The sequence below is a fragment of the Phyllopteryx taeniolatus genome, chromosome 2 (genome assembly GCF_024500385.1).
Source record: "Phyllopteryx taeniolatus isolate TA_2022b chromosome 2, UOR_Ptae_1.2, whole genome shotgun sequence".
Taxonomy (NCBI): Eukaryota; Metazoa; Chordata; class Actinopteri; order Syngnathiformes; family Syngnathidae; genus Phyllopteryx; species Phyllopteryx taeniolatus.
This window is the reverse complement of record NC_084503.1, coordinates 15005105-15077193: the sequence shown is the minus strand read 5'-3', so window position 1 is coordinate 15077193 and position 72089 is coordinate 15005105. Positions and strand designations below refer to the sequence as shown.

The following is a 72089-nucleotide window of genomic DNA, read 5'->3' as shown; positions in this document are numbered from 1 at the left end:
TGAGGAAATTATTTAGGGATTGCACGGTAATTTTCGGAGTAGGTAAAGGTCGATTGTGAGGCACCAGAGCAGTAATTGGAAAATTCAAGCAATCCTAAGGAGTCATTCAAGGATGAACATGTCAGTCGTGCTCTGAAGACATCATTACTCCTCAGTGAGACAAGTGCACACTCTTACCAGCCATCAAACCCCATCAAGCTATTGCCATTATAGGTTATTTATTTGACATATATTTCACAATCATGTGACACAGATGTACTTCTGTTTTTTTTTTTGGCAGATGAGCTGTGACTTCTCTTCTTGCTGCGGGCACAAGTTCCAAGGAATGTTTTGCCGTTTAGGAAAGTTGTCTCTGGGCAATGTTGGTAACGATTATGTTTCTCAACCATTTTTTGCGCATAGCATGAAATCATATCATTATTACCAAAGAAAAGTAAAGGGCTTAAGGTTGGACAAATGTGTCACTTAATAGAAACAATGACTGGGATGTCAAAGAATAATTTTGTCGCCTGTAGAAAACATGAAAGAATGCCAGTTTTGAAAAATGCCATCTTTAAAAGGCAAATCTAAATGTCAGAGAGACAGATACTTTACACAAAGAGAGCGCTGCCTTCTGGGCTTTGAACACAAAAAGGCGAGAGAATCCTATTTTTCCCAGTTGAAATCAACTGCAATTACCCAACATCAAGGATATAAAGCAGCTCGCTCACATTTATGCTCACATAGCCTGGAGATGAATTTGGTTGCCTCTGCAGCATTACTCTGGAAACACAACAAACAAACAAAAATGCTAATTTAATGTTGCTCTGAAATGGACATTGTATTGTTACTTTTTAAAATGGAATCAAATTGGTACACATATACCCTCCCTGTTCACAACATTAGGTGCACATGTGAAATTTGATGATATCCAACATAAAAGATGTATCAAAACCTCTGCCTTTACCAGTATAATAATGCTTGACTGACACAGAGAGATCATGTTTATTGATGTAGGCTTTGTTTATATTGAAGTATGCCTGCAGTGCATTATTCTAAGAGGTGTTTCTGACATTTTGGTTTCCTTGTTTTTGAGCACCCTGTCTTAACTAAACTATAAAACCAATGTATGTCTTTATATTCTCTGTTATCATGTGTTATTTGTTTATATTTAAATGTTAAAATAGTGTGCTATTTTTCTTTATTAAAAACATGTAACAAAAAAATGGTGGTGTTTTTTTTGGGGGGGGGGGCTGTAACAGATTGATGGCATTTCAATAAATTTCAATGGGGAAAGTTGATTTGAAGTAAATTGAGTCACATGCTTGGTGATTTTAGTGCAGCTATAAATGGGTTTTTGTTTTGAATCAATAAATCAGTAGATAGCACCTCACAACTGGTTTTATAAAACCAACCAGTCACCTTTAAACCTCTACTTGGGTTTTTTTTTCCTTTGCTTGAGCACGAAAAGATAGTGTATTTCCACGATGCTTGTGATAGCTGAGGCACATGTCATCTCTCTACTTATTCAAAAATGTTCACACAACTTAGTGATACATTTAAAAACAAGCAAAACTGGTTAATTCATTATAGCTGTCCTGACTTAACCAAGAGTGCATAGAAAATGGATACATACTCTCTGCCCAGACAAGACAAAGCAAATCAAAAAGCCTCATTTACTATAGGTGAACATTTGTAATGTTGCTGAAATGTCAAACTCCTCATGAATATGAAAGCTATTTTGAATCTGAATGGTAACACAAGCAGGGCCTGAGTGGGTCATGCGCAAAGATTCGGACCGCCGTCACAACGTACCCCCCGAGACGGAAACACCAGCGAACCTGGGGTCCCCACTCAGGTGACAGGCATGGAGGAGGAGGAGGGTGAAGTCTCTGTGTGGATGAAGACAGAAGAGTAGAACAAGAAGGAGACAGCAGTGAACGAGTCGTGCACATCCACTTCAGGCTTTTCTCTTTTAATGGCTGAGGTCGTGTGTCAGGTCATCCATCCATCCATTTTCTGAGCCGCTTCTCCTCACAAGGGTCGCGGGCGTGCTGGAGCCTATCCCAGCTGTCATCGGGCAGGAGGCGGGGTACACCCTGAACTGGTTGCCAGCCAATCACAGGGCACATACAAACAAACAACCATCCGCACTCACATTCACACCGACGGGCAATTTAGAGTCTCCAATTAATGCATGTTTTTGGGATGTGGGAGGAAACCGGAGTGCCCGGAGAAAACCCACGCAGGCACGGGGAGAACATGCAAACTCCACACAGGTGGGGACGGGGATTGAACCCCGCACCTCAGAACTGTGAGGCTGTGTCAGGTCAGTGGGAGCCAATTTTAACGTTGAGCGGCAGGGTGTCAAGGTTTATCTTAAACCCGATGGAGACCCACTGGGCCCTTCTCTTAACATGCAAATGAGATAGGAACAAATGTCCTGTCACTTCGGGGCTCCTTGTCCCAAAGTGCTTAACACTCTTCCCATCAGCCCCCTCTCCTCTCCCTCCTCAATTGCTTCAAAAGCTCTCTCATCCCATCCGGCGCCTCCCTCACTCTCTTTCCGCCCTCTTATGTTCTTTAAATGAGCTTTCCAACTCCACTTCTTTCTTGCAATTCAATTTTACAAGGCCATTATCCCTGCTGTAATGTGGAGGTTAAATATATCAGGGCAGACGTTATGTGAAAATAATTAGCGCTAATAAATAATGCATTCAACTCAGATGATGAAGGATGGTTGTCAGGGTAATGCAGGACATGGGAGGGGCCCCTCTGACAAATTAAAATATTTAAACACTCTTGTATGATATTACCGAGTCTTTCATTGATACCTACTCCTCTACGTGAAGAGACACCACATTACTCAAGTGCAGCATCTGTCCCATTAAAGGGAGAGCTCGTTCCCACAGCACACGTTTCAAACATCTCCACACAGCTAATCATGGGCACGCCCTGGTAATCACTTGTAGGATATCGACAGCCTTTGTCTCCCTGCCAGATTCCACTTCATCCTCTTTATTTATTGTTATTACACTCATTCGGCCCCAATCTCAGTTTCATTCCGCACCCATCATGCGACAATGAAGGGCGTATGTTTTAAATCATCCAGTTTACAGCGGCGTCGCAGCCAATTGGCCCTCTTAATCGATAATCTTGGACCAGAAGGTCTTGGAAAGTGATAAATAGTGGCGCGTCAACACTATTTCATTAAACATGATTGTTAGAGGCGGTAACAAGAAAGTGCCTTTCATGACTTAACTCATACAACCCCAAAGTTTAGCTGCAAATGTGGTAAAATAACTCATTAGCAGCAATATAAGTTTTATTTTTAAGTTCTATTGTGTCTATTGTGTAAGAAAAGGCGGCCATTACAGCTACAGGAAGTGAAAAAGAGTCTGGAGTCAGTCCCCTGTTCATAGTGTTGTGGCAAGATTTTCTGCCTTACAGCATGCCTGTAGAATCCATTGCGCACGTGTGTGAATTGGATCTGTGTTCCAGCAAAATATTGAAAATAAAACGTCAGGATAACTTTCTGCCTATAAATGTATAGAATGTTACAAATGAAAATATTTGATATATTCTATTAAATTATTCATTTAGATTTTTTTTACATCATTTCATTCATGAATACGACACTATTGCATGCAGATTCATAACTGAAAGTGTTATGTGTCTAAATATAGATGTAAAAACTGTTTGAAATATAGCTGAAATTAAAATCTCTCGTTACTACTTCCCTCCAGTAAACACTGTCTTACATTATCACAACTTACCCGGAACGTCAACTTGTAACTTTTAAAATTGAACAAATTAAACTTGACTTGTTCTTATAAAACTGCGGACATGTCTAGTTCACAGCAAACAGGAGTTTCCTGCCCAAAAAAAAAAAAAGATACGTGGCCTGTTATTAATTCCACATATTAGCCCATTCACTAGCCCTTTTTGTAGGGCAAATAAATCAAACAAAACAAAATACAACTCCAGACATGGGAATTTATTTGACAATCTTGGTAAATAAACCCTGCAAAAAGCAAGAGGAAAAGTGACAAAAGGAGATATTGAAAAAATAAAAATCCTACAATGGGAAACGGTGTCTCTGAACGTTAAGAATCCCACAAGTCTTTAATTCTGGATTGTGATGGCTTCCGAAGGAAATTGGTGGTCGTTATCAAAAGGCTATAAGCACTGAAGTGTTCCGGCTCTTTCCCTGGGGTTTGGCAAAGGCAGCCGACTGCACACTCTGACAAGTTCTTTTTATTAAGCTCATATTGTGCAGAATGGGGCCGTTTTTGATTTGCTTTGTAAAACAGGTCTAATTACGGTGCCTACAGTGAGCAAGGCACACATCCAACGGGAAGTTACAGAAAAAAAGCTTGTGATCTCGGCCACTTTCCCTCTCTTTTTTTCACATCCCTCGCCTCTGCAAACACTGATTACATGGGGGACTTTAAAAGGGGAATTACACCAAAACAATTTAAACGTAATGTAGCAGTCATATGTACGGAGGAAGAAGGATGGACAAAGATATGGCTGCATTAATAATACATGCTTTAATTAAGCAACAGGGAGCGCAAGGAGCAGGATCAAGAGACGGCGGAATGCAGAAAATGAGGGTAGCAGTGTAAAAGATGGCAGAAGAAAAGAAGTGTGAGTGAATGACAAAGAAAGTGTGAAACAGAGTCGGGAGGCTCAAATGTCCGGGAGTAAAAGAGAGGAAGAATGTGCTAGACTCTTTGATTCATAGCCAGTAAATATGTAAAGTCCTGGAGCGCCACTCATCTATATGTTGCACAGCTAACATCCATCTGACGGCCAAAGAATGATGACAGGTACCCGTGTGTTCCCTCCCACAGACCAAAAATACACACGTCAGGAAAGCTCCTTACTGCCAGAGAAATTCTTGCAAATGCTGTAATATAGTTTTTTAGTGTGACATAATCTGATTTGGGCACATATTAATGTGTATACAGTAAACCTGCTGTCATAAAAAGCTTTCAAACAGGTGCTAATGTTTTAGTGATTACAGCACAATATATGAATATATTCAGGCTGTCACATGGTTGTCTACAGTATATGCATTGTATTGTTGTATTGGATTAGTCAGTGTGTGATGGTGTAATGAAGAAAAACCTAGATTATTAATAATCTTAGAAATAAAAACAGATTAACAGAGTGCATTAAAAAAAGGCATCTTCCTCCGTCATCTCTTGCTAACATCACAAAAACAGGGGGGGGGGAGGCAGTCTCCTAATATACAAACTGACTCCTGTTGACCTTATTTTTCCATTACATTTCTCGCCTTTGATTAAATGATCACAAAAATAAAAAGTCAAAAAACAATACAACTTGAAGTAGTTTTCGATATGCTTTTTGCCACGCAGGTGGATTATGTTACATGATTGGAGAACAGTGTTAAATGTATAGTCCTGACACAATCTGCAACTTTTCAGATGTTACTAATCGAACAAATTCACGGGCTAGCAGACATGAAGTCCCAAGATTTCAAGGAAAACCAAACCTAGGATGGCGAGACTGGTTCCATCCATCCATTTTCTGAGCCGCTTCTCCTCACTCGGGTCGCGGGCGTGCTGGAGCCTATCCCAGCTGTCATCGGGCAGGAGGCGGGGTACACCCTGAACTGGTTGCCAGCCAATCGCAGGGCACATATATACAAACAACCATCCGCACTCACATTCATACCTACGGGCAATTTAGAGTCTCCAATTAATGCATGTTTTTGGGATGTGGGAGGAAACCGGAGTGCCCGGAGAAAACGGCGAGACTGGTTGTTAAGACTAATTTAATACTGTTTGTGATTGTTGGCTAATGCTGGGTACAATATCTGACTGTCCAAATTCAGATTTTCTTCCACTAGGGATAGGTGGTGATGATTGGGTTTCCAGTGATTTAACCTCTGACACTCAGACAGTTCAGTGGAAACAGAATGATGACTTACTCTGTATTGGAGTAGTCAAATGTTTATTATTGCTCTATTAGTCACTTCAAACGGCTCTCAATTGCTGGACGACTCTGCATTATTTGCACAATTGTCCCGCAAAAAACATTTATCGGCATTACCACAATACTGGTAGACTTTACACCGATCTGCTCGGCTTGATCTGTATCGGCCGATAATTAGCATTTTATGCTGATTGGCTTTAATGACAAAATTTACTCCGCGTTGCTGTCGTATGCAGTATATTTGAATCCAAAAGCTAGTTTATTTTTAGCCTTGTCGCGTGTCTTTTGATGTCATTTACGATCACTGGGCTTTGTCAAATCAAACAATTTGCACTTCATCCCTTTTTCCTGATAAGCGTCCTCCTCAGTACTTAATCTTTGCGTTAAGATTTCCTTTTCATATATTGTGACCAGCTCTGGTTTCCTCCCACATCCCAAAAATATGCTTGGCAGGTTAATTGAAGACTCTAAATTGTCCTTGTCGTTGCGTTCCAGACTCACAGTAAGACTAGACCCTGTTCCGATTATCGACCTCGCCTTTTTGCCTCACGTTTTTGGATACTGTTGCCTTTTTTGGATTGCCCGTATATTAAACCTCTGTTTTTTTTTAAACTGTTCATTTGTTTTGGAGTCGTGCATTTTTGGGTCCTATCCTCTGTTCCGTTCATGACATAATCCAGTTCAGGGTAAGTATCTCCAAGGCGTGATGGTGGACCGTCGGGACAAGGAACATGCAGGAAGCAGGGGGCATGAGGAGGTGGGACAGTGAGGCGAGGGGCACGGAAGGAGCACTGGAGACCAAGAAGAAATACCCACACTGTAAAAACTCAAAATCTTTAAAAAAAATAATAATAAGACCCATCACCTTGTTTTTAGACATTTTTTTACTTGTTTCAAGCTCATTTTTACTTGAAATAAGTAGACAAAAAGTTTGCAAGGGGAGTTATATATATATATATATATATATATATATATATATATATATATATATATATATATATACTCCACTGGCAATTTTTGAATATTTATTTTTATTTATTATATATATATATAATAACTCTACAATAACGAAGACACTGGGAGAAAATGGCATCTGTGTTAGAGTACAAAAGCGAAACCCACTGTTAACCAAAAAGAACATTAAAGGTTCATCTTACTTTTGCCCCCCAAAAAAGCAACCCCTAAATGATTCCCAAGAAATTTGGGAGAATATTCTTTGGACTGACAAAACAAAAGTTGAACTTTTTGGAAAGTGTGTGGCTCGTTACAGCTGGCGTAAATGTAAGACAGCATTTCAGAAAAAAAACATCACACCAACAGTCAAACATGGTGGTGGTAGTGTGATGTCTGGGGCTGCTTTTCTCCTTTTAGAATCTGGACAACTTGCTGTGATTGATGGAACCATGAATTCTGCTCTTTAACAGAAAATCCTGAGGGAGAATGTTCAGCTATCAGTTCATGACCACAAGCTGAAGTGCCCGTCGGTTTTACAGCAGGACAACGATCCAAAGCACACCAGCATTATGAATGGCTTAAATTTTATTTTTATTTTTTTTTCTCATTTAAAAAAATTAAGGTTTTGGGGTGGTTTAGTCAAAGTCTGGACTTGAATCCGGTTGAAATGCTGTGGCATGACCTTAAAAAGGCCATTCATGCTTGAAAGCCTTCCAGTGTTGCTGAATTACAACAAGTCTGCAAGGAAGATTGGGCCAAAATATCTCCACAGAGATGTGAACGACTCATTGCCAGTTATAGAAAATGTTTGATTTCAGTTGCTACTGCTGAGGATGGCTCAACCAGTTAGTAGGTTTAGGAGGGCATTACTTTTGTTCATACAGGGCCAGGTAGCTTTGAATATTTATTTATTTTCTGAATAAATAAAAGCACCATTTAAAAACTGCATTATATGTTTACTTGGGTTATCTTTGTCTGATATTTATATTTGTTTGATGATCTTAAACATTAAAGTGGGGAACTAATGAAAAAAATGAGAATTTGAGAAGGAGTCCAAAACTTTTTCACAACAGTGTACATGAGAACGAGGAAAATATCTAGAACTAAAGTGAGACAGTTTGAAACACCATCTCTGTGATTTGGCCCCAAAGAGAAAACCTTAGCATCCACACAGCTCTGTGATGGCTCAATGCTCAAATATTGTAACTCCTTGGCATTCTCTCAAGTTTCTCAACAGGTGAACGCTACACTCCCCGCTCCAGCAGAGGGACCTCTCCACAATCTCAAACCAGGAGATTGAGTTGTCGTGACTTGTGAGGGACATTTGTCGAAAGCATAGGCATCAGCGATGCCGGAAGGAAACATCCGATTTGTTGCTGACCGCCCACACGACGGTGAAGGTTCTAGAAAGGGTCACATTGAGCCACGCCATCCACTGAAGGAAGGTGCCAAGTCCAACTGAGATGACCAACAAAACGGCAATTGCTGGGAAAGAGACAAAATCAGCTCCATTCTCCTACATGAGACGTGCCAAGTCACAAACTCATCTCGACAAAAGAAGCCCCTCATCGAAAGAGTCTCCCCCAGATGACAGCTTGCTGATCAATCACTGAACCGCGTGTACATTTCACTGAAGTCCATGGTGGTCATCGGCGGGTGACTGCATACTGAAATGAAAACAAGGCAAACACCTTTCTTACAGGGCACAATAAACCCCAGGATGGTAAAATACAAACGTGCAAAACAATCTGATTCTGTGTGAAACCTTGCGGTGTTAACAATGGTGCATATGAACTCGCATGACACCTCCATTGTTGTGCACAGACCAAGAGTTCAACTGGGAAAATGTTTGACAGTGAGCAAAGTGGCATAAGTATTTGTCACAGGTTTGGTAGTAAGGTTTGGTAGATGACAGGCCACTTGTCATCGGCCTTATCAAGGACGGTGACGAGTGTGTATATCGACAGGAAGCGGAGCGGCTGGAGCTGTGATGCGGCCGACACAACCTGGAGCTGAACACGCTCAAGACTGTAGAGATGATCGTGGACTTCAGGAGGCATCTTTCGCCACAGCTGCCCTTCACGTTGTCCAGCTGCCTTGTGTCAACCGTCGAGACCTTCAAGTTCCTGGGAATAACAGTCTCTCAGGCCTTGAAGTGGGCGACCAACATCAACTCCGTCCTCAAAAAGGCCCAGCAGAGGATGTACTTCCTGCGGCTTCTGAGAAAGCACGGCCTGCCACCGGAGCTGCTGAGACAGTTCTACACAGCGGTCATCGAATCAGTCCTGTGTTCTTCCATCACAGTCTGGTTTGGTGCTGCTACAAAAAAGGACAAACGCCAACTGCAACGGGCAATCAAAACTGCTGAAAGGATTGTCGGTACCCCCCTACCCACCATTGAAGACTTGCACGCTGCCAGAACTAAGACAAGGGCGTGCAAAATCCTCTCGGACCCTCCGCACCCCGGTCACCAGCTCTTCTATCTCCTTCCCTCAGGTAGGCGCTACCGATCAATGCAAACTAGAACTAGTAGACATTCCAACAGCTTCTTCCCTCTTGCGATCAACTTCTTAAACACCTGACCGACAATTTCATTACAACATACTGGCAATTTTTTGACTTGAGTTTGTCACATTTATGTGGGGCCAATTATGTATTACTCGTGCACTCACTGTAGTTGTCTCGCCATGCTGCACTTTTTCCATATATTGGCCACTCATGCCAGAGTAGCATCTGCTCCATTTGCACACTGATTGAGGAGTATCTGCAACATTTGCACAACCAACATTGTCCCAGATTATCGCACTACTCGTCACTTTAAAACGCATACACTCCTTGAAGTCTCAGCGCCCTTTGCACAATTGTCAAAAAAAATAAAAATAAAAATGTACCAGCATTACCAGATAACTAGCAACCCTTTACTGCTCAGTGACATTTTTTTTTTGTCAATATCTTTCTGTCTCCAAAGTGTTCTGTAAATTGACTGTCTGTTGTCGTACTAGAGTGGCTCCAACTACCGGAGACAAATTCCTTGTGTGTTTTTGGACATACTTGGCAAATAAAGATGATTCTGATTCTGATTCTGATTCTGAAGAAGCCTGCCAATGATTAAACCACAGTCAAAAACCGGTGAAGATTGTGGCGGTAACGTAACCTCACCGGGAGGCTGTTGTTGGTACACTATAAACCTCACCTACATCTTCAGCCATAGTGCCTTCCTCCACATCTGCCTCCAAATTTTCCTGGAAACAGACCTGATTCCACTGGCTCTCCAATTTTAGGTCAGTCTTGTGCCCACTCTTCACCTACCCCTGGTTGAAGTGGCTGGCCCGGAGGGTCCCATTTTGACAGGAATGTTTAATCATTGTCTGTTAGTTAATAAAGGTTTTATGACAGCTGCAGTTTTTCCCTGGGAGGAATTCATTGAATTTTGAGGGAAAATGTTTTAATCAAATTTCAAACAAATCCGAGGTTGTCCTGAAATGGACTGTGTTCAACTACTAGTTCCACTGTATTTTAATATGGATGTATGGTGATTGTAAGTTTCGTGATGATCATGAAACTAAATTATGCTAAAACAACTAACAAGTGATTTCACTATTTTGTCTTTGTTTTTCTTATTTATTTGCAAAGAAACATGCCACACAAAGGCCCTATTTCCCTGTCCCCTCACAGTGGACATTAACACCAGGATGCTAGCGTTGTCACAGTAGTAATAAATTGTGGTGAACATTGATAAACTAATGCAATTACCTGCAGGCCACGGCAGTCAGCTAATTTAAAGATACCAGGTTTCTTCATGGGGTAGGAGGCGCCCAATAGGCCCCAAGGGTGAAAGATGCCGCTTTTATTACATCTGAGAGGTCAGCTTGGTAGCACTGTATTAGGATTGATCTTTTGATCCCTACCTCAAACACGCACTCCTCCCCAAACTGTACACAGGCTATATGTGGATGGTGCGAAGGGTTAACTCTGCCAGGCAGGCAGCCTAATTGAGCACCACACATCTTGCAGCACAAACAGGAACCTGGAGGGTCATAACAAGCCAGCCGTGACTTATTCACATAATAAACCAAGCAGATATCTTAATGAGCCATTGAGCAAGCCGGAGGAGGAGGGGCTCCGGGGGCCATTAGACCGCCTGGACCATGGGTACATATTTGTATAGCTGTAATTGCCCAATCATTTGCATATGGCTTGCTTGAAGACATGCAAGTGGAGCCTTGCATCCTGGGGCCCAATGACACAACGCCATCTACCTTGTCCTCGCTCAAAGAGTCATAAAACACTTAGACCTTGCGCTGATAGATAACAACTGAAAAGGTGATGCACATTGGAGGTGTTTCTAATATTTTTTTAACTATTTTACCACAAGCGAGGCCAAATATTCTTTCAATAGTTTTACACCACTGCAAACTATCATCACGGTAATTGATATAATATAATAAACTATTGTAAAGTGAGTTTGTTTATCTACATAATGCAACATATCTGCTAAAAATAAATAATAAAGGGTCTTCCTAATATTATGGTGATCTCAGTTCCATTGATGAAAACATAATTAACACATCAGAGGGTTTAATAAATATTTTTCAATTATAAGGATAATCCATTGAAAGTTCACCAATCAAATTCAAATACAACATTACAGATTAACATCCATCAATGCATACTGTATTCTACACTACTTATTCTGTTCATGATCACAGGGAGCTGGAGCCTATGCTACACTGTTAGTCATTTCTGTAATTCCTATAGTTAACTACCACATACTATACAGTAAAATAATCTAAAGGTCCCATATTTTGGCTATTTAGACCTCAATAGAATGAAGCACTGAACATGGACTTAGTATAAAAGAGTCAATTTCATTTTAAAAAAAACACACCCTGGTTTTGTCATACATGTGTCCAGAAAAGGCCCTCTGGCAGCTACTTCACTTTGATCCAGTTTTGTATCCGCTTTGTCCATATTTGGCTAAGACCGCCCCCTTTCCTCTGATCAGTTGCCTCCTTGGAGTAGACCCACTTGTGAGAGCACACGTGTTTGTTATATTGACAGCGCTGCTGGGGAGCGGAGAAGTAGGTGGAGATCTTCACTAGTGACGTAGACCAGCTCAAGAAATTCAGATGACCTGTTTCAGGCCTCTCAGCAGAAAAAGATCTGGAACTCAGGAATGCGTGGATGATTTTAATTCATATTTCATGTTTACTGAGGCACCATAGAGACAATATTGCAACCCAAATACAAGAAAAAGTTGGTTTGGTAAAATATGTCCCCTTTAAAGTGATTATACAGTAATTACGTAACTTTAATGTAACTGCAACTGTAACTGCCCTTCATCATGGGATTTTGGTTGACGTCACACAGTTACTGTATTTTTTTTTAAATTGATGTTACTTGCTGTAACATAAGAAACTTTGGCGCAATAATACAGTAATATACTGTATATCATTTTGTAATTTCACTCAAACAGGATATAATGCAGGCTTAGACAAACTCATTAAAGTACTATATCAATAATTTGATTGTGAAATCACCATTTTACTGTGTTATTTCAAAATAAAATGGGCGGGTGTGGCTCAGTTGGTAGAGCGGGTCATTCGTTCGAATGCCCGCTCCAACTGTCTGCTGTCCAAGTGTCCTTGGGCAAGACACTTAACCCCTAAATTGCTCCGTGGACCTGCTTGTGCCTTCCGTGGCATCAGCTGCCCATTGGTGTATGAATGTGTACATGAATGGGTGAATGTATGGGCATCTGGAAAGAACTTTTGGCACCGTGATGGTGTGGTTAAAAGTGCACTCCATTTACCATTACCATTTTACCATAAAATATTATCCATCCATCCATCCATACATACATCCTCTTAACCGCTTATTAGACAATTTTATGTGATAACACAATAAATTAGTTGAGCCTCCAAATGCTAGGCTAAGATTGAAAGCAGCAGAATTGTGAAGCAGCAAGGTTCCCAGCATGCATTGCGCCATGCATTTTGTTTCAATGTTGAACTGTTGCCGTAATAACAATGTTAATCCTTACCTGGCAATTTATCAGCTGTTTTAGATACAAGCATGTATTTCCTGGCAAGCCTCGATACACGCTTTTGCGGAAACGCCCCCTCCATTACTCGACACACGCCTTGAAGACTCGGCACATCTCGCAACATCATTAGTGGAAAGTATATTTATTTAGTGAATAATCAAGTATTTTACTGTATGGTATGTGGTAAATAACTACAATTTATAGAAAGGTCCAAATGTACTGTGATGAATGCCAATAATTAGCAGCATGCATGATAACATTTGTGGCACCACAGTTTAAGCATTTCGGTGTAAAAAAACAAGACGCGTATAAAACAACAGAGACATACAAGAAAATATGATTATTTCAAGAAAGAGAATGATATATTGTGAAAATCTATTGTGTAGAAATACGGAACACTAACAGTGCAGCATCATCGCAGAAAATCATTGTTATATATGCTTCTATTATATACACGTGTGGATCACAGTATGTTTCCATGGGAGGAAGCTCAAGAGACAGGGCCCAATTGCTGCTTTCACATGGTGTCACCTGATTCAGGTAAGTTAGCAAATACTGTTCCCTACATACGAATGATTCGTGGCTGGTGGAGGAGTACGATGTATGACGTGGTGCATGACTACAGAATCCAATCTGGAATACTCTCCTCCCACTTTTGTTAGTATTTTGTTTACAGTGACATACTGGCAACAGTGTTACCAGTGAATTACTGTAAAAACTGTCTAATAGTGTAGCTGACTTCGGGCAAAAGACTAACTGCGCTGGTCGTCAGTCGATCACAGTGCACATATAGAGATAGACTACAATTCTCACTTACCTTCACACCGAAACTGAGATGGAACTGAAGTTACTGAACCCATGCTGCCTGCACAGATGTAAGACAAGTGAACCGCTACAACCAATGACCTTTCAGATTAACAAAGTACCTAAGGTTATTTGTACAAGTCTACATGAGGAAAAACGTCAGCAAGAACACTGATGACTTTGTGCATCTGAATGAATGCTTCTCATTACGAATACACATATTGGCTGTTGAGTATAATGGGATTTGTCAGGAGTGAACATTAAACAGCTAATTACAGTGGCCTCATCACCTTCTGCCTACTCCAACCATTTTTGTTACTTGGTCAATCCAGGCACATTTATTTTAATGTATACATTTGAAGTTGTAGTGTCAGTAAAGTTTAGAATTTACATAACAAATGTGCACAAATTCAGGTATCATTTTCCGAATGTAAGTCCTCCAAGGTCAGGCTTCAGTCATTATCTGTTATCGTGCACACATACTGTATTCTCTGCAATGTTGCTTAAACAGTAACGCTAGGTTGTCACTAATCAGAGGGTCCTGCAGTCAGGGGTCAAGGGTCAGAATTTAATTCGACCTCTGACACATAATTAAATTGCCATCTTTAACCTCAGTTACAAGCTGTCACGCAGCATTGGATTGCATGCTGCAAATCACAGTAGCAATCAATGTGAGAGGGGAGGGCCCAGGAAGCAGCCGGCTGTGACCTGCAGCATCTGCACAAGTGCGTTATCTCTAATGGAGTTCAACTGTACAGTGATCATGTTAGTGTACGACCTGATCACATTCACTGTGGCTGCAATGCACACGCTCGACGTGGCAGTGACAAGACACAACAGTGGAGTCACATTTTGGGCTTGTATTTTTGAAAATGAAGATGTCCCAATAAGCATTGGCAAGTCAAGCACTTCCAGAGCACTGTCAAAGTGTCCTTGAGCAAGGCAGCACTGAACTAATCTTAAAATAAAGTAGTATGAAAGTAAAATAATTTATTTAATAACTTAGACTGCCACTAAGCCCAAACAAAAGTGGAGAAAAATATGTGGCTATCTTGTAATTAATGAAGAACTCTTTTCTTTTGTAAGATAAATGCTAAATTAAAACAGACTTCATTCATATTTTTTCTTTTGAAGATGTTCCGACTGGTGCCAATTTTAATTTGATGTTTGTACCATTTTCAGGTCCAGGTAAATGTCATTTTTTTCTGAATAATCAAAATGGATGTTTAGCGTTTCGAAAAAGGGCTCTTCACATATAGACTTACTATGCTACAACCATATTATGAGTTCAAATCATACAGTAGATATTATAATACTGAATTCTGATATGACAGCACAGTCTAGTAGTTAGTGTATTTCCCTCACAGTTAGAAGATCCAGGTTTGTGCTTGTGTGGGTTAGCACTGGCTACACCAGTTTCCTCCCACATTCCAAAAACACAGCTGTTAAGTTTTTTTGAAGGCTCTAAATTGTCTACAGTAGGTTTTAACGGGAAAATGTTGGCTGAGTGTCATATACTGTAGTTTTGTTTTGTTTTAATCCTATGCGGACACAACTGTAAAGCAACAATAACCACAACAATAATAGTAAAAGTATAAGATTTTACAGTGTGTATTCATTGTACATGGTGTAACATGCCAAAAAATATTTAAGCACTCACATGGTAACTGTAACACTGTCGTTTTCAAGGCCACCCACTGTTCTTTATGTATTCAGGCTCCAGAAAACTGATGGGTTGTAAATGAAGTACCATTTAAAGCTAAAAGGTTCAAATGTCTCTTTAGATGGGAAATACGGGCTGTAATTACCGCAGCCAGTCTTGGGAATGTTTTTTTTTTCTAAGTGAACTAGTTCCAAAAAAGTTCAATTCACCGTTCCAAAAATCAACTAGTTCAGTTCATAATTCAACATTTTGATCTAAGTTCAGCGTTCCAATTGATGAACATGAGGTTGTTCAAAGTGTCCCCCCCCCGCTATGTTGCTGACAGGCAATTACCCTCAAGAGTATTTCCCCATTGTTGCCACCCATTCAGTCCACACTAGTTGCCAGCTGCAGCTTTCACCCTACAATCTCAAAAACATGAGGAAAAACTTGAAGAGATGGCCTAATAACACAGACGCCAGAAGGAGTGCATTCTCAATAACAGACAGAAAGTTCAGTTCACGTTCACCCAAATTATGAAATAGTTCATGAACTTTTGTTAATTGAACTCATTCAGGTACAACACTGACCGTAGCTGTTAACTCATTAGCTTCATCTTCCTGGATGACAAGTGCTGTGTTTTGTAGCTCCATTCCAGATTTGTAGTTCATTTATTGATAGCATTTTTCTTCAAGTCAGCTTAAATTGGATCTGCGGTACATCAGAGGCCAGCAGGCCCAAGTTTAGGCTCTTCATTGAGGTCAACTGAATAGAACTTGTTATCAACAAGCTAAACCAGTAGATAACCTGAGGTGGACTGAGAAGCAGACTAAAGCCCTCTTGAACATAACATGCATGATGGTGTGAGGCGAGCCTTCTTCGTACGAGTACAGATGCTGTGCGAGAACGTGTCCCTAAAGTCACATGATGCTGAATGATGATGCTGATTATGATTTAGGGGCTCCTACTTTCGTTTCAAACTGCGCCTAGCTTTGTGGCCAGGGGCCCTGTGTTGTTTAAAAGGGTAGAAATACTAAATTAATCATGCTTTGGCTCCACTTGCTAGGGAGTGAAATTTGCTTATGGAAGCCCATGATCACATCAAATATTAATGTCTTTACAGAGGCCGAGTATTGTAGCAGTGGGGACATTTAACTTGGGGAGGAGGGTCAATGTGGAAAACACCTTCTTTATATTCCTATATGGTTTAATGACGGGCCAATGGTTTGTAAATACATGTGAACAATCGATAATTGGATTCATATTGAACTGTTTGTCAAAATTTGGTCTTGTTGTATTTTGATCTTAATTGGGACGCAAGGATGTTTTTGTGATGAGAAAAGGCTGAGATGAGATTCAAATGATTCTGAATAAATACACTGGAAATTATGTTATTTTATGCACTAGCCTAGATGCTGCACATCCATATGAGTGTCTTCTCAAGCCCCTACAGGCTCCAATAAACAAACTTTTTAGTGACAAATAAAAAGTTTGAACAAAAGAATGCCTTTTAGTCAGCATAACTTCATTTATCTTTTTGGCTCATAAAATTTGTTTCCTTGATGGTACATGGTAATGACAGTACTGTACATCGTCATTATGCATTTGGGGAAAGTGAGACTGTGCCACATCAGATCCAGTAAATGGCACTGTACTGAAAAAAATGTTGTTACATAGTGTGGGGATTAATTTAAAGTCATAATCGGATGTCAAATAATCACATACAGTGAATTTCCACCTGTTTGCAAACTCATTAGCATTTTTTTGTGTGGAACCTAACTTACAACTATTTGCTATAAAACTCACCTATTTGTGCTTTCTGTAACACCCTAAAATGCCACCCTGCTCTTTCCATGTGAGTGGAGGACCTAGCTAGCATTGGCCACCATAACCAAAAGGCTTAACAGCGAACAGCATCGCGATGGAAGATTTCAGTAGAGGTCTGACAGGCAGGCGATGCTCCTTGTAGGGTTGACACCATAAAGCAGGGCGGTAAACATCTCATAATGATGCAAAGAAAGGTCTGGATCGCTATTTGCAGTGGCTGATGTTAACAGCAGATCAGTTGGTAAAGGCTTGCGGCTCACAAGTAATTGGTATTTTTATGGGTTGTGAAGCAATGCGGCGGCACGGTGGGCGACTGGTTAGAGCGTCAGCCTCACAGTTCTGAGGACCGGGGTTCAATCCCCGGCCCCGCCTGTGTGGAGTTTGCATGTTCTCCCCATGCCTGCGTGGGTTTTCTCCGGGCACTCCGGTTTCCTCCCACATCCCAAAAACATGCGTGTATTGGAGACTCTAAATTGCCCGTAGGTGTAAATGTGAGTGCGGATGGTTGTTTGTTTGTATGTGCCCTGTGATTGGCTGGCAACCAGTTCACGGTGTACCCCGCCTCCTGCCCGATGACAGCTGGGATAGGCTGCAGCACGCCCGCGACCCTAGTGAGGAGAAGCGGCTCAGAAAATGGATGGATGGATGGTGAAGCAATGACATACACCAGCCAGCATCCTCACACTTCTGGTACATTTATGGGAAATCAAATAATCTGTTAGACATTTATTTTTAAGAGTAATGTTGTAAGATTAGTTTTAAACAATATAATATGATGAAAAAAGTGTTTTGGGGTCATTGTTGGGGTATATTAAAGGTTTGAAATGCTGTGCCATGAGCTCAAAAAGGTCATTCATGCTCAGAAACTCTCCAGTGTTGCTGAATTAAAGGTGCAACATTACAGATTAACATCCGTCCATGCATATTCTATACCATTTATCCTGCTCATGGCCACAGGAAGCTGGAGCCTATGCTAAACTGTTAGACATTTCTGTAACTTCTATAGTTATTTACAACATACTATACAGTAAAATACTTTAAAGATGCCGTATTTTGGCTATTTAGACCTCCATAGAGTGACTCTCCAACATGAACTTAATATAAAAGTGCCAATTTCATTTAAAAAAACACCTTGGTTTTGTCTGATAACTACTTTTGTTTGACCCAGTTTTGTATCCGCTTTGTACATATTTGGCTAAGGTCGCCCCCTTTCCTCTGATTGGTTGTCTCCGTGTAGTTGACGCACTTGTGAGAGCACACGTTTGTTATGCTGACAGCGCTGGCTCGGGAGCGGAAAGGCAGAGATCTTCGCTAATGACGTAGATAAGCTCGAGAGATTCGAATGACCTGATCTCTGCAAAAAAACGTCTGGAACTCAGGAATGCGTGGACGAGTTTAATTTATATTTCACATTTGTACTGAGGCACCATAGAGACAATAGTCCATCCCAAATACTAGAAAAAAGTTGGTTTGGCAAAATGACCCCTTTAAAACAATTCTGCAAGGAAGAGTGGGACAAAATATTATATCGCCACAGAGATGTGAAAGACTCTTTGGCAGTTATAGAAAACGCTTAATTTCGGTTGATGCTGCTAAGAGTGACCCAACTAGGTTAAGAACTCTTTTGTTCGATAAATCATATACTCTAACTTACAGTATGTCATGAAGATAAAATCCCCCTTTCTCACAATCCTCTTTGCTTTTCACACATTTAGGGAGAAGATAGACATGCACATCTCTAAAGTTTGAACAAGATCGCTTAAAAACATGACTGCCACCAACCAAGAATAATTAATTAAGGAAAAAAACACCAAACTGGCCATTCATCCAATCTTCCATCCATCCATTTTCTGAGCCACTTCTCCTCACTAGGGTCGCGGGCGTGCTGGAGCCTATCCCAGCTATCATCGGGCAGGAGGCAGGGTACACCCTGAACTGGTTGCCAGCCAATCGCAGGGCACATACAAACAAACAACCATTCGCACTCACATTCACACCTACGGGCAATGTAGAGTTGTCAAATAACCTACCATGCATCTCCAATTCATGCATGTTTTTGGGATGTGGGAGGAAACCGGAGTGCCCGGAGAAAACCCACGCAGGCACGGGGAGAACATGCAAACTCCACTCGGGGCTGGGGATTGAACCCGGCTCCTCAGAACTGTGAGGCAGACGCTCTAACCAGTCTTCACCGTGCCGCTTCATCCAATCTTTATAAACATTTTAGGGTGTCTTCAGAATAAACCTTAAAATTTTGATCACAATCCATAACGGGTGCCACAAATGGGGGGGAGGGGGGGGGGGGGGGGAAATGCAATTTTAGAATCGTCCCTCACTATAGACAGTGGGTACGGTACGATAAGTATTCAGACCCCCTTAAATTTTTCACTCTTTGTTATATTGCAGCCATTTGCTAAAATCCATCCATTTTCTGAGCCACTTCTCCTCACTAGGGTCACGGGCGTGCTGGAGCCTATCCCAGCTATCATCGGGCAGGAGGCAGGGTACACCCTGAACTGGTTGCCAGCCAATCGCAGGGCACATACAAACAAACAACCACTCGCACTCACATTCACACCTACGGGCAATTTAGAGTTGTCAATTAACCTACCATGGATGTTTTTGGGATGTGGGAGGAAACCGGAGTGCCCGGGGAAAACTCACGCAGGCACGGGGAGAACATACAAATTCCACACAGGCGGGGCCGGGGATTGAACCCCGGTCCTCAGAACTGTGAGGCAGACGCTCTAACCAGTCGCTCACCGTGCCGCACTTGCTAAAATCCATCCATCCATCCATCCATTTTCTGAGCCGCTTCTCCTCACTAGGGTCGCGGGCGTGCTGGAGCCTATCCCAGCTGTCATCGGGCAGGAGGCGGGGTACACCATGAACTGGTTGCCAGCCAATCGCAGGGCACATCGAAACAAACAACCATTCGCACTCACAGTCATGCCTACGGGCAATTTAGAGTCTCCAATTAATGCATGTTTTTGGGATGTGGGAGGAAACCGGAGTGCCCGGAGAAAACCCACGCAGGCACGGGGAGAACATGCAAACTCCACACAGGCGGGGACGGGGATTGAACCCCGCACCTTAGAACTGTGAGGCTGACGCTCTAACCAGTCGGCCACCGTGCCGCTTGCTAAAATCATTAAAGTTATTTTTTTCCTCATTAATGTACACACAGCACCCCATATTGACAGAAAAAAACAGAATTGTTGAAATTTGTATTTGATTGTTTGATTGTTTGATTTATTAACAAAGAAAAACTTAAATATGACACAGCCATAAGTATTCAGACCCTTTGCTGTGACACTCATATATTTAACTCAGGCGCTGTCCATTTCTTCCCATCATCCCTGAGATGGTTCTACACCTTCATTGGAGTCCAGCTGTGTTTGATTATACTGATTGGGCTTGATTAGGAAAGCCACACACCTGTCTATATAAGACTTTACAGCTCACAGTGCATGTCAGAGCAAATGAGAATCATGAGGTCAAAGGAATTGCCTGAAGAGCTCAGAGACAGAATTGTGGCAAGGCACAGATCTGGCCAAGGTTACAAAAAACATTCTGCTGCACTTAAGGTTCCTAAGAGCACAGCGGCCTCCATAATCCTTAAATGGAAGACGTTTGGGATGACCAGAACCCTTCCTAGAGCTGGGTGTCCGGCCAAACTGAGCAATTGGGGGAGAAGAGCCTTGGTGAGAGAGGTAAATAAGAACCCAAAAATCACTGTGGCTGAGCTCCAGAGATCCAGTCGGGAGATAGGAGAAAATTGTAGAAAGTCAACCATCACTCTAGCCCTCCACCAGTCGGGGCTTTATGGCAGAGTGGCCCGACGGAAGCATCTCCTCAGTGGAAGACACATGAAAGCCTGCATAGAGTTTGCTAAAAAAAAACCTGAAAGACTCCCAAGATGGTGAGAAATAAGATTCTCTGATCTGATGAGACCAACTTTTTGACCTTAATTCTAAGCGGTATGTGTGGAGAAAACCAGGCACTGCTCATCACCTGTCCAATACAGCCCCAACGGTGAAGCATGGTGGTGGCAGCATCATGCTGTGGGGGTGTTTTTCAGCTGCAGGGACAGGACGACTGGTTGCAATCGAAGGAAAGATGAATGCGGCCAAGTTCAGGGATATCCTGGACGAAAACCTTCTCCAAAGTGCTCAGGACCTCAGACTAGGCCGAAGGTTCACCTTCCAACAAGACAATGACCCTTAGCACACAGCTAAAATAATGAAGGAGTGGCTTCAGAACAACTCTGTGACTGTTCTTGAATGACCCAGCCAAAGCCCTGACTTAAACCCGATTGAGCATCTCTGGAGAGACCTTAAAATGGCTGTTCACCAAGGTTCACCATCCAACCTGACAGAACTGGAGAGGATCTGCAAGGAATGGCAGAGGATCCCCAAATCCAGGTGTGAAAAACTTGTTGCATCATTCCAAAAAAGAACGGCCAGGTCTCGGAAGGGTTCTGGTCGTCCCAAACGTCTTCCATTTCAGGATTTTGGAGGCCACTGTGCTCTTAGGAACCTTAGTGCAGCAGACATTTTTTTATAAGCTTGACCAGATCTGTGCCTTGCCACAATTCTATCTGTGTTCTACAGGATATCAACATTGTTAATGCCACTCTTAATAAATCACCTCTTTTGTCTTCTTGACGTAAATCAGAAAGTTAAACAAAATATAAAATGAATGGAGTAGTTGCAGTAAACTAGTTTTGCAATATTTTGCACCCTCACAAAGAGCGGACTATGTGGCTAAATGTGTCAATCACACAGCTCCCATGACAAATAAAAGAACCCCAATGCATGCACGCACTCCTACAAGCAAAAAGCACTACAGCTTGTTTGAGCAAAAATGAAGCTTGATGTGTCCTTTGTCTCATGTATGTAGAGGTTTGGTGACGCCACAGTAGGTAAATGAGATGGCGAGAGCGGGGCCTTAACACCCCCTCACTGAGACAGAGGGATGAGGGAAGCTACACTAGGTGGTGGTGTGGAATGGTTAAATGATGAAGAGCCAAACCTGTAAAAACGCAAATCTGATTCCTCACAATTATATCTGCAAGCCAGACAGGCACCAGGGGTGGTCCCGGAACACTTGAAGTGCTCCACACTGATTGGCTTATTTGTCCTCTTTTATCCAAGGCTGAGGAATTGTGGGAGCTTGTTTTGCGGGGAGTCTTCGGGTGCTGAGCCACCTCACACAGACACCAAAGTCCAAGTTTAGCAGCACCTAACCAAGTCACTGCTGGATCTGTACGCATGAGACCAACGACATAAACACATATCTTTGTGTCACTGACAATGTGATCGTGACTTGCATTTCAAATGTGATTTGTAAAACATTTTTGATTATTCTTCAAAAGTTTTAATTTTAAAACACAATACTATATTTTTCAGTTCCAAATACTGTACCTGTGACTTAAAATTGTGCGCCTTTATCTACAATCACTGTAATCTGTTATGATTTTCACATATACCGGTAGATGATAAACTGAAGCAAATTGCATGACTTTCCTGTGAAATCTGAGGTTATTCTCAATGCTTTGTAAAAGGATAGTTGATTAAATATAAAGAGTTTCCTAATGCACTTGTATTGCATTGCATTAAAACAAAATGGGAAAACCACCAAATTATTGCTATTTACAATAAAGTAATTATGCTATGATTTTTTTACAATGACTTGACATCAAATTAGGGAGTATGCGGCCCTGAACTACAATGAGGTTGACACCCCTTGTTCTGGATTGTCATACGTGCGATAGTGAGTGTTTTTGTCAACTGTATACAGTATATGTGCTGCCATTACCTGGCAATGAGTTCAGGATGTACCCCGCTTCAGCTGACAAGGTCAGCTGGGATAGGCTCCTGCTCACACTAACCCTAATCAGGACAAGCACTGATGAAAATGGATGGACAGATTAGTAGATTGATGCACGCTGATCCCTACAGTACCCATAGTTCTTTAAAGAGTCCCATGCCATCAAAATCCAATTTTTTCCACTGAGAACTTCGATCATAAACATCGGTCAAAATGAGACTGTGACCTGATTTAAGTTTGACATCATTGAGGTTTGTCGATAATATGCTATAGCCGAGGAAAGGCAAAAGGATCCAAAATGTGCCGATCAGTTTCAGGCGTCGTTGTGACTTAGTTACGCTACTCATTATTCGAGCACTCGCCCACTTGTTCACACCCACTCAACTCAGGAAAATGGCTGAAAGACAACACAGATGTGTCTTAAGAAAAGCTAAAAAATTTACTTTGCATCACCTGCCAACCTCAAAGGAGTTGTGGAATAAATTGCTTCAATTTATTTGGGGAGAAATTCACAAGCATTTCGGAACCAAAATTGTGCTCTGTACAGCACATTTCATGGAGGGTAACTCGGAGTACAGCAAAACCTGGCGAGGTGTGCCATTACGCAGGTTACCCACCTCTCTGCCAGCCGGTAGTACTTTTATGTACAAAAGGAAATCGTATTCTAAAAGTAATATTTAACTACATCACATCACCAGCACACTTGGACAATGCTACTGTATAGCATGAACAGTGAATGTAATCTGCAGCAGATTTAGGCTACACCTTGGCGACTGCAATGATTACTATTGTGGCAACACATTATCAGTCGGGTAAATTGTCCTCACAGGATGAATAAAGTATCTATCTATCTATCTATCTATCTATCTATCTATCTATCTATCTATCTATCTATCTATCTATCTATCTATCTATCTATCTATCTATCTATCTATCTATCTATCTATCTATCTATCTATATCTATCTATCTATCTATCTATCTATCTATCTATCTATCTATCTATCTATCTATCTATCTATCTATCTATCTATCTATCTATCTATCCATCCATCCATCCATCCATCCATCCATCAGGGCTGCACGATATATTATTTGAGCATCATCATCGCGATGTATGTATGTGCGCGTAATAGATACATTGCAGGGTTTGCTGCGATGTTGGTGTCCTGCAATATACAATGAATCAACTGTAATATTAAAAGTGACCAGCAGAGGGACCTATTTGGACATGCTAATAAGATTACCACCTATGTTAAGTTAAATTATAACTTTCAAAGCTGCCAAATGTTACGGAACGTCCGTATTTTGTTACGGAAATAACTGAACGCTGCCTCGTTATGGCCATAACAACGATTGTTCCGGATATTGGAGGGGGAAAAAATCCAACATCTGACATTACCGGTCAGTACGGCGCAGTGTCCAGCCACCGTGACGTAAGTTTCATAAATTAATTTGATGAAATAAACACTAGGCGAAAGTACTCTTTCCATCCAGTGTTAAGGCATTGCAAGTAACTAATCAACGCCTCAATAGCCGAGGAAAGGCAAAAGGCTGCAAAATGTGCCAATCAGTTTCAGGCGTCGTTGTGACTTAAAACGTTGTGACTTAAAAATACGGAACGTCCGTATTTTGTTACGGAAATAACTGAACGCTGCCTCGTTATGGCCATAACAACGATTGTTCCGGATATTGGAGGGGGAAAAAAATCCAACATCTGACATTACCGGTCAATATGGCGCAGTGTCCAGCCACCGTGACGTAAATTTCATAAATGAATTTGATGAAATAAACACTAGGCGAAAGTACTCTTTGCATCCAGTGTTAAGGCATTGCAAGTCACTAATCAACGCCTCCATGGCAGCGAATAAACTACCCTTCTTAAAATGCTTCTTTCACGTATTGTTTACGTTATCACGACGGGAGACTTAGGAGTGGGTAGGAAAAGAAGGAAAAGCATAATGCTACTTGCTAAGCTATCGTGTCATGAAGTCGCAAACCACCGAAATAAGTGATTGGGTTATACAGCACACTTGTCACATAGAGTAGGTCTGGCTGGAACCGCATTATAGCAAAGAGCAAGCAAGTTTGAACAGCAAGGCAACTAATACGCGTTTGGAGATATAAATGTAAAATTTAAAAAATAGCAATAATATCCATCCATCCATCCATTTTCTGTACTGCTTATCCTCACTAGGGCCGCGGGCGTTCTGGAGGCTATCCCAGCCATCTTTGGGCGAGAGGCGGGATACACCCTGAACTGGTTGCCAGCCAATCACAGGACACATATAAACAAACAACCATTCACACTCATATTCACACCGACAGGCAATTTAGAGTCTTCAATTAACCTACCACGCATATTTTTTGGGATGTGGGAGGAAACCGGAGTGCCCGGAGAAAACCCGCGCAGGCACGGGGAGAACATGCAAACTCCACACAGGCGGGGCCGGGATTTGAACCCCAGTCCTCAGAACTGTGAGGGAGATGTGCTGACCAGTCGGCTATGCTTTATTATTACAAATTATTATTTGTGTCAGAATGTTTAAGTTAAAACACTGTACGGTCATACGGTGACAATATGGGATTTATTTTGTAGATAAAACATTGTAGCAGCACGGTGGGGTTCAATCCGGTTTCCTCCCACATCCCAAAAAATATGCGTGGTAGGTTAATTAAAGACTCTAAATTGCCCGTCGGTGTGAATGTGAGTGTGAATGGTTGTTTTTTTATACGTGGATGGATGGATAAAACATTGTGTTTTGAGGGTAATAGCCCATCAGCAACATACAATATTGAAACAAAACATACAAAAAGAACTATGAACTGGCTCATTTTTGGACCGGTAAACTTCAAAATTTTGAATTACTGTATGAACTATGAACTGAACTGGTTCATTTTTTAAACTGACTGACTGTCCCACGAACTGGACTTTGAACTACAACCCCAATTCCAATGAAGTTGGGACATTGTGTTATAAATAAAAACAGAATACAATGATTTGCAAATCATGTTCAACCTATATTTAATTGAATACAATACAAAGACAAGATATTTAATGTCCAAACTGATAAACTTTATTGTTTTAAGCAAATAATCATTAACTTAGAATTTTATGGCGGCAACACATTCCAAAAAAGCTGCGATAGGGTCATGTTTACCACTGTGTTACATCACCTTTTCTTTTAACAACATTCAATAAACGATTGGGAACTGAGAACACTACTTGTTGAAGCTTCGTAGGTGGAATTCTTTCCCATTCTTGCTTGATGTACAGGTTCAGCTGTTCAACAGTCTGGGGTCTCCGTTGTCTTATTTTACGCTTCATAATGCGCCACACATTTTCAATGGGAGACAGGTTTGGACTGCAGGCAGGCCAGTCTAGTACCCACACTCTTTTAATACGAAGCCACGCTGTTGTAACACGTGCAGAATGTGGTTTGGCATTGTCTTGCTGAAATAAGCAGGGGCGTCCATGAAAAAGACATTGCTTGAATGGCAGCATATGTTTCTCCAAAACCTGTATGTACCCATCACCATTAATGGTGCATTCACAGATGTGTAAGTTACCCATGCCATTGCCACTAACACAGACCCATATCATCACAGATGCTGGCTTTTGAACTTTGCGTCCATAACAGTCCGGCTGGTTTTTTTCCTCTTTGGCCCGGAGGACACGACGTCCACAATTTCCAAAAACAATTTGAAATGTGCATTCGTGGGACCACAGAACACTTTTCCACTTTTCATCAGTCCGTCTTAGATGAGCTCGGGCCCAGAGAAGCCGACGGCGTTTCTGGGTGTTGTTGATAAATGGCTTTTGGTTTGCATAGTAGAGTTTCAAGTTGCACTTACGGATCTCGCGCCGAACTGTATTTACTGACATTGGTTTTCTGAAGTGTTCCTGAGCCCATGTGGTGATATCCTTTACACATTGATATCGGTTTTTGATGTAGTGCCGCCTGAGGGATCGAAGGTCACGGGCATTCAATGTTGGTTTTCGGCCTTGCCGCTTACATGCAGTGATTTCTCCAGATTCTCTTAACCTTTTGATGATATAATGGACCGTAGATGATGAAATCCGTAGATTTCTTGCAATTGTAAGTTGAGGAACGCCATCCTTAAACTGTTCGACTATTTTCTCACACACTTGTTCACAAAGAGGTTTACCTCACCCCATCTTTGCTTATGAATGACTGAGCAATTCAGGGAAGCTCCTTTTATACCAAATCATAGCACCCACCTGTTCCCAATTAGCCTGTTCACCTATGGGATGTTCCAAACAGGTGTTTGATGAGCATTCCTCAACTTTCTCAGTCTTTTTTTCCACCTGTCCCAGCTTTTTTAGAACGTGTTGCAGCCATAAAATTCTTAAGTTAATGATTATTTGCTAAAAACAATAAAGTTGATCAGTTTGAACATTAAATATCGTGTCTTTGTAGTGTATTCAATTAAATATAGTTTTAACATGATTTGCAAATCATTGTATTCTGTTTTTATTTATGTTTAACACCGTCCCAACTTCATTGGAATTGGGGTTGTAGTTCGTGTATAAAATGACCTTTCCCAACACTGAACCTGTATTATTTCACATCGCCATATATATTGCAGGTTTTTTTTAAATCGCGTCATTTTTTTCCAATATCGGGTACCCCTACTATCTAGCTATCACTAACCTGCCTCATGACAGGTTGGCAAAGCTGTTTTCCATATTCAAATTAGGGAAAACTGGGATCCAATCAGAGTGAAGCTTATTTACAGTGGATTTACAGATTTCTGACGGGCAGGACACAGCAGGTGAGGCTGGGGGAGGCCACCTCATCCACACGCAGCAACAGCACTGGGGCGCCCCAAGGTTGTGTCCTCTCTCCGCTGCTCTTCTCTCTTTACACGAACGACTGCACCTCAGCGCACCCGACTGTCAAACTCCTGAAGTTTGCAGATGACACCACTGTCATCGGCCTCATCAAGGACGGTGACGAGTCTACATATCGACAGGAAGCGGAGCAGCTGGAGCTGTGGTGCGGCCGACACAACCTGGAGCTGAACACGCTCAAGACTGTAGAGATGATCGTGGAATTCAGGAGGCATCCTTCGCCACAGCTGCCCCTCACGTAGTGAGCGGCTCAGAAACTGGATGGATGGATGGATAAAACATTGTGTTAATAAAGGGAAATGGGAATGCAAAGTTTTCAAAGTAATTTCACCATCGTTCCTGTCATATTGTGTTGTGTGTTTTTGTTTTAATCATTTTTTTTAACAAAGAAAGAAAAAAAAACATCATTCAAGCAACACATTTTACCACGTTTTTGAGATTGTAGGGTGAAAGCTGGAGCTGGCTACTAGTGTGGACTGAATGGGTGGCAACAATGGGGAAATAAAATGCCAGTATTTTGAGGGTAATAGCCCGTCAGCAACATACAATATTGAAACAAAACATACAAAAAGAACTATGAACTGGCTCATTTTTGGACCGGTAAACTTCAAAATTTTGAATTACTGTATGAACTATGAACTGAACTGGTTCATTTTTTAAACTGACTGACTGTCCCACGAACTGGACTTTGAACTACAACACCAATTCCAATGAAGTTGGGACATTGTGTTATAAATAAAAACAGAATACAATGATTTGCAAATCATGTTCAACCTATATTTAATTGAATACAATACAAAGACAAGATATTTAATGTCCAAACTGATAAACTTTATTGTTTTAAGCAAATAATCATTAACTTAGAATTTTATGGCGGCAACACATTCCAAAAAAGCTGCGACAGGGTCATGTTTACCACTGTGTTACATAACCTTTTCTTTTAACAACATTCAATAAACGATTGGGAACTGAGGACACTACTTGTTGAAGCTTTGTAAGTGGAATTCTTTCCCATTCTTGCTTGATGTACAGGTTCAGCTGTTCAACAGTCTGGGGTCTCCGTTGTCGTATTTTATGCTTCATAATGCGCCACACATTTTCAATGGGAGACAGGTTTGGACTGCAGGCAGGCCAGTCTAGTACCCACACTCTTTTAATACGAAGCCACGCTGTTGTAACACGTGCAGAATGTGGTTTGGCATTGTCTTGCTGAAATAAGCAGGGGCGTCCATGAAAAAGACATTGCTTGAATGGCAGCATATGTTTCTCCAAAACCTGTATGTACCCATCACCATTAATGGTGCATTCACAGATGTGTAAGTTACCCATGCCATTGCCATTAACACAGCCCCATACCATTACAGATGCTGGCTTTTGAACTTTGCGTCCATAACAGTCCGGCTGGTTCTTTTCCTCTTTGGCCCGGAGGACACGACGTCCACAATTTCCAAAAACAATTTGAAATGTGGATTCGTGGGACCACAGAACACTTTTCCACTTTTCATCAGTCCATCTTAGATGAGCTCGGGCCCAGAGAAGCCGACGGCGATTCTGGGTGTTGTTGATAAATGGCTTTTGGTTTGCATAGTACAGTTTCAAGTTGCACTTACGGATCTCGCGCCGAACTGCATTTACTGACATTGGTTTTCTGAAGTGTTCCTGAGCCCATGTGGTGATATCCTTTACACATTGATATCGGTTTTTGATGTAGTGCCGCCTGAGGGATCGAAGGTCACGGGCATTCAATGTTGGTTTTCGGCCTTGCCGCTTACATGCAGTGATTTCTCCAGATTCTCTTAACCTTTTGATGATATTATGGACCGTAGATGATGAAATCCGTAATTTCCTTGCAATTGTAAGTTGAGGAACGCCATCCGTAAACTGTTCGACTATTTTCTCACACACTTGTTCACAAAGAGGTGAACCTCACCCCATCTTTGCTTATGAATGACTGAGCAATTCAGGGAAGCTCCTTTTATACCAAATCATAGCACCCACCTGTTCCCAATTAGCCTGTTCACCTATGGGATGTTCCAAACAGGTGTTTGATGAGCATTCCTCAACTTTCTCAGTCTTTTTTTCCACCTGTCCCAGCTTTTTTGGAACGTGTTGCAGCCATAAAATTCTTAAGTTAATGATTATTTGCTAAAAACAATAAAGTTGATCAGTTTGAACATTAAATATCGTGTCTTTGTAGTGTATTCAATTAAATATAGTTTGAACATGATTTGCAAATCATTGTATTCTGTTTTTATTTATGTTTAACACCGTCCCAACTTCATTGGAATTGGGGTTGTAGTTCGTGTATAAAATGACCTTTCCCAACACTGAACCTGTATTATTTCACATCGCCATATATATTGCAGGTTTTTTTTAAATCGCGTCATTTTTTCCAATATCGGGTACCCCTACTATCTAGCTATCACTAACCTGCCTCATGACAGGTTGGCAAAGCTGTTTTCCATATTCAAATTAGGGAAAACTGGGATCCAATCAGAGTGAAGCTTATTTACAGTGGATTTACAGATTTCTGACGGGCAGGACACAGCAGGTGAGGCTGGGGGAGGCCACCTCATCCACACGCAGCATCAGCACTGGGGCGCCCCAAGGTTGTGTCCTCTCTCCGCTGCTCTTCTCTCTCTACACGAACGACTGCACCTCAGCGCACCCGACTGTCAAACTCCTGAAGTTTGCAGATGACACCACTGTCATCGGCCTCATCAAGGACGGTGACGAGTCTGCATATCGACAGGAAGCGGAGCGGCTGGAGCTGTGGTGCGGCCGACACAACCTGGAGCTGAACACGCTCAAGACTGTAGAGATGATCGTGGAATTCAGGAGGCATCCTTCGCCACAGCTGCCCCTCACGTAGTCCAGCTGCCTTGTGTCAACCGTCGAAACCTTCAAGTTGCTGGGAATTACAGTCTCTCAGGACCTGAAGTGGGCGACCAACATCAACTCCGTCCTCAAAAAGGCCCAGCAGAGGATGTACTTCCTGCGGCTTCTGAGAAAGCACGGCCTGCCACCGGAGCTGCTGAGACAGTTCTACACAGCGGTCATCGAATCAGTCCTGTGTTCTTCCATCACAGTCTGGTTTGGTGCTGCTACAAAAAAGGACAAACTCCGACTGCAACGGACAATCAAAACTGCTGAAAGGATTGTCGGTACCCCCCCTACCCACCATTGAGGACTTGCACGCTGCCAGAACTAAGACAAGGGCGTGCAAAATCCTCTCGGACCCTCCGCACCCCGGTCACCAGCTCTTCTAGCTCCTTCCCTCAGGTAGGCGCTACCGATCAATGCAAACTAGAACTAGTAGACATTCCAACAGCTTCTTCCCTCTTGCGATCAACTTCTTAAACACCTGACCGACAATTTCATTACAACATGCTGGCAATTTTTTGACTTGAGTATGTTGTCACATTTATGTGGGGCCAATTATGTATTACTCGTGCACTCACTGTAGTTGTCTCGCCATGCTGCACTTTTTGCATATACTGGCCACTCATGCCAGAGTAGCATCTGCTCCATTTGCACACTGATTGAGGAGTATCTGCAACATTTCCACAACCAACATTGTCCCAGATTATCGCACTACTCGTCACTTTAAACTGCATACACTTCTTGAAGTCTCAGTGGCCTTTGCACAATGGTCATTGCACCGGACTATTGCAATATTAGTCATTCGAACTGCTCTCAGTGCTAGAGGACTCTGCATCTTTTTGCACAATTGTCAAAAAAAATAATAATAATGTACCGGCATTACCAGATAACTAGCAACCCTTTACTGCTCAGTGACTGTTGTTTTTTTTTTGTCAATGTCTTTCTGTCTCCAAAGTGTTCTGTAAATGGACTGTCTGTTGTCATACTAGAGCGGCTCCAACTACCGGAGACAAATTCCTTGTGTGTTTTTGGACATACTTGGCAAATAAAGATGATTCTGATTCTGATTTACATATTGAAAATTAATGAGGTGACATGGTGGAAAAAACTGGTTAGCACATCTGCCTCACAGTTCTGAGGACCCTGGTTCAAATCCGGCCTCGCCTGTGTGGAGTTTGCATGTTCTCCCCGTGCCTGCTTGTGTTTCCTCCAGGTACTCTCGTTATCTCCCACATCCCAAAAACATGCATTGTAGGTAAATTGAAGACTCAAAATTTTCCGTAGGTGTGAATGTGTGAGCGAATGGTTGTTTGTTTATATGTGCCCCGTGATTGGGTGGCGACCAGTTCAGGGTGTACCCCACCTCTCCCCCAAAGTCAGCTGGGATAGGCTCCAGCACGCCCGCGCCCCTTGTGAGGGTAAGCAGTACAAAAAATGAATGAGCGAATATTAATGAGAAATCCGGCAGTGTCATCTGCCGGGCGTTTTTGACCAACTAGAATAACTTGAAAAATGGCATCCTGGGCATTTCCAACACAAATTATCTTGCAAACCCAATAAAATGATAAATATAGAGATTAGATGATTGATGAGATATAGATTGATTAGATAGATGGATGGATAAAGAGAGAGAGAGAGAGAGAGAGAGAGAGAGAGAGAGAGAGAGAGAGAGAGAGAGAGAGAGAGCACGGCCATCATATGTTTACCTGAGGGGAGGCTCCCTTCCAAACTTTGACAAGCTGATTTGGAACATTACCTGTATTTTTTATTTTTTTTTCCATGAAACCATTCTTTATTTCTTACTGGTAAAATTATTTTCAAACTTTAAACAAATAAAGGTTTAAAGAAACTCATACTGGTTCCTAACGGTGAAACAAGTTCTTCAAACGTGTCACTCACACACAACCCACACCAGCTTTGCTTGCATTGTGTATGGAAATACTTTATATTGTGCAGTACTTTGAAGTACAGTAATTTATCTTGGTCACACCTATTTATACATTTCTGGGTTTACATTCCAAAAATATGCAGAATAGGTTAACTGAAGACTCTAAATTGTCCATAGGTGTGAATGTGAGTTAGAATGGTTGTCTGTCTATTTGTGCCCTGCAATGGGCTTGCGACCAATTCAGGGTGTACCCTGCCTCTTGCCCAAAGTCAGCTGGGACAGGCTCTGGCACACACACGGTAAAAAGAACATTTACAACACAAGGAAATGAATGGAAAAATATATTTTATATATATTAAATCTGTATAAACAGTGGACACAAGGTTTGATGTTTCTTCAGCTGGAAATAGATCACCTGCAACAAAAATAAACATTTTAAAGATTTGATTCACATAAATTTATATTTTTTCTATACACTTTGGGACTAGAGTACATTTTACTGTGGAAATGTTAGAAATCTTAGATCCTTACCTTGAGGTGGAATCATTGACATATCGCAGGTTACTTTACCAATCCAACAATTGCTGGATGTAGGAATTGTTCAGGAAGTTTGCTCTTTAGGTGAACTTTTTTTTTTTGGTTCATTTTTTTTAAATGGTCAATTACAGCTTTTAAAGGATAGACCTTGTCTCACTGCCAGTTTCTTTTCACCTGTTTTGGGCAGTGTATTCTGACCATTTCAATTTATTTTTTATTTTTGTTTTTTACACAATTCAAAATTAAAGAAAATAACTGAGGAAATAAGCTTTCATACAAATCGAATCAACCCAGACATAAAATATTTACATGAGCTTTTAACCAATTGATGTAATACTATTCTGCAAAAGCTTTATGGTCTGTCATTTCATTAAATAGTAATACAGGATTTGTTTTCTCAAACTGATAATTCAGCAAGCTGTCACATGTCCAGACTAACTATAGAGAGTTACGTGATCCATATTACAAAAGAATACCATAATTCTACATTAAGAGCATTTTAAAAAAAAATGCATCTGGAATACATATAAAAATCAAAATTCATGTTTTTTTTCAACCAGTTACATCTTTGTGAAGTCAAGCCAAGGTGCCTAGTCAGATTTATAAACAGGCATTGAAATAAATAAACTGCTGGACATCTGGTCATCGTTGCACTCAGCTGCGAAACAACATCGAAATAATCTTCATCTGCGCCAGGAGCGAGGCTCGTTGTCATCTTCCTCCTCGTCGTCGTCCTGCAGCAAGGCATCATCGCTCAGTGACTCTTCTGGGAACTGGAGAGAAACAAAAACAAAAAAAGCAAGCTATGAGCATACACATACAAACACTAGATACACATACTCAAGATAATGAGCTTAAATACAAGAGCTGTATTTAAAAAAAATAATAATGAAAAAAAAAAGAAGGGTCAAGCTTCATTGACTGCACATTTAAATTCTAATCTGAGCAGTCTTGTGTAATGGCTCCCTCTTGTGTTCTATGCCGGTACTAAGACCTTTGCACTAAGGTTTCTTGCTCTTACAGGTACTTCTAAAAAATTAGAATACCGTAGGAGAGTTCACTGGATTTCAGAAATTAGAATACTGTAGGAGAGTTTATTGTATTTGAGAATTATAATTCCAGAAGTGAAATTGAAATTTAAAAGATGGATTCATCCATCCGTACATTTTTCATACCGCTTACCCTCACTAGGGTCGCGGGCGTCCTGGAGCCTATCCCAGCTGACTCTGGGCGAGAGGCAGGGTAAACCCTGAACTGGTTGCCAGTCAATCGCAGGGCACATAGAAACAAACACGCATTCACACTCACATTCACACCTACGGGCAATTTAGAATCTTCTATTAACCTACCATGCATGTTTTTAGGATGTGGGAGGAAACCGGAGTGCTGAGAAAACCCACGCAGGCACAGGAAGAACATGCAAAGTCCACACAGGTGAGGCCGGATTTGAACCCGGGTCCTCAGAACTGTGAGGCAGATGTACTAACCAATCGTCTACTTTGCCGTCAGATTGATTCAATACAAGAAAATATTTTTCAGAAGGCCAAATCCAAACTCATTCCCATATTAAAATCTTTTTGACTGTTTTTTTAAGTAACACTGTAATTTATTGGAGATGGTAAAATTTGGGTTTCCGTTAGCTCCAAACTAAAATAATCAAAATAATAAATAAAATAATCAAATGGTTTACTCTGTGTAGTGAATCAATACGAGTTTTTGAATTCAACTACAGAAATACATGTACCGGTAGTTTTCTAATTCTAGTTTCTTGAGATGTACCTATATCATGTAGAAAGCAATAAGACAAATGTCTATTAAATTGCCAGACAGTGAAAAATGGCACAAACCTCATCATCCTCTGGCTCTGCCTCGTTCGCAGCCGCAGCATTCAGAGTCATGGCAGGCTTATGCCAGGCCAGGTGTAAATTCTGGTTATTCAACTTGATGCCATGGAGGGCTGCCTGCAGTTTGACAAAATAAACGCATACAAGATGAAAACACATTGTAAGAGGGGGGAAACAAAACATTCTGGGTAATTAAACACCCAAAACAAAGAAACAATACAGTAAAAGTTCAAATGTAATTTTGTCTTACATTTCTGATAACAATTAGAAGGCGACTCACCTGCTCTGCCTCTGCTCTTGTCCTGTAGGTGATGACTGCCGAAAAACTGTTTTCCTCAATCTGGCAATCTTCTATTTCTCCGAATTGCTTCAAAATTGTGAACATGGAACATTGGTCACTTCACAATCAGTCTAATGACAGCAACATCACTCTATGCAGCACTTTATGCATACATATATGATTTAGTTTTTTGTTTAGGAACCTTATGTGATTGTTTCTAATATTGTTTCCCAAACATTGATCCAAGGCACATATTATACATTAGAAAAATCTCACAGCACACCAAACAGAAATGCCACAAAAAGTATGTGCACTGCAATAATGATGATCTTGGGTCAATTTACAAATTGAGTTAGTGTGAAATCTGGCAAAGCTATTATTCAACTGGTAGATACACAGGTTAATTGTATCATCTCCCATGTAGTAGGAGAGCATTAAATAATTTTTCCTGTCGCTATACATCACTGGCATAGACACACAAACAAAGATACATCACTTGTAGTAAGTAAATAATTTGAAACCAATTAAGTGAAATTGGATAAGCAGAATAGCCTACCTGATGACATCTCACAGCACACAAATGTGCTGCAACACAGTGGCTGGAAATCACTCTTCTAGTGTATAATAGCCCCTATGTGCATTGGTGGATTGGACTGCCATCTATTGGACATCTACTGTATTAGTCCGACTATTATAGGAATAAGCAGACTTACGGCAAAATGTGGTAGCAGCTCTACCCGCTCTGTGTCGGTGAAACCAGAAATCACCAAGGCGCGAGGTCGATGGTCCACAACTGCATGCAGTGGAACACCTCTTCCCCGTCCTCTGGCGCCTCTTCCACGGGCCCTTGGTGTCCCACGCCCTCGAGCTGAGATCCCGCGACCTCGGCCTGGTGACAGCAGTCCCCTTTTGGCAGCCTAAACAGAGGAAGACAGGGTAGACAAAAGGAAAGCTGAGACAAAATTACAACTCAAATATGACTTTAGACAGGTTCATGAGTAACATCAGCCGACTGGGAACTAGGGTTGCCCTGATCAGATCTTTGAGATCAGAAATCGGTCCAATGTCAGCACATAGACGAGGATCGGAACAGACTGGATCTAATATCTCAGATTTTAGTGCTCTTTACTGCTCTATCCAGCACTGCCCGGACAGCATGCAGAGCCCATGTGATCACACTAACTGGTTGCAAAGGTGCTAACATAGTAACAAGGAGTAAGAGTGGCTGTTTCGTCCTTAAAGTCGATTCTTGACACTCCAGTTGAAGTTCACTGTAAAACTAAACTTACATCACAAAATAATGTGATGTGTGTGTAATAATGTCTTCCCCGGGCGCTTCAGCTGCCCCCTGCTCCAGTGTGTTCCGCTAACGTGTGTGTGTTCACTGTGACGGGTAAAATGCAGAGAACAAATTTCGTGTACATGCATGCATGTTCATGACAATAAAAGATGATTTAAAATAAATAAATAAATAAATTACACCTAATGAATGTTCAAATACATCACAGCCTTCATTTCTTTTTTCTTTTTTAGCTCAGTTACCAAAACAATGAATGAAAAACACCATTGAATAGCTAACGAAAATGAGCATTGAACTTGTAGCACTTACAGTATATCTCTCAAAATATTGAATATTGGTATACAAACGCTGTATAACCACGTACAAAGTGGCAATATAACAGTATTCTGGCATATATTCCTCAAAGTCTTTGAAAAACAAGTTATCGATCGAGACTTCTACAACCCCAATTCCAATGAAGTTGGGACGTTGTGTTAAATAAAAACAGAATACAATGATTTGCAAATCATGTTCAACCTAACTATAATTGAATACACTACAAAGGCAAGATATTTAATGTTCAAACTGCTAAACTTTATTGTTTTTAGCAAATAATCATTAACTTAGAATTTTATGGCTGCAACACATTCCAAAAAAGCTGCGACAGGGTCATGTTTACCACTGTGTTACATCACCTTTTCTTTTAACAACATTCAATAAACGATTGGGAACTGAGGACAGGCATTTTCTCACCCGCTAGAATTCTGTTAAAAAAGCTAGTCAAAAACTCCACAGCCACCTCTCCTAGATCCTTCCATACCTCCACAGGAATGTCATCACGACCAACTGCCTTTCCATTTTTCATCCACTTTAATGCCTTTAACTTCCCACTTACTAATCATTGCCACTTCCTGGCCCACCACACTTACCTCTTCTACTCTTCCTTCTCTCTCCTTTTCCTCATTCATCAACTCCTCAAAGTATTCTTTCCAACTGTCCAGCATACTACTGGCACCAGTCAACATATTTCCATCTCTATCCTTAATCACCCTAACCTGCTGAACATCCTTCCTATCTGTATCCCTCTGTCTGGCCAACCTGTAAAGCTATTTTTCATTCTTCTTTAGTGTCCAACCTGGCATACATCATCATATGCCTCGTTTGGCCTTTGCCACCTCTACCTTTGCCCTACGTCGCATCTCAATGTATTCCTTTCTCCTCTCCTCGGTCCTCTCAGTGTCCCACTTCTTCGCCAACCTCTTTCCTTGGATGATTTCCTGTCCTTTGAGGTTCCACCACCAAGCCTCATTCTCTCCTTTCCTGACAGGAGATACACCAAATACTCTCCTGCCTGTTTCTCTGATCACCTTGTCTGTAGTGGTCCAGTCTTCTGGAAGCTCCTCCTGTCCACCGAGAGCCTGTCTCACCTCTTCCTTTCTCAGCTTCCACCACATGGTTCTCTGCTCTGCCTTTGTCTTCTTAATCTTCCTCCCCACCACCAGAGTCCTCTTACACACCACCGTCCTATGCTGTCTAGCCACACTCTCCCCTACCACTACCTTACAGTCAGTAACCTCCTTCATATTACATCGTCTGCACAAGATGTAATCCACCTGCGTGCTTCTACCTCCGCTCTTGTAGCTCACCCTATGTTCCTGCCTCTTCTGGAAAAAAGTGTTCAGTTCAGCCATTACCATTGTTTTTGCAAAGTCTACCACCATCTGTCCCTCCAAGTTCCTTTCCTGGATGCCGTACTTACCCATTACCTATTCATCACCCGTTTCCTTCACCAACATGTCCATTCCAATCTGCACCAATCACGACTCTCTCTCTGTCTGGGATGCTTAGAACTACTTCGTCTAGTTCCTTCCAGAATTTCTCTTTCACCTCTAGGTCACATCCTACCTGTGGGGCATAGCCGCTAATCACATTAGACATAACATCCTCAATTTCAAGTTTCAGCCTAATCACTTGATCAAATGCTCTTTTCACCTCCAAGACAGTCTTAGCTAACTCTTCTTTTAAAATAACCCCACACCATGGTAAAATAATTTAAACCCTGACCCTAAACTTCTAGCCTTACTGCCTTTCCACCTGCTCTCCTGGACACAGAATATATCAACCTTTCTCCTAATAATCATGTCAACCAACTCCCAAGATTTTCCTGTCATAGTCCCAACATTCAAAGTCCCCACATTCAATTCTAGGCTCTGCGCTTTCCTCTTCTCTTTCTGCCTAAGAACCCGCTTTCCACCTCTCCTTTTTCTTCGACCCACAGTAGATGAATTTCCACCGGCGCTGGAGCTGGACGTTGTTAACCCGGGACACGACCGATCCGGTATGGAATTCTTTAGATGATCGCTCATATTTCCATCCATCCATCCATTTTCTGAGCCGCTTCTCCTCACTCGGGTCGCGGGCGTGCTGGAGCCTATCCCAGCTATCATCGGGCAGGAGGGGGGTACAGCCTGAACTAGTTGCCAGCTAATCGCAGGGCACATACAAACAAACAACCATTCACACCTATGGGCAATTTAGAGTCTCCAATTCATGCATGTTTTTGGGATGTGGAAGGAAACCGGAGTGCCCGGAGAAAACCCATGCAGGCACGGGGAGAACATGCAAACCCGGGTCCTCAGAACTGTGAGGCTGACGCTCTAACCAGTCATCAGTTGTTTGGCAAAATTTTAAGCCGGGTGTCCTTCCTGACACAACCCTCTGCATTTATCCGGGCTTGGGACTGGCCTCCACTTTGCAATGGCTTGTGCCCCCCATAGGGCTGCATTGACAGTAAGAAAATAATAGTATAATTTGTATTCATTTTTTATTGATTATTTTTCATGTTTTTTGAATTTGTGTTTTATTTAATTTATTAAAATGTAGAATATGCTTAAGTTAAGCAGCGTTTATGTTGCAATTTAAATATATATTTTTGTTATTGGTTTTATTGAAGTTATTTTTCAGGATTTCTTAATTTTTAATTATTTTATTCAATTGTACAACATTCTTATTTTTAAAGTTACTTTATGTAACCCATTGGTTAATAATAAATGGGTCTGTTTTTCTCATACCTACTGTTGCTGATTATTGTTGTCTGTTTTTCAAACTTTTTCTAACATTCCATACTACAAAATAAGTACTGTGTGTATGATTATTGCCAATCACGGATCAGACCGGTATCAGACAAAATTCAAGGGTGGAATATCGGTATGAGATCGGAAGTGAAAAAATTGGATCGGGACATCACTTCCTAGGAATGTTTTTTGAATGAAAATAGTGACGTTATACTGTACCTCTATCTGCAGCTGGGTATATTTAATCTTCAACAAAGCAGTGTCCTCTCCAGCTTGAGTCTTCTTGTACAGGTCCAGCTCTGTATCAAGAAGTTCTCTCTGAGCCTGGGAGGAAAAAGCACATTACGTTGTTATTTTTCATAGAAAGTCAATGAAGACAGAACATTGGTTAAAATATAAGACTTTTGTTATTTCTTAGTACAGTGCGCCTGCACAGAAGTCTAGAGGATGAGCATGTAATCAAAGAGTCTAAGCAGATATCTGTGTTTTGTTTCTACATAAATTACATATGTTTCAATTGCTAAAAACATATGCAAAGACTTAACAATATAGTGATGAATTGTTGAGCTATAGCTTAAGCATCTTTTTCACCGTTTGAATTTTCCTGACTTGGGGGGCGGGGCTAAAACACAGCCCCGTAATACTGTCTTGCGCAAGTTCCCTCCCCCACTATATAAGTACAAAGTGACGTCATTTCATTTGGCTATGCTGCTTAGTTGTGAGTTAGCTGTGCTTAGCTTCTCTAACAAGACCCATTTACCACTCCAGCGTGCAGTTAGCAAGCTAACGATGGCTACAGCCCGAAAATGCATATTCGCTGGATGCCTCAATTCACAGAACAGCTCGGTGACATTTTTTTAAGCTCCCAAAAAATGAAATGAAATACAAAAAGCAATGGATTGACTTTTTAAAGACACGCAGATGGCAAGCTGAACATCAACCCCACCAGCCAACTCTACATTGCGCGTTTCATGACGGATAGTTTTGTAAACTTTGACCAGAGACAATGGGGCAATACGGACTGTCGAACTACCTGGGCTTCCTCGTATCGTCCCTCTGTCGTCGGGTGCCGTGTTCAGGTGTGAAATTATGTCACCAACAACAAGGGTAAGTTAACTTGTGTGCTTTTCTTAGGATTCTAGTCCACAATAACCATTAAATTTTGAAGTTGAGACTCCTAACGTGATTTTACATCGTATAAGCTATCACGCCCTCAGTATCTTTGATTCCTTTTGGTGCATCCATTAGATAAGCCCACAGCGTCTAGGAGCTGAGAGGTGGCACTTATTCAAGTTTTGAAACCTGATTTTATATACTTAGCGATTTTTTTTATTCATTCAAATTTCGTAGGCTTGTTAACATTACTCTTCTCTGTGGTGTGTCGAATTTACATCCCATTTTTTGGGCCTGCTTAGTGCCACTTTAAGAGCAAGAAGAGGCAGAGAAGCCCCCAAGTGAGCTCTAGTTATAGTCGATCCCACAGAGCAGCGACAATATATGCCTGTGAATATTGTTGTATGCTCTTATTTCAGTGTTGCTGTTCCGTGTGTGCTACAATAGCATTTCTTTAAGGGTTTATACTGTACTGTAACGGCGAGGCTCATTTCTCTGTCTACGGCGTTACTCATTATATGTTAGCATTAAGCTACAGAAGTTTTGTTTGACGAAACTACTGTATACTGAGTGAACATTTTGGTGTTGAAATATACAATGCTTAATCGTCTTTGGTTGGTGTTATGAAATATTTAAAAGGTGCATTTTAAAAAGTGTGTTTCAATATGTTTAAATGAGTTCAAAAGTGTGTGGGAAAGGTAAAAGAAAAAAAAATGCATATGGTTTCTCTATAATGCGGATTTTCACTTATTGCTGGTGAGTTAAGAACATATTCCCACCAAGAACTGGGGATTCACTGAATCAAGCTGAAAATCACATACAAATGAACCGCCACCCCCCACTCCCGAAAAAAAAAAAAAGTGAATACAATAACAATGAATGTGTGTGCTAAGCATGCACTAAGTATTACTTGGGCCTTGCTCTTGACTGTGTGCAGTAGATTGTTGCTGCTGTTTGAGATAACTTTTATCTCGTCTTGTAATTTGGTGATGCTCTTGGTTAAAGTGCCCAAGGTTTCCATGATCTTGGCTTTATCCTCTGCTTTCATTGTTTTGTTCTTCTCAAGTTTGGAGATCAGGAGCTGCGGACGACAGGGGCACAAGTGGAACAAGATTGCAAATGCAATCAGTGTTGTCAAATACTGCATGTCGCATCTTCATGCCGTCGTCAAGCTAAAACACACATCAATCTTGTAAACATCCAAAACTTAGCTTTTGATAATTGTGGATAATTCTAATATTGGACTGTAAATGAAACTCTGTATTGCAATCAATATTAAAGTCAACTTGTTTTAATCACCATTAAATGATGAACGTAAAAGATACACATTTTTATGTCACTTTTCTTAGCCTGCTTCAGTCCAATCATCCAGACGATCTTACCTTCTGTGTTTCGATGTGCTTCTCCAGTATTTCCTGCTTCTTCTTCCGTACGTCCTGTTGTAGCCTTAGGGCTTCCTGTGAAAGTATTTTTGGGACATCATCAAATACTTTGCGTTTAAAAATTACAAATGCGTTGTTGAAGATGACCGCGGCAAATAAATTTAATTTCATTCATTTGTTTGCCCAACAACAATGGTTCTCAAATGTGCGGTACGAGTATTGTTTCACATATAATATAGGGAATTGGATGCGAAAGAATCACTGAATTACCGTACATGTTCAAACTGTGCTTAATGTTAGGGTGGCTTAAAGGACATTTACAGTTCTGTTGTGTTTAACTTTTAAGTACAGTACATTTTCATTTACTCTTTTAGAACGGGTTGTTTTGAACATATATTTAGGTACAATTTGAACATTTACATGTAATGCCTTGTAATTGAATTCTTATTTAAGCAACATTTTTATGTTCCTATATTAGAGGGCCGCGATAATGTTCAAACTAGGGCTCCACGATTATGGCCAAAATAATAATCAGGATTATTTTGATCAATATTGCAATCACGATAATTAATCACGATTAATCCTCATGTTCGGGAAAAATCTTTGTTTTTATTGCACTACTTTTCAAAAAACAATATGTAAAAGTTTTCAATGCAAAATGAATCTTTAAATAAGAATATATGAAAGATAATTATTATTATTATTTTTTTTTTTTTTTTTTTAAAGTACCCCCAAAAAAATAAATAAATAAAACTCTACTTTACCAAGGGCTAACTTAATAAATATGCTATTACAAAGTACAATCACGAATTGCAACTTAATGGAAGCAAATAGAGTTAATGCATAAAAACATTGGGCTGCAAGCATCGACTTTCCCCGCCAATATAGTGAATTGTCAAGGACGGATACGTCTCTGTTCTGCTTGACCATTGGTCAGTCGTGCACGGTCACAAAGTCAGTCAAGCACATGAAAACAACCACACATTTTTAAAATAAATGTTTATACGTACACATGAATTCCCTCTGTCTCTAATGCGATTATTAAAGCTTTTTATTTAATAATAGTAATACATTAAACTTATACAGAGGTTCTCAAGACACTCAAAGACGCTTTCCACTAATCAGATGACAGTAACAGTAAGGTGAGTGAGCCCGGGTGGCGGGGGCTGGTGTCAGCGATGCTGTCCACCGCGGTGGAATGTAGAAAAGTCACACCGGCCGGTGAGAGTCTAGCTGGACTTAAGGAGACACGAAAGGATGTTCGGTAGCTGAGCTCGCTGCACAAATGTTCATGAGTCACACAATGGAAGGCAGGTGTTCGAGAGCTTGTTGAGATAGAGATATGTGATAATTTTATTTTTTGATAAATTTTTTTAAATCTCCTAGCCTTTCCTAGTTTACAACACATGACAATAATGCATAGTCCTTCAGTGAATGTGAAACTCAGGGATGGATCATTAGCTGAATGAAGAAGCACTTGAATGATTTTGTGAAAAAGAACTGAACAACTCGGTGAATGAATCTTTTGAACAAATCTTTTTAAAGAACTGATTCGAATGATTCAGTACACTCAAAAGAGCTGCCGTGCCAATCACTATTGTTAATAGTGTCTTACCGGCATACTTGTGGTTTGGCACTCGCGGATTCACCTACTCACGGATTTTTTTTAAATTAATAAAAAATATATATATATACATATTTTTCATTTCTTTTTTGGGGGAAACCAACCCCAAAAACGCTTGTTGGGAGTTTATCCAAACTTATTCAAGAAGTTTGGGGATTTAAAAAAAATATATATAATTTTTTTTTTCAATGCAATTATAATGACCATCAATTATCCACAGCTTTTCGCTATTCATGGTCCGGCCTCCCTATCCTCCGCAGATAGTGGGGGTCCGCTGCAAACTCCGACAGCAACCGACAATCAGGACTGCCGCAAAAATTGTCTATACCCCCTACCGACCCTTGAGGACTTGCACGCTGCCAGAACTAAGACAAGAGCATGCAAACTCCTCTTGGACTCTCCCCATCCTCGTCACCACCTCTTCCAGGTCCTTCCCTCGGGTAGGCGCTATCGATCAATGCAAACTAAAACAAGCACACATTCCAACACCGTCTACCCTCTTTCCATTAAATTGTTAGAGGCTTAGTGACTCTTCGTAGTATGTTTTTATGATTCAAAATAATTTTTGGGCAAAATGGCTGTCCGTCGTCGTACTAGAGCGACTCCAACTACCAGAGACAAATTCCTTGTGTATTTGTAACATACTTGGCAAACAGAGAGGATTCTCATTCTTAAAGCACCATTTCTCCTCTCACCCGTTTCTTCTTTAGAGAGTCATCTGTGGTTTTCTGGACAGCTTTTAAGGCTGCAGGATTGTATACAGTCTTTGAGAGGCCCGCAGAGGTTGAAAACACCTGCAATTGCGTAAAATGTGAATACAAAAACCTTTATAGAATGTATAAAGGAACAAAAGGATCTGGTTGGCTAACACTTGCCTTCTCAACAGGAGCAGGTTTGGCAGCGAAACCCAGACGCTCCTTCACTGACACTTTTGCAGTGTTCTGAATGAGTTGTGGAGTAAGGGGGAGTAACATGTCAATACAAATACTTTACTTTTGACAAGCAGACTTACAGCCCTCCCACACACCTGAGAAGTTACGTTGGAGTCCTGTGAAGGCTCAGAATTTGCAGTGAGAAGAGGCCCAAGGCGATCTTTGACAGACTGCTTCAGCGATGTCGCTGAGGACTGCTGAATGTTCGAGAGAGATTTAAATAAATGCGGGAAAAAAAATAAAAAATGGAGTTCTCTACCCAGCATATGGTGTTGCTTAAAAATGTATTAATGTCATTGCTGTACTTTTTGTCCAAACAGGACATTGTGTAAATAATCCAAAACAAACCATTTTGAATTTTCTGTATTAAACAATGCCAAAACAATGTGTATGAATTATACTTTATGTAGGGTGTGAAGCTCTACCCAGACTATGTTGCCAATTTATTCTACCAGAGATCAAAAAGAACATTTTACCATGGCTGGTTGTGACTGCAACTGCTGTACGTGAGACAGACCCTGTCCTGGTACATCACCTCCGTTCTCCCGGAACCAATGTACTCGGATAAAGCGGTTGTTGAGGACAGCCTCTGTGCTTTGTATGGCCCGCTTAGCCTCATCTGGGGATGCAAACTGTATCAGTGCACCCTCTGGGTCATTCTGGTAGGCCACCTTTGAAAAAACACACTGTATTTTAAAAAATGGTAACAGTGGAGATGACACTTTAATAGTTGTGAAAATATTGCTTACAATTAACAGAAACAAACTGCAAAAGCATACCTTAATGCCAGTTTACTTTAGTAAACTAAAGATTTACAGTGGACCCCCAGTAATCGAGGGGGATAGGGATCAAGCCCGACCGCCAAGACAATTCCCGTGAATAATTGATGACCAAATCCATAAAGTTTTTTTTTAAATCGTTTTAACTTTTTGCCCACACAGAGCCGGCGTTTTGGAAGCTCAAAAACGATAATTTTTCTAAATCGGGTTCGAGGGTGGATAGATCTCAAACGTGCTTCCCTCGCGTTTCATCGCCGTGTACATACACTGCAACAACATCACAACAATTGTGGATCAGAGTGTCTGATAATCTTTATCATGGCGGTAATCTGGACTTTCATTCCCAAGCAGAATTTCCAGCTAAGCACGCACATACACCATGCAAAGTACTTGTATATACACATCAACCATTCTGATGAATTACTGTCGCAGTGCAGTCTGGTGTATAACAATGAACATTTGACTGTGGAGGAGTTACACCGATGGTGTCAATGCCCTGGGACAGCTTGTGCTGGTGGGAAACTGCTGAATCGTAGGCCTCTGGGTCGTAGTAGCAGTTAGCACTTTGGTGTTTACTGACCTGAAACCACTGGATCTACGTAGTGACAACACAAACTGGCAGTCACAGATAGGTTTAGCAATGTTGTAACGGACTCCCCTAGTCTTGAAGCCATGTTTAGCCTAGTTTGTTGAGTCAAAGCAGCAACAGCAGACATGGCCGCCATCTTATTTAGCCAATACTGCTGTCAATCACAAATCTAACCACTGCTGTTAGATTTCTAATTGGATGAGTCAGTCGAGTGATGGGAACGAAGCAAGTTAGTGATTGTGGGTGTAGGAACAACATTCTTTTTTTAAGCGGACAGCTAGTTTGTTTTTTGGCGTTTATGGCAGACAGTAACCTTAAGTTGTCTCAATTATAGAGACACTACTAAAAAAAAAAATAATTTAAACAGATTAAAAAAAAATAGAGATACCGCTTGGCCATGAAAATAAAATAATATATACAGACCCTTACAAAAAAATTTGAATATAATGATAAAGTGTATTTATTTCCATAATTCCATTCAAAATTTTAAACTTTCATAGATAATAGATTTAGGATCCACAATTTAACCAATTTCAAGTGTTTGTTTTTACAGAATTTGGGCTTCCAGGTCATAAAACCTACAAAATCAGGAATTAAAAAAATTAGAATACTGTGAAGAAACACACCGTTTACTTCTCAGTTTCTATAGAAAACAAAAAGAAGAAATTAGGGTCACATTAAATTAATAAAAATATGGAACTTTCAAAACAATGTTAATCAATACTTGGTTGGGAATCCCTTTGCTGTACTCACTGCCTCGATGCCCCGTGGCATTGAGGCAATCAGCCTGGGAGGTATGGAAGATTTCCTTGGGTCCACCTGCACTGGACATTGCACCCCAAATCATGACTGACTGTGGATATTTCCCGACCTCAAGCAGCTTGGCTTCTGTTCTTCGCCAGTCTTCCTCCAAACCCTCGGACCTTGATTCCCGAATTAAAGGCACACTTTACAGTAATCGTAAAAGAGGACCTTGGACCACTGGCCAGCAGTCCAGTCCTTCTTCTCTTTGGCCCATTTGAGGCGCTTCCTACGTTGGCTCAGGCTCAGAAGTGGCTTGACCCAAGGAACCCGACAGTTGTAGCCCATCTCACGGATGCGTCTGAATGTGGTGTTTTTTTTAAGCTGAACTCAACTGAACCAATCTGAAGCAATTTAATGACACCTGGGGAAACCTGTGCAGGTGCTTAAAGTTTAGTAGATGATTAGTGTGTGACACACTGTTTAAAACATTTATGGCCTGGGAAATTTGGGCTGATTTCTTCAGAGTATTCAATTTTTTTGAATTCCTGATTTTGTGAGTTTTATGAGCTGGAAGCCCAAATTATGTAATAATAATTTTTTTAAAATACTTGAAATTCATGAAATTGTGGGCCCTGAATCTATAAATCTATGAAAGTTTAACTTTTTGAATGGAATTATGGAAATAAATGAACTTTTCCATGATATTCAAATTTTTGGGAAAGGGTCTGTATATTTCAACTTTTTTGCCACGTTTAAGAAAACTGCAAATAGGTGACCTTTTCAGCGTACAACGGCTGAAATAAGTATTTAACACGTCACCATTTTTCTCAAATATATTTCCCAAGGTGCTGTTGACAAAAATTTCACCAGATGTTGGAAACAACCCATGTAATCTATACATGCAAAGAAAGTAGAACAAAATAAGATCAGAAATTAAGTTGGGCGTAATAATGTGAATTGGCACAGGGAAAAAGTATTGAACATGCCAACTGGTATTTATTTACTACTTCGTACAAAAGCCTTTGTTTTAACTGACAGCTTCAAGGTGCCTCCTGTATAGAGAAAATAGTCGCATGCATTGCCCTGTTACGATTTTTGGCCCATTCCTCCAGACAACCAGTCTTCAAATCTTGAAGGTTCAATGGGCTTCTTTTATGGACCTTGACTTTCAGTTCTTTCCATAGATTTTCAATTGGATTCAACTCAGATGATTAGCTGGGCTATTCTAGCAGCTTTCTTTTTTTTCTTAAACCAATCGAGAGTTTTCTTGGCAGGATGTTTTGGATCATTATCCTGCTGAAATGTCCGCCCTCGTTTCATTTTCATCATCCTCGTAGATGGTAGCAGATTTTTGTCAAGAATGTCTCATTTGCACATTCATCCTTCCTTCAATAATGTGAAGTTTACCTGTACCATTTTTTGAAAAGCAGCCCCACACCATCATGTTCCCACCTCTGAACTTCAGTGTTGGTATGGTGTTTTTAGGTTGATGTGCAGTGCCCTTTCTCCTCCAAACGTGGTGTGCATTATGGTATCCAAACAGTTCAACTTTGCTCTCATCCGACCAGACTATACTCTGCCAGTATTTAACTGGCTTGTCCAAATGTTTTTCAGCAAACTTTAAACAAGCTTTGACATGCTTTTTTTTCCAGCAATGGGGTCTTGCGTGTTGGGCGTATATACAGGCCATGGCGGCGGGGTTCATTAACCTCTGTTTTCCTTGTGACAACAGTACCTGCTAGTTGAAGGTCTTTTTGAAGCGCTCCACAGGTGACCCTTGGCTCTTGGACAACTCTTCTGATTATTCTTTGCACTCCTCTGTCACAAATATTGCGAGGAGCACCTGATTGAGGCAAATTTATGGTGGTATGATCGGCTTTCCACTTATGTATTATGGCTCCACCCGTGCTCACCGGAACATTCAGAAGCTTAGATATGCGCCTGTAATCAATGCCATCGTTATGTTTTGCAACAATTAGTTTGTGATGGTCTTGAGACAGCTTTCTGTTCTTACCCATCATAAGATATGTCTTGACTCACACCTTGGCAATGAGACCTTTTTGTTGGCCATCAATTAGGACTGAACCATCTGATATTCATTTGCACTGACAACGGGCTGGATTGCTGTTTGATAGATTTTAGGTGTTGTCTTGGCCTTCCATGCCTTTTTGCATCTCCCTTTGTTCATGTGTTCAATACACCCCCCCCCCCCCCCCCCCCGTCATTTCACATGTTCACACACAACTTAATTTTTTATCTTATTTGTTCTACTTTCTTTGTATGTATGGATTACTTGGGTTGTTCCCAACATCTGGTGAAATTTTCAGGTCAATAGCACCTTTGGAACGATATTTTGTGAGAAAAAATGGTGATGTGTTAAATATTTCAGCCGCTGTATATCGGAGGATAGGTTAAAAAATATCTACAAATACTGGAGGTGAATTTGCGAATACAGAACCGCGAATATGCGGGGGTCCACTGGAATTTTTTGTGAGACACACTTTCTTATGGCAACCAATCAACTACATAATGTGTTAAATGGTCCATATTTTGGCTATTTAGACCTCCATAGAGTGACTCTCTAACACGACCTTAGTATAAAAGTGTCTATTTCATTTAAAAAAAACACCTTGGTTTTCTCATACGAGTGTCCAGAAAAAGCCTTCTGACAGCTACTTCTGTTTGATCCAGTTTTCTATCAGCTTTGGCCGTCCCCTTTCCTCCGATTGGTTGCGTCCGTGTAGAAGACCCACTTGTGAGAGCTTGTGTTTGTTATGTTGACAGCGCTGGCTCGGGAGCGGAAATGGAAGGCGGAGATCTTTGCTAGTTACGTAGATAAGCTCGAGCAATTCGAATGACCGGATTTCAGGCCTCTCGGCAGAAAAACATCTAGGACTCAGGAATGCGTGGCGGATTTGAATTCATATTTCATATGTTTACTGAGGCACCATAGAGACAATATTACAACCCAATTACTAGAAAAAGTTGGTTTGGCAAAATATGTCCCCTTTAAATAAATTTTAACTACACATCAAATCAAGCCACTGATAATTGTCTTATTGCATAATAAGAACAATGTAGAGGGCACTATTAATTCAATGTCAACTAGTTCGCTTGCTAAAGAGATTCTTAAAAATGTGAATGCAGCAACCACACGGACCTCTGATGTGGCACTATTTTGAGATGAATGCTCTGCTCAACAAGTTCACAACTTTCTTAGGGAGACGCTCATCCCTCACTTGGAGCCCTACAGACAGGTGGAAAGCGATTGGATGGTGGTTCCTGAGCAAAATAAGCGTGTCGATAGCTGCATCTATACAACTGTGGTTTCCGTAAGCTATATGTAATTTATTTAGTTTCATTTTGCTTTTACTACTATGAGAAGAGTTTCAGTGGGGAACTTTAGTCTTTCTGCCCAGCTTGTTTATTCTCCTCATAGTGAAATCAAATGTCCATCCTATAGTCCAATATGCAAAGCCCTAATGATACACTGTAAAGGGAAATGACATTCTTCACATTTGACTGACATGGAAATATCCGTCAGATTTTGTCAGACACACACACACGAGTGCACGCACGGAGTAACACATTAGCTTGCATGCATCATGGACAGAATAGCTTACCTTTGCACCGTCAGACAGCGGACTAACAAAAGAAACAAACAAGATGACAGCAGTTAAAAGGTGACCTACCTGCAGGTTGACGATGGTTCCAAACTTGCTAAAATGTTCATTGAGTTTGCTGATGTTGTTGAGTTCAGAAGGAATTTGCCGAACCAGCAGCTTGGAGTTAGGAGAGTTAAAAGGACCTCTTCTGAGAAAGCCCAGGTGGTTGGGTTTGTTATAATTAGGTCTGAGAAAAGAAAAGAAAAACATTTTCTGTCAGAGATGTCTTTTGTGCATCCATTTTTAAGATTTATTGCAAGAGTCTACTAAATAATGTCTCACCTGTCAAACCAAGGTTTCTTGTGGAGAATGCCTCCATCATGTGAACCAGCTGGTCTCTTCCTCAGGCCAGAATCCATAACAATTCTCATACTGTTGTTTGGAAGCTTGTCTAGGGAAGGGCAAAGTCTAAACTGACCAGTCTACATAACGCTGCTAGAAAGGATTTGACTATTACATAGGCGAGGACAAATGCAGATTATCCAGTAGTTCTTATAGGGTGGAAACATGGAAAAGTATAGAACAGCTATTTTAACACATGCAAATGCATTCAAAATTATTCAAAAACCTCTCAATAAATATATGGTATTCTTCAATGATCCCAAAAGTAACTCTGGTATTGGTGTATTGCATAGGACTCCCTAATAAACCTGCTCGAATGTTTGCCATCAGATAAGGCCTACCTTTCTGTGGCTGGTCTACATCACCCATAGTGAGGCCGATCAGGTTGGGCCTCTGGGCATTGACCCGGTGGCGGTACACTGGCCTGGAGCTACTAGTGATACTGGGAGCCTCAGGGTTGTACACATCAGTCTCATAGGTATCTGGCGGGTAGAGTACAGCAAGCAATGGTGTAACCAATAATTGTGTCAATTGGTTTCAAACGCATTCAATTACTAGAGAACAATAAAAGTCACACTACTACAATAACCTGAGGGGAAAAGTGGTGTCGGCATTTGGGGCACTGAAGAGCGCATCCCAGAGGTGACAATAGTGGGAACAGCACTCGTAATGGAATTTGGAGGCGCATCCATTCCAGATGGTTGAAGTGGATGAAGAGGTGGTGGTGGTCCTGAAAATGCAGGAAAATAAATAAATACCTATAACAGGTGTGATTAATTCTATTATAGATGTTATTAACTGTCAGTAAAGTTCAACAAAAATAGCATTGAACAGTGGTGCATCAACAATTACAAACCTTTTACACAATGTTCCAAATTTCACTCAAAAAGCAAGTGCCTATTCTCCAGAATGTTGTGTATTTTCTTATTACAATACAGTAGAAATGGTCTCAATTCTTACCTGCAACTGGCGGAAGGCTTGGTGGTAGACTGCCTGGTGGGGGCACAGGAGGCCCTAGATTCACAGGTGGGGGGTTCAGTAGTGGTGGAGGTGGAAGGCCTGGGGGCGGAGGGCCGTCCACACCTGGGATGGGTGGAGGCTGGAAGGGTAGCATATTGGGCAAACCGACATCCTCCACTACAACTGGGTCACTTCCATGGTCGAAAGGGCACATGTCTCCTCTCATGCAGAAGCCTTTCTCTGAAGGACAGACATGACATCATTACCAAAATAAAGTCTAAATGAGTTTAGTGACCGCAAAAAGCTCATCCTGTCCACTTTTCTGTTTTCCTCACCATCATAGTCACGGCACCGTTTCCTTGGTTGAGGAGGGGGCCCTCTAAAAGGAACGCGAGCCACAGGGAGCTCTGGGTGGAAATCTGACCAGCTTTCAGTTGTGTTGTTGCTGTGATGATGAGTGGGCGCGATGACCGTGATGGTGCTGCTAAGTGTTGGCACGGGGAAATGGGAAGTGGTTGCAGTGGAAACCAGTACAGCTGTGGTGTAACCATCAGCACCTTCCAACCTGTCCACTCGATCATGATCGTACTTCAACTTTCCAGGATCCCGTTCTTTAAACGTAGAGCGTGACAACCATTAGAGTTAAAGGGGAAGTAAACCCACAATTCAATTTCAGGGTCACATGACATTCGCAACATTGACGAAGGTAGTCTTGACATTAATTTCAATCACTAACAGAGGGTGACATTGCCCAAAATGGCGGTCGGTCGATTGATGGATACTGATGAATATCTGTTTAATTCTTATTTCACGAACGCAATATTAACCACAATGCTGTGTTTTGATTATTGATGGCTAATACAATGTATTCATTCCTTAATCAAAAAAAATTGTGGCCTTATTTCCCCTTTCACAAAAAAGAGATTTGATAGCATGCTGCTTGATATTTGAAGTTCTTACTAAGCAGTGCTGGGTATCCAAGGTCTTTCTTTCTATTCAGGGCAGACTGGGCTGCTATCAAGACTGAAATATGCCAACTCCTAATGCTTATATTTAATGCATTTTCTTTCTGCAAACATCTGCACTTGCAGTACAACAATCAAGTTGTTACCTCTACTCCTGCTTCTCGAATGAGTTCTGCTGTGAGACGGACTCCCGCTTCGTGCTCTGTCCCGGTCACGTTCTCTGTCTCGCTCTCTGTCCCTATCCCGGTCTCGGTCCCGGTCTCGAGTACGATCCTTGCTCCAACTCCTGCTGCGGCTGCGACTGTAACTACGACTGCGACCTCTCCTCCGATTGTAGCGATCACGGTAAGAATCCCTTCTGGGCGGGTTGCGATCGTAATCCCTTTTTCTGGAACGGTCATCTCTTTTACGATCATCTACTCTCCTAATAATTTGGATAACAACATGACAGGCAGTTAAAGAAGAAACCAAACACTGCATGTGAAATGGTCTTTTGGTGCACACACCTGCCATCTCTACTGTAGCGGGAACTGGAGGGAGGAGGGCTGTTATTCACTCGTCGAGAAAACTTTTTGTCACGTTCTTCTTCTCGATTTGCCTAAACAAAAAAAATGCACGTTAAGACTCGGGCTGTCATGGTATTTACTATATCGACTTAAAATAACATGGACACGATAGTTTTTCCAGACACAATAAATTCCCATTGTGGTGAGCCGGCTCACAGCTCACACAGCACGCAAACGGCAAGAGAAACAGCTGTGTCATTGGCCGCTGGTGGGCCAGTGGACAGGTGTTGTCGCCGTCCAATGCTCCACAGTTTTGCTCAATGTACCACATGTAGATCCACACAACAGAGACACTTAAGGGAAAGTGAACTGTTTATTAAGTTCGCTAGCCCGCGAGGTAAGAAGCTAAACAGCCGGCTCGACTGCAGCAACAACTCACAACAGCAACATTGTACTCACTCCGAGTTGTTGTGTATGTTAAGTTAACTGTTTATTAAGCATAACCTCAGCAGCACACATTATTACGCCAGTAGTTGACCAAAGCGAACATATTTGATTGACAGGTGAAGGGCTCATCTCCAGCGCCTTCAGCGGTCCAACGGCACAGTCCTGCAGCTCGAAGGCGGGCCTTATTTTTCATGACTTTATATTGTCCCCCAAAAAATGTATTGTGACAGGGCTACGTTAGACCAAAATTGCTGCTGTATTTGCCAAAGTAACCATTTTAACATATACTATTTTAATCAGTTAGTTGAGACAGACATGCTAAATTAGGTATAAATATGATGATGATCTGTTCCTTCTTTTCATTTGGTACAATTAGCAACAAATTACTTTGAAACAAAGTTACCTCATCTTTTTTTGGGTCATCTTTCTCAACCTTGACCAAAGTGGGTCGTGGTTCCGTCTGAGGCAGATAGCTTTTGTTGTCTATAGCTTCAAACAGCTTGTCCACAAATTGCTGAGTTTCTGGGAGAGCATTTGAGTCAACAACAACAAAATAATCAATAGAAAACACATTCCAGGTCAGAGAAGACAAATCAAAGTGTTACTGTAAAATTGATAGATACCTTTCTGAAGAAACACGTCCAACTGGTCTATACACAAAGCTTTCAGTTCTTTTTCCGTTTTGTCTTTTTTCACCAAGGCAACAACATACTTGGCGAGTGCTGATGGGTCTGCATCGCAGCTACAATAGTAGAACAAACAACTTTTGAATTGCAGCAAATCCTTGGGGGTAATATGGACATTTGATCGAAACTAACTATTAAAGACATTCATATTTTGCTACTAAGTAAGTGTGTTTGCGTTTGATGGACAAAAACATTGATATTAAGTGACGCTGCAGTGTGAATTGAGTTGTGGCTAACAGCTACCGTTTCTACTTACATGGGCTCGAGTGTGTTAGACAGCCATGTTTTCAAAGCATCCAGATTTTCAATTATCATTTTAGATCCAGCACGAACTTTCTTTACACAGCTGCCCAAGTATATTATGTGCCACGAGTAATTGTGGACATTTGCTGAAGTAAGTTGCCACTTGAGTCTTTAGTTTCTGCGAAGATGCTAAGCGCGCCGTTAGCTTAACTTAGCAGCAACAATGCTGACTGAGTTAGCAGCCCAAGTGCCAGGCCGCAAAACGTGCTATCGGACGCCCGTAACCTGATTGTGACGGACCCGCGTCTCCAGTGCGCCAAAATGTCAACAGTTTCCACTAACTCGACATTAATTAGAATAAAATGGAACAGTTAAAAATGCAGGTGATTTGCACGCGGAACGTATTACTTTATTTACGCCCCTCAGTCGCTAACGTGCCAAGCCGACTATTTACTTCCGCTTTTGATCTCGTTAGCAGCTATCGCGAGATCAGCGTTAACACAGGAACACGTTTCATATGGATAGGTTTGTCATCACTGTTGGATGCGACATCATTGCATGTGAAGTGGAAAATAAACTTTTAAAAATACCAATTAAAAATGTTTGGGCTATCTCATCAAGGAGTGTGTATTTAAGCATTATTAATATATAAAATTTTTAATATACATTTACATTATACATTCTATGCGAACAACATGTTTGTTGGAAATTTGGGGCTTTTTCATGTTGCTCTGGTACGATTATTTCATCCATTGCCACACTTTCACACATTACACCTTTAACATACTTCTGATGGGAGGGGGGGGGGGGGGAATCTACAAATCGTTTTTCAAATCATAATTCCATTATGTTATGGTTTCCAGTTTTACTAAAACTACAGTAGAAGCAGTTTTAAAAAAAAAAGAAAAAAACACAGCAGATAAAATACAAATGCATACGTTCGTTAAATAAAATATTAAAGTACAAATCATTTTTCAAATCATAATTAGATTATATTTATGCTTTCCAGTTTTACTGAAACTACAGTAAGGACAGTAAGAAAAATACCAACGAGCAGATGATTACAAATAAATAAAACGGTTCTACTTTCCTCCATGCAAACCTGTATGAATCTCAATCCCTTCCTTTGTTACATGCTTTACCTCTAAAAACATAAAGTTATGCATTCATAAAAAAAATTCTCTTTTGTTGATACAGTGAATACAAAAACATAAACCTCCTACAATTTATTTGGTTCACAGTTGTGACTCTTACAAATAACTTCCATCTATTAATCAATTAGATAACTGTCTCTTTTTCATATACAGTACATAAATACATTACAGTACACTGATTAAACTTTTTTTGAATATAAAAAGAATTCAAAGTTATAGGTACTTGGTTAAAAAAAATGTAGTTTGGAACACAGTCAGCAAAATAAGACAATTACATGCATTGCTTATGAAAACAGTCAATTTTTTATATATTCACTGTTTACCATCAACAGTCATTGTGAAAGCCTTTGTCAAACCCTGCAAGAAAACGGTATACAGTATGTGAAAACATGTACTCAAATTTATAACATACAACAGCGATTTTTCAAGGGTACAATGTGATTATGAAGGTTACAGTTCATTTTGCACTCATTATTGTTTTTAACAGGTAACAGGATAAATGACAGGAGTCGCATCTCTAACAAACTGCAATGGTTTGATTTAAATGGGAAAAACATAAAAACAGCTACACTATTTGACTTTATATTATTGGTCCAGTATGCTGTGTGTCCTTCATTTGTTGCCCGAGTACAACATCAGTACAAAACATTGGATGACGTGTGGAAAGCAGTCTTTATAGGAAAAAAAAAAAAACATGAAAAATGTACAGTACAGTAGACCTTACAGAGACAAATTTTCACCTAATTTTTTCTGTCAATGAACTGCAGATGGATAGAGCTTGCAGGGCAGAGAAGGCCATGGGTTTTGGCCTTCACATCAGCCGTGATAGGAGACGTGCCAATGTGAAACCTTTGGATGAGCTGAAGAACAAGACAAGGGTGAGTAGTATGCACATTGGCATTAATGCAAATACTGTGTAGCAACAGAATGTAGCACGGTGTTTGAATACATCCATCCATCCATTTTCTGAGCCGCTTCTCCTCACTAGGGTCGCAGGCGTGCTGGAGCCTATCCCAGCTGTCATCGGGCAGGAGGCGGGGTACACCCTGAACTGGTTGCCAGCCAATCGCAGGGCACATACAAACAAACAACCATCCGCACTCACATTCACACCTACAGGCAATTTAGAGTCTCCAATTAACGCATGTTTTTGGGATGTGGGAGGAAACCGGAGTGCCCGAAGAAAACCCATGCAGGCACGGGGAGAACATGCAAACTCCACACAGGCGGAGCCGGGGGTTGAACCCGGGTTCTCAGAACTGTGAGGCTGACGCTCTAACCAGTCGTCCACCGTGCCGCCTGTTTGAATACAGTATGTGCATATTTGTGTTGCCAACAGTGGGTTTATTTCTTACCCTGGTCAGAACTAGATGCATTTCTAACTCAGCTATTCTCCTGCCAATGCAGCTCCTGATACCATAGCCAAAGGGAATGGAGCCAAAGTTGTCAACGCGGTCTGAGGAATCTTTCCTTATCCAACGATCTGGTCGGAAGTCTAAAGCATCAGAAAAGTTCTCCTCGTCCAAGGAAGTTGAGTAGTGACACAGAGCCAACTGAGTCTAGCAAAGTGAGGGGAAGAAAGATACTGAGAACAACTGGACTGCATTCATCTGACAAAGATGGATGAGTAATGCAGGATCACATTACAACTGGTCATACTGTGAAAAAAATAACGACCCAGTTTTCCTCTAGCCCATGCTCACCCTACAAGACACACATGTATAATGTCCACACGAGTCTTACCCCTTTGGGGATGTAGTATCCGCCCACCACCAAGTCATCCTGGGTAATCCGTCCGTTGCCTGGGAGAACCGGAAAAAGCCTGCTCTCAGGGAGTAGCACACAAAGACTGCTATTCAGCACCATAGATTTATGCTTTTACAATAGGACAGAAAGATAATCCTAACACACATTTAATTATGTGTAGGATGTGACTACAAAATCTTGTCTGAGTTGTTTGTAGCATGCAATGTGCACCTGAGAGTCTCTTTGACCAGGCCCCTGATAAGAGGCAGGCGAGGTATGTCTTCAGCCACAGCGACAGCTCGAGGTCCCAAAGTCCTCACCACCTCCATATATATTTGCTCTTGGATTTGAGGGTGCCGTGCTAACAGGTAGCTGGCCCATGACAGTGTGAAGGATGTCTGGAAAAATATGGAAGAGCTCATTGCATTTTTATTTTATTTTTTATTTTTTTGGGTGAACTGTGGTAGCTTAGTCAATTAAATTTGTTAGACAGGTTTTGCAAACAGTGACTGAAGTGCAAGCTGATATAAGAGTTTCTATCATGTTGCGTAAGTGTTCCAAAACAGTGAGGGGCTTTTGAGTGGGAGGTGGGATGGGGGTGGGGGTCTTTTTTTCCACGTGCTCCGCAGACACCAGCTGCACTCCTCTCCTTTAGCCATCTTGTCATTAATCAGCATATACCTTAATTAGATGTGCTAAATCTAGCCACACTTTTTGTTCCATTGCTGGAATATAAATAGTCATGAATTAAACACAGAAATACCCTCACACACAGACTAAATATTTCCTCTGATACAACCCCCCACCGTCATTTATATTGCCTCACTGCTCACAACGGTAAGTTTTCGCAGAGAGAAGTAAGTTTACTCTCATGTATGTGTTATCTTCCCATACTGTACAGTTTGCTCTGGTTTACCCACTCAAATCTGACTTCCTCTTCCTGCCTTTCCATCCAGGCTTCTTGTGACTTTCCCACCCAAGTATTTCATGACGCATGTGGATTAGTCACTATGAATAGACACTGGAGATCAGTATGGATCACTGCCTGACAATGGACAAACAAACCTCTATCAAGGCTATTCTTTTCACTTGGGCACCTTCCAGACACCAGCCTACAGTATGGCCCTTCCAATATGTCCTCTATCCCCTCAAACCCCTCCCTTTAGCACCCTTGCTCCTAATCAAGGCCAGCTGGCAAAGACGCTGGCAACACCTCCGACTAAGGGGAATCATATGACAAAGTTCCCACAATCTCTCATTTTCTTGCATCCATCATACATCCGGGTCATCTTTACTCCCCCACAATGAAAAAATGGTTCTTTGATTCAAAGAGAATCTGGCCTACCCGGTTCCCACTAACCCAGCTCACCTTTGCCCAGTCTGTGCCATAACTCTAGCTGTGGCTAACATGTCTTGACAGCTCCTGTGTTCGCTAAGTAAAGGCACAGCACAGCTAAATCCACCCCCTACCAGCACATGGCCGTTGCAACAAGTTCAACAAAAACAGACACCCTTTTATCCAGGGGCCCCCAGATGAGCACAAAAACACTCTGGACCCAGAATTCTTAAAAATCCAACAGCACCCCTAACAAATTAGGTAGGAGCTGTGCACATTCCAATTCTTACGCCAGATATGGATGACACTGTTGAAACTAGATTAATCAAATGGGTATTACGGCATAGTCCAGAATCTTTTCCCCAAATAATCATTTGTGACATAAATATATTGGTGTGTAATTAGCTGGAAACTCTTAAAAAAAAAAAAAAAAAGAAAAGAAAGAAAGATGAAAAAAAAATTACATGCTGGACTCAGATCTGATGAATATTTGCCATGGCTCAATGCTTTGCTTCATCACAGTGATTTTCAGGCAATACATCATTTGTTCTACCAAATAATGGTAAAAAAAATGTAATAACAATAATTACCTAATATGATTATGAACTGTATCACTTCAAGTGCTATCTAATAGTGGCCTCATGTGGAAACAGATTAAGTCAAAACACAGATGTCTTCAGGGGAAAACAGACAAAATCCCCCCGTAGATCAAACAGACGCAAAACAATCACAAGAAACCAAATCAGAGTGAGAACAAGTTTGTCAGAGGGGGTTCTGTGGAACACCCCCATCACCACCATTGACAACTGTGACCTGACGCTGGGACAGCTACATGGATGTTCTGCCAGAAATGCCACCCTTGAAATTTAACACTGACTCAGTTACTCACACACACACAATTCCTTCATCTGCTACTAAAACACACATGAGCGAGTGCGCCACTACTTTGCTGGAGTGCGCAGAGCGCCTATCACACACCGTGTCAACCCCTGCAAGTAGCATCTCTGTTGCATTGGCATAGATTTCCTCCATGCTCATCTCCTTCGTGACAAGCATGTGTGTGAGCAGTCCTCCCTTCACCTCCTCTCCTCGCTCCAGCTGGGCCTTGATCTCACCAAGCCTCTTATCAATGTGAATAACACCTGGGAGCAGAGAAGGTGGGATGAATAGAGAGGGGCGGTGGGGCAACAAGAGAAGGTAAGTAGAGGGACAGTAGTGAAAGAAAGAAAAGAAACAGGAGAGAGAAGGTTATCTAACAAACAGAATCCATACTCCCACAAACTCATTCTGTCAGGAATTTCACTTCACTTTCACAATCACCAATTTTACATATGAACATCTGGCAGTAAGCATCCTCTTATGGGTGTCAAACCCAATTTTGTCACGGGACACTCAAGCTGTGATGACTGTAAAAATTCTATACAAGTACAGTATAATCGCCTCATCATATCTTTACATTAATTTCAATGCTTTCAATATCTTAATGTTAATACAAGTGAAGACACTTTGGTACAGATTTGACTGACAAACATCAAGTAGACACACATGATTTGCTTTAGCGTGCTACATAAAATGATGCGGCGGGCCAGATCTGGCCCCCAGGCCTCAGAATTGACACCAGTCCTCTAAATAGAAATGTTTTATCATCTTAAAGGTGAGCCTTTCAAAAATAATCTCGAATTGTACTGCATGTTTGTAGTTACCTGACTATACGATACTATTGCATGTATCCAGCAAAATGTACTGTGCTTGCCTGTGCTTCCAATGTTACAAGACGTCAATGACTTACTGAATTTGAAGAGGCCATCCCAGGAGAAGCAGAACTCCTCCCAGGGTTTGGGGATGATGGGCCGCAACCACTTGGGGATGGCTCCAGCATACATGGTGGTCTTGAAGGAACTGAACATGAGGTGTAGTGCACTGATGTAGTTTTGAGTTTCTAGAGGAATCTCATTTTCCAAACAGCCTAAACGACACTCATACAAAATGGCTGCTATTCCTGCAAAGACAAAAAAGAAATAACAAACATTTCAGACATTTCATATTGGTGGATATATTAACCAGGTATAGTAACCAGACTAGCTGGCTCTTTTCCCTCATCTCAAAACTCTGCATTCACTTTTACTAACCTTCCATGGCATATTTGAAGAAGAGGTCATTAATGTTGACTACAGTTACTCCATCCACCTCCTGGCTGCGTACAATACAAACTCTCTTGATCAGGTCGTCTACCACTTTGTTAATATCATTGGAGAAGACTGCCACATCACGTGGGCGCATGATGAGCTGTCTAAGGACACTTCGCATTTTCAGCCAATGCTGTCCTTCCCTATAGAAAATAGTATTTTAATGCTTTGTGTTAATGACTTTCAGCCTATAGGGAGCAATTGGAAAATTGTAGGTAGAGATGGCAAATGGTTCAGAGACAAGTCTTCTGAAGATGAAAGTTAGACCCCAAATCCATGATTTTTCTGCTTAACCCAGTAATATACTGTACATAATCTCTGCCAGTTCAAGACCACAACTACTCACGCTGAGATGAGGCCTGTTGAATGTCCCCTAATGTCTCTGTACTCTTTCCAAGACTCCATGTTGGCTCTTTGAGGGGCTACACCTTCAGCCCTGAGCACCTCAGCCACCAGATCACGACCAGCGATAGAGACCACCAGTTGAGGTCCAAAACGGGATTTGAAAATTTTTCCATACTTCTTGCTGTGCTCCATCTATGAAACATTAACAAGCATTAACAGATGCTGACAACATATTCTTGTTTGGCCTTCTTTATTTAAAATGTGTGTTTTTTTTTTTTTAAGCTATAGTACCCATGTTGTAGCATTTGAGACCGATCTCAAGACCAGTCTCGAGACCACAATTTGAAGGTCTCGGTCTTGTCGCGGACAGGAAGTCATTGGTTGGTTGGTAAGACACCATATGAGCGCTGTCGTGTTTTGTTTTGTTTTTTTAAACACTACTACTACAACACTATTTTTAACGTCATGATTTTTCGGTCCGGTACTGGTACCGGTGCTTGGTGCAACACTACTCTGCGGTGTGCAAATGCTATGACCTTAAAGTCACTGAAACGGCGGGGACCACGTCACACTGTAGCCGGCATCTCCGAAGAAAACAAAAACAAATTGAAAGCAACACCAGTGAATATAATTGGGTTTTTCTGGGAGGAATATTCATGGAAAGCGGTCATGGTTTAGTCATGGTTTTTAAAATTCATTTTCAGGGTCTTGGTTTTCTCACGGTCTAAGCTTGTTTCGGTCTTGGCCTCGTCTCGGTCTCAGTCACAACATTCTCTAGTAAACTATACCATCACTTCGTCAGATTCACTTATTAATGACCTGCATCACCTTTCCATAATTTCATTTCAAGAAAACATATGACATTCACCAATGTTAACAACACTCCACAGAGGTCATGCGCACATTTAGAAGTATCACTCATGATTGAGCATTAAATGTTTCTACCGCTGTAAATCCTTACAAATTTAAGATAAGTTGAATGAATACAGGTGGCCCATTGTGTTTATGTGAAAGCTGCAAGCTAATTGAGCCAACGCATAGAAGAAATGAGCAATGATGGGGTTAAATCAGTTACGTGAACCAAAACACAGAATAAGCATGCTTTAAATGATAAGAATGTTAAAACAAAAATGTCAGCACATTTGTATAGTAACATACTATATAATGAGACGTGTCCTGATACTGTAAAAAATGGTAAGATTAGAATCTTTTTTTTTAAGTCTTAATTTACTTTTGTTTCCTCACATTGTTTTGGAAAAATAACAATGCACTTTTACCAAACATTCTGAACTATTTTACGCATAGGTGATACATTTTGAGCATAGTGGCTTATTGGCGCCTTTACCTGAATTTCATGAATTCTACTAAAACCGTCCCTCCAGAAGAACTCGACGAGGTTTGACGTGGTGCTGGGTCCGGGCATCTCTTTCAAACTCTTGACTCTTGTGGTTTTGGCTGCGAGCTGAGCCGCTGTGATGAGACCGGGAGACACGCTGTCTTCTTCTGCTGACGCTGGGATCCCAAAAGCCTCGCCGGCCGCCGACTTGTGCAAAGCCCGCAGTGTGACCACCAGATGCTTATTCAGACGATTCTTCAGACAAACTGTCGTAAAATGATTCAGCACGGCCATTTTTGTGACTGTGTCCCGTGCGTAAAAGCGACGTTTACATGTGGCACGTGCTCGTCCCGTGTTGTACAGTAACGTGAAGCTGCTGGGCTTGTGTTGTAGGTGACGCGCTTTTAAATGGTGCCTTGTACAACTTCAATGAAAGAAGAGGATTGGATGTTGGCTTCGGGAGACCTCTGTATACGGATGTGGGCGTATCCTTACACCCCCCTAAAGACTGCTGGGTTCATCCTTTCTTTGGGAAAAGGAGGGGGTATTACAACATGCCCCAAAAAACGGTTACGTCACACCGATCAATCGGCATGTGTGTGTGTGTGTGTCTGTGTGTGTGTGCGCCCTCACCCCTCAAGCACACGCAGCCGCGTATAAACAGAAAACGCTCACAAAGCCAAGAAACATGTTGGCCGCGTAAGTATATTTCGTAAAAAAACACTCGTTACCTCTCGTGACTGCTGAATAGCTGTCTAGGGATGTGTTTCAAGCACTGTAAGACACTTGGAATTGGTTGTCTATAGTCATTTTGCTTTTACTTGGCTATTCAACTTGGACACTTGTGTTTCAGAGCCTAAGTCCTCTTTGAGCTCATCACGCGGCACGGTGGGGGACTGGTTAGCACATCTGCCTCACAGTTCTGAGGAATGGGATTCTAATCCCGGCCCCGCCTGTGTGGAGTTTGCATGTTCTCCCTGTGCCTGCGTGGATTTTCTCTGGGCACGGTTTCCTCCCACATCCCCAAAACATGCATAGTAGGTTGATTGGAAACTCTTTATTGCCCTTAGGTATGAATGTGTGTGCGAATGGTTGTTTATTTATATGTGCCCTGCGATCGGCTGGCGACCAGTTCAGGGTGTACCCCGCCTCTCACCCGAAAATGGCTGGGATAGGCTGCAGCACGCCCGCGACCCTGGTGAGGATAAAGCGGTACAGAAAATGGATGGATGGATGAGCTCATCACTGTATTTAATCTGCATGGTTATTTTATTTACGCATTTCATTGAAATCAAGCACCAGTTCTTAACATAAACACTGGTCCTTAAGTGGCCATAAAAGTTGAATAGTGGTCAAATTGTAATGCATGCTGTGTACCATAGTTAGGTGATCCATCTTCTGTGTAAACGTGAATTAAAATCTACCTCTGCAACTCATTCAAAGCCAAGTGGCTTTAAGTGCTAGTAATGGAGACGGGACACAAAAACAGGATTCACAGAGAGGAGAACCCCTTGGTCTGGCAAAAACAGAATGGGCAAAAGTGGACACTTTCCCACAGTCACTTCTTTGGCACGCTGCACAATGCACGAGGCGTAGGCTAGAGATGTCATTCTTGATGTTCTATTGAAGAAAATTGTCTTGACTTTTAAAGGAAAAAGAAATATTTGAAGACAAACCTTAAACTCTCTTTCAACATATTCCCACATGCCACAAGTGAAAAAAAGTGAAAATAAAGTCTGCCTTTTGTCACCCAAAGGATTTAGAAATTTCAGCATTGAATGATTTTATACTTGACTGTATAAAAAAAAAAGAAATATGCCAAACCTTGTAAGATGTTACCATACCTGTGAAATTCTGGCAGAAAGAGTATGAGGTGGATTTTTATTGATTAATTTGCAGTATAATTTTGTGATTTATTATTTTTTTTTTTACAGTATTTTACAAAGTCAGGTTTGACTGTTGGGGGCACGGTGACCAACTGGTTAGCACAGTTCTGAGGGCCCGGGTTCAAATCCGGCCTCGCCTGTGTGGCGTTTATATGTTCTCTCTGTGCCTGCGTGGGTTTTCTCCAGGTACTCCAGCATGCCCATAACCCTACTGAGGATAAGCGGGATGGAAAATTGATGGATGAGGATTTCCACGCTATGTTGCAGAGGCATGTCAACCAGGACAGCCCCACAACATCCATAGCCTTTAGGAACTCCGGGCGAATCTCATCCACCCCCGGGGCCTTGCCACGAAGGCGCTTTATAACCACCTCGGTAACCTCAACCCCAGAGATAGGAGAGCCCGCCTCAGAGGCTTCTCTCTGCTTCCTCATGGGAAGGCGTGTTGGTGGAAGTGAGGAGGTCTTCAAAGTATTCTCTTCAGACTCACAACGTCTCGAGTCGAGGTCAGCAGGACTCCATCCCCACTATACAGTACACAGTGTTGATGGTGCACTGCTTCCCCCTGCCGAGACGCCGGATGGTGGACCAGAATTTCCTCGAAGCTGTCCAGAAGTCGTTCTCAATGGCCTCACCGAACTCCTCCAATGCCCGAGTCTTTGCCTCAGCGAGCACCAAAGTTGCATTCCGCTTGGCCAGCCGGTATCCATCAGCTGCCTCAAGAGTCCCACAGGCCAAAAAGGCCCAATGGGGACTTCTTCTTCAGCTTGACAGCATCACTCACCGCTGGTGTCCACCAAAAGGTTCGGGGATTGCCGCCATGACAGGCACCGACCACTTTACGGTCACAGCTCTGGTCGGCCGCCCCAGCAACAGAGGCACGGAACATGGTCCACTCGGACTCAATGTCTCCCGCATCCCCCAGGACGTGAGTGAAGTCTGCCGGAGGTGGGATTTGAAACTCCTTCTGACAGGGGATTCTGACAGATTTTCCCAGCAGACCCTCACAATACATGACATGTGGCTGCAAGTCCGATGACACAACCACAAAGTCAATCATCGAAGTGCGACCTGCCAAGTGTGCGTATGGACACCCTTATGCTTTAACATGGTGTTCGTTGTGGACAATCCATGATGAGCACAGAAGTCCAATAACAGAACACCGCTCAGGTTCTGATCGGGGGGGCCGTTCCACCCAATCCCATGGGAAGGGGGACTCACGTTACCCTTCCGGGCTGTGCCCGGCAGGGCCCAATTGGTCCAGGCTCAGCCACCAGACGCTCGCCTTCGAGGCCCACCTCCAGGCCTGGCTCTGGTGACCCACGTCCGGGCAAGGAAAAATGTCCTCCTGTATTTTTAAACATCATAGGGACTTTTGGAACCTTGCCTTGTCTCGTCCGGACAAAGGAATGAAGAATCTAGATTTAGCATGTTGAGGAAGGGGGACTAGCGATCTACGTATATATGTAATTAATTTTTTCGTTCCGCTGATATTTTTTATAATGCAACATATTCTATGAAGAGATTTAGCCACTGATTAATAGCTTGTTTTTTTCTTAGCAGTAGCTAACGCGATGAGTAATGATTGTGAATATTTAGGGCGATTGTGCTTAAATCACCAAGTATGCAGAATCTTTGGGAAAGTGGAATAATGCAGTTCAAAATATAAGAGTTTCTGCATAAGCGAAGACCAAAAGCATTGAATCAGAATCAGAATTATCTTTATTTTGCCAAGTATATCAAAAAAAAACAGCGGCACGGTGGCCGACTGGTTAGAGCGTCAGCCTCACAGTTCTGAGGACCCGGGTTCAATCCCCGGCCCCACCTGTGTGGAGTTGCATGTTCTCCCTGTGCCTGCGTGGGTTTTCTCCGGGCACTCCGGTTTCCTCCCACATCCCAAAAACATGCATTAATTGGAGACTCTAAATTGCCCGTAGGCATGACTGTGAGTGCGAATGGTTGTTTGTTCCTATGTACCCTGCAATTGGCTGGCAACCAGTTCAGGGTGTACCCCGCCTCCTGCCCGATGACAGCTGGGATAGGCTCCAGCACGCCCGCGACCCTAGTGAGGAGAAGCGGCTCAGAAAATGGATGGATGGATAGCCAAAAAAAACCACACAAGGAATTTGTCTCCAGTAGTTCGAGCCACTCTAGTCCAACAACAGACAGTCAATTGACAGAGAACACTTTTGAGACATAAAGACATATATTAGCTGGAGAGAAGCCAATTTTATGCATGGTGTATTGAGTAAAGTGTGTTCTATGGAGCCTTTTATATTGTATAAGCTGTAAATGTGTGTTTTTTGTCATTCTAAATGTATTGTTACATATCTGTATCCAGTAGCTACGGTCAACGGACATGGAAAGGTCTTCTTCCCATTTGGTGATTGGTAAGTGCATTGATTTAGTGCATGAAATTAATTTATAAACTTTTGAGACATTTATTTTACTTTGTGGAAGAAGCGTCACTATTTGGTTAACAAACTCCAGCGGTCCAAGGGTGCTCTGGAGTGTTGGTATTCTTTTTTTTTTTATTGGTGCTTTTAATTTATTGTATTGAAAAAAAGTTTCCGCCTGGTACTTGGAATTCTTGGAACAGTTCATCACGCACAAAAAATATAATCGTTAAATAGTTGTTGGAGGTTGTCAATTCCATGTTCCTATGTGCTAAAATAAAGGGGTATATTGTTAATTTCGAAATCTGGATTGTGGCAGATTGGGGAGAACATACTGGGAGCTCATTGAGATCCTGTAGCTTCTAAACTTTTCCACCAAGCCGTTAAGGTGGATGCGATTATTGGGTTCTTGAAGCATTTATGGCGTTTAAGACTTGTGGAAATAAATGGGAGTTTTATATTGTTGCAGTCTATTTGTTCCAAATCTAGCCAAGAATGATGCTCCTCATTGTGATGCATCCATTTGATGAGGTATTGTAATTGGTTAGCTAAATAATAGTGTTTAAAATTGGGACCATTTAGGCCTCCCTCCTGTTTACTTTTCTGAAGAGTGTATAAACTAATTGTATTTTTCTTATTTTTTGAATAAAAATGTATTAGGCAGAAACCATTGAAACTATTTAAATGTGGGCTGAAATGGATTCATTGAGAATAAATAATTCATTTGAGGTAAGGTCTTAATTTTTATTGTGGCTGTTCTTCCCAGTAGTGATATAGGCAAGTTATTCCAGGGTCTTAAATCCGATTTTAAAAAAATTCCAGAAATGGTGTGTGATTTTGATTGGTTAGCTCTGTGAGTTTTGGCGAAATATTAATACTTAAACACTTAGTGTTTCCTATAGGAATGGGGTAATTTGGAATTTGATCTGTAGGATTCCATGAGTTTGCTGTTATTGGGACTACTGTTGATTTTGTCCAGTTGATAGAGTAATCTGATATTTGTGAAAATGGTTTAATGTTTAAAGAAGAATATCAGCATACAGATTGATTTTGTGTTCTGTCACTGGCGAGCAGAAACCTTTATTATTAGCATTCTGAGGTATAGTGGTAGTAAGAGGTTCGATGAAGATTGCAAATAGCATTGGTGAAAGTGGACATCCTTGTCTGGTTCCTCTTCGTAAAGTAAAACTTTGTGATGTAATCCTATTTGTGGTGACTGTCGTTTTCGATGAGTTGTAGAATGTTGCTATCCAATGTATAAATGAGTCTCCAAAGCCAAATTTGTGAAGTACTGCAAACAGGAAAGCCCATGTAACTTTATCGAAAGCTTTCTCTGCGTCCAGTGATGATTGCGTTTAGATTTTTATACTGTGACATGCTTATTAAATTTAATAGACGTCTGACATTATTCGTGGAACTTCTACCTTTAAAGAAACCTGTCTGGTCATAGCGGATTATCGATGGGAGTACCTTTTCAAGTTTCGCTGCGAGGGCTTTCGAGATAATCTTGATATCTAAATTAATCAGTAATAAAGGCTGATAATTAGCCGGGAGAGAAGGGTCTTGACCTGACAATAATTTAATTGAAGCTGTGTTCATATGGCTACTTCTTTGACCTTTATCGTTTATCTCCTTGACTGTTCTGAAAAATAGAGGCGCTAGTATTGGCCAGAAATGTTTAATGAATTCGACGGAGATTCCCTCCGGGGATCTGGCTAGCATTTGCCTTACAGTTCTGAGGACCGGGGTTCAATCCCGGCCCTGCCTTTGTGGAGTTTGCATGTTCTCCCCGTGCCTGCGTGGGTTTTCTCCGGGCACTCTGGTTTCCTCCAATATACCAAAAACATGCATGGTAGGTTCATTGAAGTCTCTAAATTGCCCGTAGGTGTGAATGTGAGTGCGAATGGTTGTTTGTTTATGTGTGCCCTGGCAACCAGTTCAGGGTGTACGCCGCCTGCTGCCTGAAGATTGCTGGGATAGGCTCCACCCTTGTGAGGATAAGCGGCTCAGAAAATTGATGGATGGATGGACGGATGTATTTTGGAGGTAATTCTTTGAGCTGCCGAATATTTTGAAAGAAAAAAAAATCTATTCTTGAGAAAGAACGGTGAATTGACAAGAAAAAGGTGTATTCACTTTTTGTGCGGTTTTTCAGCCGCCATATGTCAACAAGTCCAAAGTCGTCCATATACTGCTTTAATATATTGGGGCATTGTGGCTGATTGCTATTTTTTAGATTTGAGCGAGCTGTTAGGGGATTTAGCGTAAGGTTAACATCGCCTCCCGTGATAATTGTAGAATTGGATGAGAAGTTTAACAAGTGTGAAAAGAGCATGTGAAAAAAGGCTGGATCATCTTTATTAGGAGCGTATACATTGACAATTGTGTCAAGTTTGTTAAATATTGTAGCCTGTATAATTATGTATCAGCCTTCTGGCTCTGCTACTGTACTATTTATTGTAAAAAGTAGTCTTTTAGGGACTAGTATTGAGACTCCTCTTTGTCTACTGTTATAAAAGGCCGAAATAGCCTGAGTGAAATTACAGTCAATGGGGCATTTTTCTTCTGACTCAATAAGGTAGATTTCTTGTAATAGGAGGAGGTCTGTTTTAAATTTAGTGATATAATCCATAATCTTAATTTTCTTTGCCTGCGATCGAATGGCATTGACATTCCATGACACAAAGTTAAGTGTGACATATAATGGGTGCATGTATAGTAATTTTAAATAGATTGGGTACTATGTTTTCTTTGTTGTTGTTTTTTTGACAGTTTTCGGGAAATTTTTTGGTATTGTGTTGACAAATCTTATTGAGAGAGCGTGATAAAGACGGTATATTTAAGTACAGCAAAGCCAGGGTACATAGAAGGGTAGCAAACAAACACTGAACATATAAAACAAACATTAGTGACAAGGGGATAATATCGTGTGTGGTGTTTTTTTGTAGTCCACAAGAAGAGTTTTGAGTGACTTGTGTGTTTAGTGTGTGTGGAAACAAGCAGAGCAGGAAAACAGACAGATAGGAGTGAGATTTCATGCTGGTGGCATTCGTGATTCCGTTCTTTTGTTTGTCTAAGCAAAAGTGGAAAGAACGAAACAAAATAGAATACAATACGCTTTTGACAATTAATAACGACAACAGATCAGAAGTACTTATTTTGGCCAGGGCGTGACGTTGGCATCACGAAACAGTTAGCCGTCAACGTATAGCTTGTCGACAATTAGCCACGCTCGTTTGCCTTTTCACGGTGCGTCTTCATCATCGGGTACACGATTTTACGTCTCTCGTTGCTTTCCTTCGGGGAACTGGATGTTCATTCCAAACGAAGTCCCTTTGAGCTCATGACCTTTTGATTTCACGAATACTTTTTGCTGAAAGTGTTTAACCTTTGCAATGATGGGATGTGGTTGGTTTCCTGGACGAGGGCCTCCCAATCGATGAATACGGCGAAAGGTAATCTTGTCGACTGTATCTTGCTCTATCTTGAGTGCATCTTTTAATCTGCGCCTCAGGGTCTTCCGGTCCGTTTTCTGAAATGCCCAAGAAAATGAGATTCTCGCGGATGCTTCGTGATTGAATGTCCATCGTAGTTTCTTTCACGATTTTATATTCCAGTCTAAGAGTTTGTAATCCCGCTGATGTTGACATCATGTTTGATCGGAGTGCAGTATAGTATCTAATCTTAGCTCCTCGACCTGTTGCTGTGTGAACTACAAGCTGTTTCTGAGTTAGGTGATCTCTTGGCGAAGCAAGTCAAGTGTAATTGACAATTTCTTGTCGACTGAGACAAGGACACTAGTCTGTGTCTCTGTCGAATCAAGTAAATCACTACCCACTGCCCCATTTACTAATCATGTTCAACATTCCTTGTATTTCTAGTCAGTTGTAGTTTTTGTGCCAGTGTACTTGCCGTTTGCTGAATGTAAGTACATCTGTTTGCTTTTTGTGTTGTTTTGTTTTTATGTCTTGTGTAGGGTAAATTTCAGCACTGTGATTTTTGTTTTCGTTTGTAGTATTTAGTAATGTGGTTTCACCATTTCTTTGTGTTTATAGTTATTTACGTGTACATAGTCACGCTGACCTTATGTCCTTGTTGTTTTGGGTTATACGCTTCTGATTGTTGCTTGCCTATGTTGGCGCTCCTTTGTTTGATAAACCCTTGTTGAATTGCTCGTTTCGATAGTTGTGTCTGCTTCTTGGGGTCCACGTTTCAGCGCATTGCGCCAATCATAACAGATTGATCCAACCAATATGGACCACGCAGACCCTGAGCTGTTACGCAAGGCTTTGTCAAGTCAAGGCAAAGTTGACCCAAACATTCGCTATGTCCATTAATAGAGGCTGTTAACATGCTCAACGCCAATTTTGATCGTTTAAGTTCCCGGTTAGACCCGGCTTGCGCTCATTTTGACACAGTGAGCAAACAAGTTAATGGTGTATCTCTCACGACAGCCGAACATCTCGTGCCGGACCACCTCAAGAGTGTCACAGGTCCCTTGCTGGACCCCCTGCAGTTTGCCTACCGAGCGAACAGGTCTGCGGAAGATGCAGTCAACATGGGACTGCACTTCACCCTAGAACACCTCGACAGTGCAGGGACCTATGCGAGGATCCTGTTCGTAGACCTCCGCTCAGCGTTCAACACCATCATCCCTGAACTCCTTCCATCCAAGCTTCTCCAGCTCAGCGTCTCACCTGGCATCTGCCAGTGGATTTACAGCTTCCTGACGGGCAGGACACAGCAGGTGAGGCTGGGGGAGGCCACCTCATCCACACCCAGTATGAGCACTGGGGCGCCCCAAGGTTGTGTCCTCTCTCCGCTGCTCTTCTCTCTCTACACGAACGACTGCACCTCAGCGCACCCGACTGTCAAACTCCTGAAGTTTTGCAGATGACACCACTGTCATCGGCCTCATCAAGGACGGTGACGAGTCTGGACTTCAGGAGGCATCCTTAGCCACAGCTGCCCCTCACGTTGTCCAGCTGCCTTGTGTCAACCGTCGAGACCTTCAAGTTC

General features: G+C 41.5%; 2 protein-coding genes across 4 annotated transcripts; both read right to left on the bottom strand.

The window, feature by feature from the left end:
• Positions 1-33022: 33022 nt before the first annotated feature.
• rbm26 (RNA binding motif protein 26) lies at positions 33023-55162 on the bottom strand. 3 transcript variants are annotated; one of them, XM_061762647.1, is made up of 22 exons: positions 54699-55162; positions 54380-54498; positions 54160-54278; positions 53310-53401; positions 52950-53227; positions 52174-52449; positions 51839-52078; positions 51468-51608; positions 51220-51360; positions 50819-50927; positions 50564-50723; positions 45236-45430; positions 44855-44953; positions 44703-44768; positions 44523-44621; positions 42204-42278; positions 41732-41902; positions 39928-40032; positions 36069-36272; positions 35356-35442; positions 35079-35192; positions 33023-34004 (listed from the first exon to the last, which is right to left on the bottom strand). In XM_061762647.1, the coding sequence occupies exons 1-22, from the start codon at positions 54755-54757 to the stop codon at positions 33915-33917; spliced, it is 3039 nt and encodes a 1012-aa protein (XP_061618631.1). In that variant the 5' UTR covers positions 54758-55162; the 3' UTR covers positions 33023-33914. The 3 variants fall into 3 exon arrangements, with proteins under 3 accessions (XP_061618631.1, XP_061618619.1, XP_061618641.1); XM_061762635.1 differs by having other exon boundaries at positions 44855-44956; positions 54699-55161; XM_061762657.1 differs by lacking the exon at positions 52174-52449 and having other exon boundaries at positions 44855-44956.
• A 734-nt stretch (positions 55163-55896) lies between these two features.
• Positions 55897-63249, bottom strand: LOC133472169 (cytochrome P450 27C1). The gene is made up of 9 exons (XM_061762623.1): positions 62798-63249; positions 61454-61644; positions 61051-61250; positions 60711-60920; positions 59900-60063; positions 57817-57983; positions 57583-57661; positions 57195-57398; positions 55897-56699 (listed from the first exon to the last, which is right to left on the bottom strand). The coding sequence occupies exons 1-9, from the start codon at positions 63080-63082 to the stop codon at positions 56580-56582; spliced, it is 1620 nt and encodes a 539-aa protein (XP_061618607.1). The 5' UTR covers positions 63083-63249; the 3' UTR covers positions 55897-56579.
• Positions 63250-72089: the final 8840 nt, after the last annotated feature.

What these genes read in the sequence shown, in the direction of transcription:
- rbm26 (XM_061762635.1), bottom strand. Translation starts at nt 54,757, where the DNA reads ATGATAATTGAAAATCTGGATGCTTTGAAAACATGGCTGTCTAACACA. An exon ending in ATACCCAGCTGCAGATAGAG is followed by an intron (nt 36,273 to 39,927) that starts GTACAGTATAAC and finishes TCCTCTGTTTAG; the next exon opens with GCTGCCAAAAGGGGACTGCT. An exon ending in CAGAGCCAGAGGATGATGAG is followed by an intron (nt 34,005 to 35,078) that starts GTTTGTGCCATT and finishes GTTTCTCTCCAG; the next exon opens with TTCCCAGAAGAGTCACTGAG.
- LOC133472169 (XM_061762623.1), bottom strand. Translation starts at nt 63,082, where the DNA reads ATGGCCGTGCTGAATCATTTTACGACAGTTTGTCTGAAGAATCGTCTG. An exon ending in CTTCAAATATGCCATGGAAG is followed by an intron (nt 60,921 to 61,050) that starts GTTAGTAAAAGT and finishes TTGTCTTTGCAG; the next exon opens with GAATAGCAGCCATTTTGTAT. An exon ending in TGCATCTAGTTCTGACCAGG is followed by an intron (nt 56,700 to 57,194) that starts GTAAGAAATAAA and finishes CTTGTTCTTCAG; the next exon opens with CTCATCCAAAGGTTTCACAT.